The sequence below is a fragment of the Pseudoliparis swirei genome, chromosome 4, assembly GCF_029220125.1.
Source record: "Pseudoliparis swirei isolate HS2019 ecotype Mariana Trench chromosome 4, NWPU_hadal_v1, whole genome shotgun sequence".
Classification (NCBI taxonomy): domain Eukaryota; kingdom Metazoa; phylum Chordata; class Actinopteri; order Perciformes; family Liparidae; genus Pseudoliparis; species Pseudoliparis swirei.
Window position 1 is genome coordinate 5,061,675 of NC_079391.1, and position 60,948 is coordinate 5,122,622.

The following is a 60,948-nucleotide window of genomic DNA, read 5'->3' on the forward strand; positions in this document are numbered from 1 at the left end:
ATAACACTCGTGTGGCCGTCTGACCACTAGGTGGCAGCACACGTCAAGGTATATTTACAAAAACGTTGGATCACAATGGTGAAGCCAATACATTGTTATATATATTATTTTGAGCTCATAGTTTGGGAGTTATGTTTCAATTAAACATTTAAAATGATCTTTTGAAGTGGAAAAAAGCCTTTAACACGTATGTTTATATATTAATAGTATGTTTATACTATTGAAGCGAGCAATTCTTTCACTGTTGCTGAACATTTGCATTATGACTCATAATATATTGCTGATATTTCATAATATTCAGTTCAGCTCAGCCTATTTAAAGTCAATAAAGCTGTGTCTCTACTTTTTGAAATCCATTGCGTTAGCGTCCTCAGTTCTCTGATTACAGGGCACATAATTAAGTCAAGTCGAATTAAGTTGAATAGTGATTAAAGGAACAAATGCAGAGTCAGCAAACGCTTAAATGCCAGACAATCCCAACGTTATCCGCTCTCATCCGCGATGCTCTGCTCGCAGCTTTGGGGAGATCTCACTTAAATTCAAGCATAAGGCCGAACAGACTCGACTGTGGATTCTGGGCAGGTCTTCTTGAAAGCAGAGAGGAGCTCAGCGGCGATGATGCAGAATCCTGAAGAAAAGAAAGAGACGGGAGTCGGCTCGTCTAATTAAATTCACACGAGAAGCCTCGTCTCTTTATGCCTTTTCTGCTGGCTGTGTTAAGATAGCGGAGCGCAGCGATGTCGGAGCAGAGCTGGTGTAAAAATGTTGAATAGTCCAGTGTCAAAAGAACAAATTGGGGGAGATTATGGACAACAATGTACTGTAGAGCTTGTTTGGCTTTTCATATGTTAAATACGGCCATAAATTACCCACAGCAAGAGTCATGTAATCCTATATACATTTAAACTTCAGGAATCCAACTATGCACTACGTGTATAATAGGACAATGTAGATACAATAGTAGCTGTCAATGTATATCCATCATAACCTTGGAGTGAATTTTATAAATAAGAAGAGAACTTCCTTTTTACCAGTCAGATGTGTGAGCATGAATCGTGACTCCCTCCTCAGTCATTGTGTAAATACTTAGTTTTTAATGTTTAAAAAAAAAAATGATTTTATGATTAGGCCAGTATTTTATCATAACCTGTATGTTTATTGCTTTTTACCTTCGCATTGAAAATGCGGAAGGTTATGTTTTGATCGCCGTGTATTTATTTATTTATTCATTTGTATGCGTGTTACTCGCATAACTCAAAAAGTGATGAAACCGAATCGCATTAAATTTGGTGGGATGATTGATTATTATCCGGGGACCATTTGATTAGATTTTGGGATCGATCGGGTCAAAGGTCAAGGTCAAGGTCATGAAAAGGTCAAAATCTTCTTTTTACCATAGCGTGGTCAATTTCTATCCAATTGACATGCAACTAATGCCAAAATGTTCATAATTAAATGCCCAATCTTGTGATATGCGAAGGTATGCGCTCTACCGAGTGCCCGTTCTAGTTTAATATGTTACTGTGTTAACCTCTCTCTCCTTTAGTGAAGGCTGTAACATCTGGCCACAGCGACCACAGCTGAAATGTAGCCTTAGCTAACATTGACACATTTAACCCTGGGTGGATTAATGTGTACGGTCTTTGATCGAATAAATAAATGAATGAAATGAAATTTGAAAGGTCTGTGGGTCTGACGGGACGTGATGAATGAATCCAGTTCTATTTCCAACGTGGCGTCGGTGTGATGGTTCAGGATGTTTCCTCAGGTTAGATGTCCTGCTCCTCGTCTCGTGAAACCCACCGGGCTCGGAGCTCAGTCACGAGATCTTGTGATGGGAGCCGACAGTGTGACTCTGTGGTTGTGTACCTGGGGGCTCAGGTGAGAGTCTCTGGAGGGCCGCTCGAGGTCGTGACCTCTCGTCACGTGGGCTGACCGAAAAGTCGAAAAATCAATTTCCCCCGAGACTGAGCGTCGTCCAGACCGCCGCTGCGGTGAGGAGTTGTTCAGGCTCTGAGAGTCGAGGCTCTTTTGCAACGACGCGACGCTGTGGGCTCTTTATGTCGTGTAGTCAACAGACCGGCGCCCAGTCAGGGCCTCACACCCCACAGAGACCTGAGGGACTCTGATCGCCCGTCAGACGACACTTTATGTTTCATATGTGATCATTTATATGAACATTGTCTTTTGTGACATGTCCACATCACTACGCTGACATGTGAATCTGAATACACTGTTAATACACTCGTAATGTAACATATATCACACACACACACACACACACACAGACATACATGTATATATTAGGGCTGTCAGCGTTAACGCGTTAATCTATGCGATTAATTTGGCCGCGTTAACGCACTAAAATATTTTAACGCGTTAAATCCTGCTCTCCTTCCTCCCGTCTCCCCCTCTGATACACAGAGGAACGGAGGGGCGACGTGTCGGGTGACGCGGCGCGGAAATAACTCGTCACACGAAACCTTCACCGTGATTTGTCAATCAGTTTCGGTAAAAACAACCAATGAACACTCAGTAAATCACAAAGGACCTCCCACCTCACAGGTCAGGCTCATTTAGCAGCCTGTCAGTCAGAGAACCAGAGAACACGGCGCGAGGACAATGAGGCTCATTTCAGAGCTGAGATTGTTCTGGAATGTTTGATGTATAACACGTGGGGGTGTGTCACATGCAAAAGACTTTAAACGGTGAATTTAATTTATTTTGTAAAATGTATAAAATGAGCCCAGCCTCCAGAGGGTGAACGTGACATATTTGAATGTCAGTCAGCTACCAAGGCCACTGGTTCTGCTGCTGTTCAGTGTTAAAGATGACAGGACCAATGGGGTCTCAATATATATATATTTTTTACTAATCTGAAGAAACAATTTATCATCCACGGTATTAAATACATCGCTGGCACTGTATATGTAGGAGCCTCTTTGAAAACACAGCTCTGTGTGAAGTTTTGTCTTTAAAAAGAAGGAAAACACTTTTAAGCGCGATTAATCGCGATTAATTACGATTAATTAATTGCAATTTCAAAATGTGCGATTAATTAGTTAAATTTTTTTAATCGATTGACAGCCCTAGTATATATATATATATTTATATACACATATACTGTATATATACATACATGTATGTATACACATACTGTATATATACATACATACACGTATGCATATTATATACATATGCATACATATATACACACATACATACATACATCTATGTATATATACACTTATACTGTATATATACATACATGTATGTAAATATACACATATAGATATATACATACATACATCCACGTATGTATATTTTATACATATACATACATATATAAACACACACACACAGACATACAAGTATATATATATATATATTTATATACACATATACTGTATATATACAGACATACACATATGTATATTATGTACATATGCATACATATATAAACACATACATATATACATACATGTATGTATACACATATACTGTATATATACATACATACATGTATGCATATTATATACATATACATACATATGCATACATATATACACACATACATACATCTATGTATATATACACTTATACTGTATATATACATACATGTATGTAAATATACACATATAGATATATACATACATACATACATCCACGTATGTATATTTTATACATATACATACACATATAAACACACACATACATACATGTATGTATATATACACATACATTCATACATACATACAATACAACTAATTATGATTCATCATCTGAATAAAATTGATTAAAAATAGAAATTATATATATATATATATATCTTAGAAATATCCCATAAAGCCAGACTCTCGTGATACATGTGGCCTCGGACGTGAGCTCCTCTGGTGTTTTAATAATGTTCGTTTACTGTGAAGCATAAATCTGAGACACTGCTGCCTCCACCTGGACGATGAATGATGAATATAATAAAACGTGTAGCCGGTCTGTTCGTAGTGGTGCTGCTCATGAGGCAGGAGGAACACACGTCGACTCTGAACAACCATAACGCTATTTATATTTGACGAATGTTAATATTTAATAATTAAATTGTAATTTTATGATCAAATGTCTATATAATTTTAAACCAAAAGTTCAATAGGACACCTGAAAATGTGACCTCAGTGACCTCCAACACATGCACAGAACACGGTTTACGATGAAGAAAATGTACTTCACTCTTTTTTTAAATGTATTTTTATTCTTTTCTAATAAATTGACGGGAGGCATCAATTAGACATTTAGAAGTCTTTCAGAAAATTGAAAGACGTCAATATGTCGCTGGATTCAAAGAAGAAGAGAAATACAAGAAAGCAACGGGTTGAAAGTGCAGGGGGGAAAAGAGAACATACATATTTGTTTTTTTATAAACCCCCAGAGTCATTCTGAGGAAAGAGGCTGGAGGAGAGTCCTCTGCAGGGTCACCCGGTGGGTGTCACCTCAGTGCTCACGGACTGAACCAATGCACTGTAAACTAGAATGGGCACTCGGTAGAGCGCATACCTTCGCATATCACAAGATTTGGCATTGAATTATGAACATTTTGGCATTAGTTGCATGCCAATTGGATAGAAATTGACCGCGCTATGGTAAAAAGAAGATTTTGACCTTTTCATGACCTTGACCGTGACCTTTGAGCCGATCAATCCCAAAATCTAATCAAATGGTCCCCGGATAATAACCAATCATCCCACCAAATTTCATGCGATTCGGTTTAATACTTTTTGAGTTATGCGAGTCACACGCATACAAATAAATAAATAAATAGCAATCAAAACATTTTCAATGCGAAGGTAATAATACATTGTGATTGCAAAGTCCTGATGCATGCACATGCATATGTCATTTTCCAGGTTTCAAATTGAACAAACAGACCGTCAGTATACGTCTGGATGTAAATCAGAGCATCTGTGGATGAGTCATAATAAACCTGGTTCTGAGAATAAACCCGGTTCCTGTGAGGGACTGGTATTTGTTTATTTGAGTCCAGATGGTCAGAATTCAGATCCAAAAGCTGCACTCACTCTGGTTTCTCTAAGAGCACTTTACCATTTCCAGAGGATCATCAAATCCCACGACAGACGATACACTTTCCTCTCAGAACAGACCATCTGTAACCGGGCCTCAACATAATACGCTAAACTGTGACTCATCCCAAAACGGGCTGGATGTCTGCAGATGGTCAGCGGTATGCGGCACACGAGAATAGACGAGGGAAATAACACATTTCGAGATGTATGATCTGTGAGTGAGGACATGGGACTCGTCTGAAGGCCAGGCCCTCGATATCCACAGAACCGATCTAGTTGGATATGAGGACGGTGCTGGTGGGTTTTCCCCGTGTGTCCTCTCTCGGTTCCCACTGAGTAAACAACGTTCAGCGCTGGCTGGCAGCTCCACACAGCGCCCTAAAAATAACTATTGATCCACACATCTGACGTGGATGACAGTGCTGCCTCAAAGCGGCTGTGCTCATGACCAGCGTGCCACTAAATGGATGCGCTGTAACTCGTGGGGGGAGGAGCCTCAAGCCTTTCTCATATCCATCATTCTTTGTGTTTATTTCTTTTCGTGGCCATCTCATCACCGTAATCATCAAACGATAAGAATCATCTTTACTGCATCGACAACGGTAATTAGAAAAACAACCGACATATTAATATATATTTTTAAAAGCAGCTTTTAGGCTCATTACAATTGAGACTCTAATAGAGAATCTAATTGGGGCTCTAATTGAGACTCCAATTGACTTTAATTGAGACTTTAATTGAGGATCTAATTGATGCTCTAATTGACTTTAATTGAGGCTCTAATTGATGCTCTAATTGACTTTAATTGAGGCTATAATTGACTCTAATTGAGACTGCAATTGAGACTCAGACTGTAATTCATACTTTAATTGAGACTCAAATTGTAACGACTATTACTCAAATTGAGGCTCTAATTGTATTAATATATATAATTATAATATATATAAATAAATATATATATATTATAAATATCTATATTATATAGCATATATATGTTTTACAAATACTTTTAACAATCATTTATTTATTTTGCATAACAGCATAAAATGGGCCAACGCACGTGCATGTCAAAACATGTATTTTATTAATTTATCTTAAAAAATTAAAATAAAGTGCTTTTTATGTACAATATAATAAAAACAACAGTCACAATCTCAATGATACAAAAAATACAGTTCACAATGTTATTTGTACACAACAAATAAAAAATAAAAAAGAGGAATTCATGCAGGCAAGACCACATTTGTCTAATAGTTATTCAGTCCACTAAGCGTTATGGTGTTCAGTGTGCTGAGGCGGATATGGAGGATTTGGAGCCGGCTTTAATTTGACTGCAGCACAAAGGATTAATTACCTCGATGTGTCAGTTCTCTATAGTACGACTGGTTGAACAGAATCCTGGAAATATGTTGCGATGGAAACCAACTTTAGCTATTTTAAGAAAATAAACACCGGTATATGTTCTACATAATATGTAATAGTTGGCTACATTCATGTCCATGTACAGTGTGTTGCATTACTGGAGGAGCCACTCCAAATGAAGCATCAATCACTATGGCAATATTTGCTTTTAAATGAAAAGTACGTCATTAATATATAAATAAATACTATATATACATATATTTATATAAATGTATTTATATATATAATATAAATATTTATATATATATATAAATTATAAATATATTTATATAAATACACATACACAAATATATTTATATATATATATATAAACATATTATTATAAATAAATATATTTTAATTTACAAATATATTTATATATAAATGTATTTATATATATATATATATTCCCACGTGCACAGTATCACTTCTGACGAAAAAAAAGCAAAGACTTGCAGAATGATGCAGGATTTCGAGCGGCTCCGGGTCGCCCTGTCTTTACAGGTCACGGTGGCTCTCTGGTGAATCTGTAAGTCTACTGTCGACCCGTGTTGTGGAGATCAGTGTGCCCGTGCAGGGCTACAATCACGCCTCTCACCACATCACTGTCGGGTAGCGTACGATGTGGCATGCGGCAACAAAAAAAAGAAAGAAAGGCAGAACAACTCGACACCTAAAAAGGCATTTTTGAAAATACGTGGTGAGGTTCATCCACCGAGCATCTGAAGCAGCGGAGACACGTTATAGTCCAGGAGACTAAACAATGCGTTTGCACCGAGGCTTTTAGAGTGTCGTTTATTCTTGTCATGTTATACTCTTTGTTTATTTGGTTAGATTAAAGCATTAGGTCGACCATTTGGGGAAATACACACTAGCAACATGAGAAGTCTTCCAGGGGATCTCGCCAGCTGGTACCTTCAAATTAAATCTCATTTAGCTCTTCGCTCAGAACATGAATAAGCATATTTCCTCCCCTAATTCAGCATGACATGAACAATAAAAAAAATACAAGATACCTCCTCCTGCTTGGACATGCTCGATAAATAAAAAACAAACATGGCGAGACCATGTGCACGATTTGAAATGTATGGCCGGCGTTGGCGGTAAAGCACGATGAAAAAAAAAATATATATATATATCAGCAGTGTTCACTCTAGTTTCAAGACTATCTCTACAAACACATCTTGCACAAGGTCCCTTGGAAAAAACACACAATATTTAAGCACGGATACTGTATATACACACACACACACACACACAGATTAAGAAAACAAGGAAACACTGACCACTGTTGTGTCAACTTGTCGCGGTTACATAGCATCACATCCTCTGCGTCGTGTTTATTCTGGATTATATACTGTATACTGTCGGCTTATTGTCAATACAGCGAGTTGCGATGTTATCTAAGACACGTGGCGCCATGTTGTCCTTACGGCTAAGAAATGTCTCTCGGCTTCCTACTTGCTTTAGGAATTTCTGTTTGTCGAGTCTCGAGAGTCAAAGCAATGTGGGTGCAAAGCGTGTGTGTGTGTTCATAAATGGCTGCACTGGTCCCTGCAAGAACAGATACCAAAAAAAAGGTATTTTCCTCGGCAGCCGCACATTTCCGTTTCCTCAGTAGTTGCATTTCTTAAGAGTACGAGCGGATTTGAACCGACGTGCAAACCTGCGAGTGTCTCAAGACCCTGATTACGTGATTACTTTGTGCTTTTACGTCAACGTCCGAGTGAGCGAGAGTGGATCAATGCATGTAAGAAACGTGACCTGGTGGCCGGGGGTGGTAGTGCAGCGCTACGTCCGGATAAGACGATATGAAACACTATCTCTCCACTGCAGTGGTTATTTGATGTTATTGGATTTTTTTCCGCAATTATATTAAGCAAATAGTTTGAGTGTTTTTAGCGCTGAATAGTTTCAAACATGGTCGTTTGCTTTCAGTGTACACGAAGAAGGTATTAAGACTCCTTCTGCAGGAGAACTGAAATATTTAACCTCCTTTGAAAGTCAATCCCTTTTGGCTACAACGCAGTATGAAACAGTCTTTGTTCATGAGCTAACAGTCACATTTTGTTTATTATTAGTGCCATTTTTACCTTCGTGAAAGCCACCTCGGGGCCCCGTGTGCTCTGATCAATGATCAATGAACGTGATCGATGCTATTGCGACGCATGGGAGTGGTCAGAACAGGATGGCACTGTTGCATTTAGATCGTTTTGGCACAATGCACGTGAGGATTTCAGGTGCTTTGTTTTTCTTTTTCCTTCTCGGCTCTCGGTGCTCGGAACGTCCACCGTGACCGATGTAATCCGAGGTCATCTTTCCGTATTCGTTTACTTGTCACAGGTCAACACTGAAGCACAGGGCTTCCCGAAATTGTCCGTGGCGCAGTGACGTATGAAAGGACACCTTTACATTCAGGAGGTAAACGTCAGTATTTTAGGTCCTGGACACATTTTTTTCGTTGATCATCTTTCTTTCAATCTTTTTCATTCTTGTTCCTCCGACTCGTCGTTCATCCTCACAGTCGTGACATTTATTCAGCCAAATGTGAATCTGACTTCGAAATGCTTGTATTATATTCTCCTGAACTCCAGTGTGGCTTGTAGTTCTGGGTGTAGTTCTGGTTCTGATGTGTTTAAAAAAAAGTGAAGCGTTGCCTTTGTCGCGGCCGTCTTCTGGGCTGGAAAACCTGTCGATATTCATAATGTATTGTTTATATTGGATCCCGTGATAGGCATAAACCTAAATAGATACTGTGATATATATAGATATATGAAGAGGTCTTCTTTTTGCCCAACCCTCACACACACACACACACACACACACATTAGTGGCCATGAGGATGACTCAAACAAAGACTGTAATAACTACTCTGAGCATCTGCCTCGGTTATGGGTCCTGGTTAAAAAACCAAAGTGGAATGCCTCTTCCTCTTCCTCTTCTTTGCAGCAACGCCAGAACAATCTCTGGAGTGTAAAGGATGAAGCGATGTAAATAACCTCCGATTGATGATCACAGAAAAAAAGAAAAAAAATAGATGACGGAAATTTTAAAAAGATGCGCTGTGGCGTAGAGGGACGTCAGGGTCACCTCTCCTGTTGCTCGGTGGCCCCGCCTCCTCCACGGAGACAACAGGGCGGCCTCTTTTTAAATTTTTTTTTTTTTGAAAGAGAATACTGTGCTCTCAGACGATGGAGTCCTTGATGTCCGAGCCGAGCCTCACTCGGGGCCGCGGGCAGGTCGGCGAGTATTCCACGTGGCTCTCCTTGGCGTTGAGCAGCCGCCGGTCGGACGACTCGGAGAAGCTCTTGCTGTTGTCGGGCGACGACTCGTGGGTGGGCGTGCTGCAGATGTAGTTGTCGTTCAACGTCTGGTAGCCCTTGTGATCCGACGTGGAGACGGGGACGGCGCTGCCGTTGAGCGGCAGGCTCTCGGCGGGTTTCCCCACAATCCTCGGCTTCTTCTGCTGCATGCTGGGACACTCGCCCTGCTTCAGCATGGACTTCATGTGATCCCGGTTCCGGTAGACGACGAACAGGGAGAACACCACCAGGGAGAACGCCAGCAGGGCGCACACCGCGATCAGCTCGTTCCAGTACGTCTTGGCGTGCAGCTGCTGGGAGCGAGACTCGCCCGGCAGGACGACGGTCTCCTGCTCGGGCTCGATGTGCGGCGTGCGCGGCCGACCGGTCAGGGTGGTGCTCTCCTGGCGGGGCTGCGCCCGCACGCAGTAGTTGGCCAACAGCTGGCGGAAGCCCTCCTCCTCCGACCAGCACTCGTAGGTCTCCGTCCGGTCGGCCTGCGCCACCACCACCAGGTTCCCCTCGGGCGTGGCGTAGAGGAACTGGCCGGCGGCGTCGCTGTGGCGCCACTTCCTCCGGGCCAAGTTGGAGCGCAGCTTACACGGCAGGACTCTGAAGGTGTTGGCTGGGATTATGATGAGCTTGCACTGGGAGCCACCTACAGAGATAACAAAATATATAAATATATATACATGTTCAGTTCAAGACCTATTTTACTAATTACCTTCGCATTGAAAATGCGGAAGGTTATGTTTTGATTGCCGTGTATTTATTTATTTGTATGCGTGTTATTCGCTTAAGTAAAAAATGATTAAACCGAATCGCATGAAATTTGGTGGGATGATTGGTTATTATCCGGAGACCATTTGATTAGATTTTGGGATCAATCGGGTCAAAGTCATGAAAAAGGTCAAAATCTTCTTGAATTGCATGAAATTTGGTGGCATGATTGGTTATTATCCGGAGACCATTTGATTAGATTTTGGGATCGATCGGGTCAAAGTCATGAAAAGGTCAACATCTTCTTTTTACCATAGCGCGGTCAATTTTTATCCAATTGGCATGAAACTAATGCCAACATGTTCATAACTCAATGCCCAATCTTGTGATATGCGAAGGTATGCGCTCTACCGAGTGCCTATTCTAGTTGGATATGTAATAAGACAGTTTTTACTCTCACGTCGGTCTAAATATGAGCGAGAGCTATGAGACCGTTAGCTTAGCACAAAGAATGGAAATGGAGGGAAACAGCTAGCCTTGCTTTGTCTTCGACGTAACAAAGTCCAACTCCCGCTACCCAAGCACACAAATACGCTACTTGTGTTTATTTGCAAGAAAAAGAAACAACAACATAGCCATGCTAATCGTTTCCTGTCTTTATGCTAAGCTAACCGTTTCCTGGCTGGAGCTTCATATCTAATGACGGGTTGTCTCTCTACTGTAGCTCATGCCCCAAAAAAAGCAAGTCATTTAAAAAGCGTCGGTGTAGGAGTCATTGATAAGTACGGTGCTGCCGGAGAGAGGCGACGGATCACGAGACAAAGAGACAAAGACTCACGAGAAGTCGCCGGTCTGGCAGATCTGGGGCTGGGAAACGTCCGGTTACAAATGGCGGACGTGTCGGCCTCCTCCACGTCCTGCTGCCAGTGACTAAAGCATACCGAACAACAACAACAACAACAGGGTGAGGGGCTGTAGTGAGAGGAACCGTGGATGGGTGCACTCGTCTGTCATCGTAACGGCCGTTGAGTCTCCGTCACCGTGACGAAAGAGGACGCTCTTCTTTTAAAAGCTTCCGTTTCATCGCGTAATGAAGGAGCGTGCTTGTTGACGAGTTTGTTTTTGGGTGCATGTTTACGTCCAACTCGGGTTGCAATGGTGTCAGATTTTCACCGTACGTCGTCACAGTTTCAACACGGAGGTGTACCCGAGGACATTAAAAACCATACAACTAAATATATTTATCCAAGTCTATTAACGAATGTCCAAAAACATGTCTCAGGTATATGAACAAATAAAAAATAAATGCATATTTAGGAATAGGTTATAGATGTGTGGCTATGTGTGAGTACCAGGGGCGTTTGTAGGATTTAAAGAAAGGGGGGCTAAGCCCCAAGGGGAGGGGTATGGCAGGTCATTTGGACTATCACTGAGATAAAGATGAAGTAGTTCAGTGTCAAATATACCATTCAATGAAAAAAATATTATAATAATATATATTAATGCAAATAATAGAGATGTCGATAGTTATTTCTTGTATTTTGAATTCTCTCGTTCTCCCTGGAGACAGTTTCTAACTCTTATTCCCCTTTTACCTTTTAAAGCCAATAAAGCCAAATCATTTGATGGGGCTGAAGAACCCCTAAAAACAGGCCTCACTCAAAAACAACAACAACTTCTCCAGTTTCATCAGAATCAAAGAACAAAAACTTTCATCTTTATCCGAGTGACATTTTAAAGTTTCAGCGGAAATAAAACATGAACTTTAAAAAAATATGCAAATGAGATGTTTGTTCATAGAGAAGTAAACAAAATCCAAATGTAACGGCCCCCGGTGAACGCCCCCACCTGTCAGGCGGCGCCATCCTGACGTCCCGACACAGCCGCCCGGTCCAGGCGCAGTACGGGTCTCTGGACAACACGCACTCGCCACAGCTCAGGTAGTTGGAGCAGTTGGCCACAGGAACCTCCACCAGCCCCGAGTTGGACGACACAAACAACAGACCCTGCAGAGCAGAGGAAGAAAAGAAAAGGAAATGTGTGTGAGACACATTTCTCATCAAAAAAGAACCAAACAGAACTTCTGCTTTCGGTTTACTTCTCTGATTCAGAAAGGGAAACCACGCTAAGACAATTACAGCGGAATAAAACCAAAAGCTCTAACTCTGCTGTTGTTCCGTTTGATGCCAACACACACTGCAACGACATGAAGTGGTCGCTTCATTTTTATTCATTCTTTTTGCGTCACTTCCCAAACACCATGTTTTATTGTGATCAGACCTTTTCATCCATAAATGCATGTTAAATATGAATTTGACGTATAGCTTACCCCCCTGTGAGCCCACAATGAGGCCATCTACCACTATATTAGATAAGCATCATGTGGATTATGTCTATCTTTCATATCTCTATTTTAGAGCCAAGAATATACACACACACACAAAAGGTATCTTGGACTTTTTTTCTTTTTTCTAAAGAATGACATAATCTTAAGATTGCAGTTTTGGCTGCTTCGGCCCCAGGAGAGGCCGTTATGTAATAAAGAGGGACAGGTAATGAAACTCAGCTGTGCGGGGAAAAATGCCAGAGGATCAGAAATACTCTTCCAGGCCATAACTCGAGAGAGCGGCTCCGCTGGAAAGAATATGTATTTAACATTTGGTCTCCGGTAAATCTCGCTGCTCCACTTTATTTGTGTAACTTGAAAAATGTCCGTGAAAAACAAGTAAACATGACATTGAATATTAAACTTAAGACACGAAAACCGTATGACGATAACGTCGTGATTTACCCTCTGAGGATCGAGCTCGATGTGCTGCACCGGCTGAGGCTCCGGGAACAGAACCATCTCCTCTATGATGTGCATCTTATCGTTGACGTTGATGGCTTTATGGAGCTTCCCATCATCTGGAAGACACAGAGGACGAGTGGAAGTGACTTATACTGAAGGCCGGCGGAGGATGAAATCAACAGCTGGTGTTTTAAAAATGACACAAATGATATTCCAAAAGCACGCTCTCCCTTTATGGAAAGACCCTCACGATAACAAATCACTTGCTGTGTCATGGAGCGTACCCGTGCCGATGAAGAGCACGTCGTAGGCCCGCTCCATGCCCTGGATCTTGTGCACGGTGATCTGCGTGTAGCGCACGCTGCGCTTCAACAGCAAGGGGGCGCTGCGGATCACGCTGTCCATCAGGAAGTGGTCCTTCACGAAGTTGAGCACTTTATCGGGCATGTGCAAGGACGACTTTATGCCCATTTGCCTGGCGTGGTTGGTCACGCACTGCGGGGAGTACATTAGAAATGAAAAATATATGAATCTCTGCTTATTTAGAAGAAGACCAGGAAGCAGCGTCGGAAATACACGAGGGCAAAGGGCAAAAATGCGCCCAAGAAATATAATTTTGCCCCCGATTTCACCAGAAGAGGGGCAAAAAAATGCAATAAATATAATTTAGAATTATAAAAAAATAAATAAAAAAAAGTTATTATTGTTAATAGTTGTTTAAAAATATATAATCACAAGAAATAATAATAAAATTGTATATGACTGATTTCTGTTTGTTTTTTGTCAAAAAAAATCTAGGAAAACATTTTGAATCTGTAAACTACTGCTTAATCGTCTTATCATTTGATGACAATTGCTCAAATACTGCAAGCCTAAATAAGTATATTTATTATTTTTTAATAAAAGGTTAAATGTTATTTCACAAGTTTTAAAAAAGTGCCCCCAATTTATTTTGAAATGCCCCTGGATTTCAGTCAGTAGGGGCAAAAAGTGCCCCCTAGAAAATATGTAAATTTCCCCTACCCTGCCTGGAAGTATAAGAGACAGGATATTTCATTGAACTTTGACCTGTGTGTACCCTTTTTTTACTCATGAAGTGAACTAAGTTAACAAAGACATGGCTGATGTAGATGCTTTATACTCATTTATCAGTTATCACTACTAGTTTTCAGCTTTTAGGCATTTGTCTAGAGCAGTGGTTCTCAAATGGTGGTACGTGTACCCCTGGGGGTACGTGAAGGTACTCCAGGGGGTACGGGAGATTTGTAAAAAAGATATTTAAAATTAGCATCCATTAAAAAAAATCATTTCAAAATAGAATATAAAGTGGAAGTTCATACATAATTGTATATATTCTATATTAAATCAGAAACTGATGGCACAGCGTTGTGTTTTTAAACCAAAAATGGCTAGTAAGGGGGTGCTTGGCTGAAAAAATCTTTCACAGGGGGTACATACGTAAAAAAAAAAAAGAGGTTGAGAACCAGTGGAGTACGGGACTTGTGAAGAGTTAAGCAGAACATCATCAAGACAGCACTTTAGGAAAATAAAAAGGGGAACATCTGTTATACATCAAGCTCACTTGTTGAATAGCACAGGGGGGAAATCAGTTTCGGTTACAAGTGGAAAAGTTTTGCTGGAGACTGAAATAGACAATGTTTGTCCCTGTGATGAAAACACTTTGTGACAAATGCAGATCTATGGAGTGACGAAAAAACAAGTTGAATTGCATAGTTTCCTCTATTTGTGATGGAAAATTATTTATTTTTTAACCCATTTTGTGGACCAAGTAGAGACGAACACCACAAAATAAGATGTTTTCTATAGCTCACCGCTCCCGGCCGCGGTTCTGGCACCGGGTGGTTGTACGTGTACCACTGCTGCGTCTCCCGGTTGACCTCCCGGTAGCGCCCGCTGAACGCCCTCTCCACCTGCGCCATGGTGAACGCGCACACCGCCGAGCTGCCCGACGCTCCTTTGTACCTGAGAACACGCAGACGGCAACTCAACATCCCCCCCGTGGCTGACGGCATGTTATCTCACTCCAATGCATCCTCTCTGGCAGCCGTCGTTGCATTCAGGAAACTGGAGAACAGTTGTGGAGTGGGCGCCTGAACGATCTCCGTGTTAAAACCTTTATTTTGTTAATTAGACATCGGGGTTGCATGAGCTTGTGTTGGTGTTTAAGCTCAGTGCAGCTGCTCTACATTCAGGAGGAAGCCAAGTAAGAAACAGGCAACTTGCCATGTGCAGATATGAAATTAAAAAAAACGTTTCAAGATGCTGCGTGTGAGCTGTGTTCTGTGTATTTGTGAATCAACATGCACGCTCCCAAAAAAAACTGAAACAGATTCATCCGAGCGCCTCCCCCCTCGGCTTCTTCTCACCACTGGGAGGTGAAGACGCCGTAGAAGACGGTGCTCTCCCAGCTGTCGCCCGTGGGCTTCAGGACGAACATGTCCTGGATGATGTTGAAGGGGAAGCCGTCATCGGGGAGGGAGCACAGCAGCTGGGCCTTCAGGAAAGTCGTCCACTTTTTCTGCAGCACCCGTTCGCCGCCTTTGTCCCCCTGAGAACAAAGAATGTTTAGATCTCAATTTAAAACTCAAACATCACGATGCACACTGAAGCTCTAACGTCCACGATGAGGAACAACAAGCAAGAGTAGATTCGCGGTCTAGAAAGGTCAGAGGAGACATGCAGCTGCAATGCTTCCTTTGTGCTGTAGAGGGCGCTGTTGAGGCGACGGAAATCTGAAAGTCATTACTGTTGACGGTTATGATCATTTTTCTTTTAGGAGGGAAATAAACTGGACAAATATTCACAACCAATCAGGATGTTATTGTTCCGATGCACATCCAAGTGTTTCTGTTCTTTCCTTTGGTGCATATGTGTGGCGTCTTTAAACCAAACTAAATAAAAAGGACATTTTGACGATAAAATGTGGGCAACAAAAAAATTGAATCTTCACATAGAAGAAGATGCCTCAGCATAAAAATGCATGTTGCTCCGTTGAGGAGAGGAGAGTTATTAATTACAGCTTCGGTGGTTCACTTCTCCTCCGAGAGGAACTCGGGCCTTTTAAGGCCGTCGCTCAATATCCACGTAAACAGTTATCAGGCAACTTTGCGAAGGACTAGCAATTATCTAAGAGGTGGAAAACACGGAGGAGCAGGAAGAGGAGGAGGAGGAGGAGGAAGACACCAAAACAAGTGGTCCCGCCCAATCTCAAGACACTTTCTCCGGCCTCTGACACAAACCATCTCATCGGCTCCGAGAGAGAGACTCCTACTCTCCAGCCGAGGAGTGAATCACCCTCGAGGAGACACAACTCTCTCGCTCTCTCTCTCTCCGTACTCTTCCTCCTCCTCATCGGTGCACTTGAACGCACAAACAATGGTGTTGCTCAACGACGGCGAGGTGAGAGCTCGCGGGACCCGAAGCTCGGCGGCGGCCGGGGAGCCAATTACTGAGCCGAGGTAAAAACCTCGTCCACGAAAAGAGGAGAACACATTCCTGCTCGCTCAGCTGTTCACGGCTTGGACTCAACAAACATACTCTCTCTCCCCCTATCGCTCTATCCCTCCCACTCTCTCTCGCACTCCCATCCTCTCTCTCTCTCTTCTCCCTCCCTCTCCCTCCTCTCTCTCTCTTCTCCCTCCTTCCCTCACTCCCTCTCTCTTCACTCTTTCCCACTCCCTCTCTCAAGCTCCCGCTCCCTCTCTAGCTTGCTCCATCTCTCTCTCGCCCCCTTCATCCCTTCCTCCCTCATCTGAATTTCATGTTCCAGATTCCTCCCGTCTTTCAACCTGAAGTCGAGGACCAAGTAAATAAATCGGTGCCACACACACACACACACACACACACACACACACACACACACACACACACACACACACACACACACACACACACACACACACACACACACACACACACACACACACACACACACACACACACACACACACACACACACACACACACACACACACACACAAGAACGAGGGAGTGGAAGAAGGGAGAGGGGGACAGATAGGAGGAGAAAAAACAACTTCAGGAGCCAGACTTACTTGGCAAGCCGAAAGTAAAACGGTAGTTACAGACCTGCATGAAAAAGAACTGGAAAGAGGTTTTGATTGATCTCATCTCACGAGACACTCGTCCACTTTAAAAATTTTTTTTAAAGGCAGCGAAGAGACGAGCGAGACGAAGAAACACGACGGAAATATTATTCACATCATCAAAATGAAAGCGTATTCAAAAACACATTTTGGCCTTGGCCTGAAAAAAAGAAGGGAGGACATGTTTTGAGTCTGTAAGAGAGTGTTAGAGAGAGAGAGAGAGAGAGAGAGAGAGAGAGAGAGAGGCCTTCATGCCTCCCTGTTCCCTCTAATCTTAGCTCGGCTCCTTGGAGGAGGACACGGGGCGCGTGTTCAGATAAGTACAGCACACACAAAAAGGTAAACAATGATAGTTTGGGTGACGTTAGGCTGCAACGACTGAGGAGTTTCTCATGGATAAGAGAGGGATATGAGGAAGAGACACAGAGTGACAGGTGCACGCCGGTGAAAACAACAGGAAGTTAAGTTGTTGTAGTTTTGGCTCGCTCGCCGACGAGATCAACGACGCTCGCGGTGCCACGTGGGGTCATTTAAAACCCTCAGAGCGTGATGCGTGTCTCCTTAATAACTCAAGTCAAATCTAAGATGCACAGGTATGAGCTGCATATTTGTAGATTCGGTGCGAGTTGCACATTCAGGTGATGTCATTATATCCATTATAAACATTCTCAAATATATAAGTAATCCAGTGATAGTTTTTTTTTGTCCATCCAAAAGCATATTGGAAACAAACAGCTAACGGCTAAATTTGGGATTTTTTAATAGTACAAATGTGCCCGAAATGTAAATAAATCCAGGTTTGTTACTGTAGAGTTTAAGTTCAGCGCTGTACTCATTGAGCAACATTATTATGACTATTAATTGCTTTTAATGGTTCTTATTGCTTACTTTTGACAGTGTGTATTACTTACTTTTAATGGTTTTTAATACTTACTCTTAATGGTTTTTAATACAAATTAAAAATGCTGTACTGTAACATTGCATTGTGTGTATTTATCCTGTACTGTTTGTTATTGTTTTATGTTTATTATGGTATGTCAGGGGACTACAGATGCTAATTAGCTGTATAGCTACAATCTGGTCCAGAGCATCACATGGTGCCATTCATGTTTTAACTATACATGGTTCCTTTTAAATAAAGATAATGATAATAATAACTAGAACGGGCACTCGGTAGAGCGCATACCTTCGCATATCACAAGATTGGGCATTGAATTATGAACATTTTGGCATTATTTGCATGCCAATTGGATAGAAATTGACCGCGCTATGGTAAAAATAAGATTTTGAACTTTTCATGACCTTGACCTTGACCTTTGACCCGATCGATCCCAAAATCTAATCAAATGGTCCCCGGATAATAACCAATCATCCCACTAAATTCCATGCGATTCGGTTTAATACTTTTTGAGTTATGCGAGTAACACGCATACAAATAAATAAATAAATGCACGGCGATCAAAACATAACCTTCCGCATTTTCAAAGGCAATAAGGTTTTAGCCCACAGCGTAACTTACCGAATGCATTATGCAACATTCTACTTGCTGTTAACATACCCCAAAGCATTATGGGAACTGTAGTTACGGGATGGGGAGATGTCTTGAGACCACGCTGTCAGTATAATGCAAGACTCATGAGAATAAAGAAATTAGATAACGCCCGGGACATCTCTGATCTCGTCACGACAACAATCAATCTTTTTTTTAAAGTAATAATTCAACTAGAGCCTCACGATGAGCAGAAACGCGCTGGTCGATATGTGAACGTCCTATTCATCAGTCTCAATGATTTGATTTGGGTAATGTTGTGAGTCACGCTTCCAGTTCATTAGGGAACAAACCAGCTGCATCGACTCTGTAGCGCCGCAGAAAAGCCTCTGAAAAGACGTCAGTCAGTCATTCCAGAGATAATAAAAGGTGCTCGATAGAGTCGAGAGAAGACGTTCTCCCGTCTCTACTGCAGCGAGTCGCCACAGTCTGGAGGCTTCTCCTTCTCCGTCAATGATTTCCACATATAGAACCCAGGGAGGTGTCGCAGCACCGAGCCGAGCAGCACCGAGTCATTAAGCCGTCACTTGAGATTACATGCTGTCCCCCCCGATTCCTCCCATCACTGCCTCCTCCACGGCGCCGTCAGGGAGGAGGCGCAGAGACGGGGTCATGTGACTGACTCCAGGTGAGAAGAGAAGAAGCCTGATGTCGATTATTCAGGGTGATCGACCTAACGAAAGACTGGAAGAAGAGGAGGAAGAGGAGGAGGAGGAGGAGGAGGAGGAGGAGGAGGAGGAGCGACAGGTTAATGTGACTGACTCCAGGTGAGAAGAGAAGAAGCCTGATGTCGATTATTCAGGGTGATCGACCTAACGAAAGACTCGAAGAAGAGGAAGAGGAGAAGGAGAAGAAGAACAAGAAGGAGGAGGAGAAAAAGAAGAAGGACAAGAAGAAGGACAAGAAGAAGGAGGAGAAAAAGAAGAAGAAGGAGGACAAGAAGAAGGACAATAAGAAGAAGAAGATGGACAAGAGGAAGGAGGAGAAAAAGAAGAAGAAGGAGGACAAGAAGAAGAAGAAGAAGAAGAAGATGGACAAGAGGAAGGAGGAGAAAAAGAACGAGGAGTAGAAGGAGGACAAGAAGAAGGACAAGAAGAAGAAGAAGATGGACAAGAGGAAGGAGGAGAAAAAGAAGAAGAAGGACAAGAAGAAGAAGAAGAAGATGGACAAGAGGAAGGAGGAGAAAAAGAACGAGGAGGAGTAGAAGGAGGACAAGAAGAAGGACAAGAAGAAGATGGACAAGAGGAAGGAGGAGAATAAGAACGAGGAGGAGTAGAAGGAGGGGAAGAAGGAGGACAAGAAGAAGAAGACGAAGAAGAAGAAGAAGATGGACAAGAGGAAGGAGGAGAATAAGAACGAGGAGGAGTAGAAGGAGGGGAAGAAGGAGGACAAGAAGAAGAAGAAGAAGAATAAGATGGACAAGAGGAAGGAGGAGAATAAGAACGAGGAGGAGTAGAAGGAGGGGAAGAAGGAGGACAAGAAGAAGGACAAGAAGAAGAAGGAAGACAAGAAGGAGGAGGAGAAGGACATGAAGAAAAAGAAGAAGGAGGAGGAGGGAATGACGTCAGCAGTTAAAATGATGCGAGTAAATTCTACAGTTGCTCCAGTTTGAATGCAACAAAATATCCCGTCACATAGTAGAGAGGAGAAGAAGAGAAGCACCTCGAATACTCATCACGCAAAGCCCACGACGCGGTGGAAAGAGAGAGAGAGATGGAGGGGACGGACGCTGAGAGGGAGATGGAGGGAGAGGAGGAGATGACATTGCAGAGGCAAAAGAAGGGAGGGGAGGGGGGGCGTGGCGAGGAGGCGAAGATGATTCAAAGCGAGGCGGCGGGGGGGTGGGGGGGGCTAAATCTGTTGAAAACATGTTTGCACAGTCAAATACACAAAAAGCTTAAACCGCGGCGCTGACATGTTTTCCCGTTGCGTCGGGCGTGCCGGTTAAATGAGACCCGGCGTGGGCGAGACGCCCCGCCCTGTTTCCGTCAGGGCGGGTCGCCTCAGGATTCAAAGGGAACCATCGAGGGTTACGCAACGACCTCGCCGCGGGCGTCTTCACCTTGCACACGCGAGCGATCCTCGACACGATGGTGTTGTCGAAGAAGTCGAATTCTTTCCCCGCCTCGCTGAAGAAGAAGTAGATCTTGTCGTCGTCTCCCACGGGGTTTCCGACCGGCTGGCTCTCCTCGATGAACGCCGAGCCCACGAACACCGGATCTGGCGAGGCGTTTGAGAAAACGTCGCATCACGTTAGCATCGTGGTGAATAAATAAAAAAGAGAAGCCAGAGTTCACACGGGAAATTTTTAAGATGTTTTGAGGGGAAACGACAACAACAAAAAACGGCGTGCGATGTTTTTATTATTATTTTTTTTTACCTTGAAGCCATTTTAAAGAGTTTTCCGTCTTCAGAGCCGTTCCATGAACTAAACTCTTGTAGATGACGGGCTCGTTGCCTTGGAAGTTGCTGACGGTCCCCGTGTACAATTCACCATCTGGAAGGAAACAACAACAAAATAATCGTACTACGAACTCTTCATAATGTCTCTCATACTCATTGAATGTGTTAAGTAACTCTGTAATTATTCCTTCTGGTCACATGACATCTATTCTTCTGTTGCTCTCCTGGAGGGCTCTTCACACTTCTTTTTTTTTTACCACTGAAAGTTTTCTTCTTCTATTTTTTAGTTGTTTTTCTGATCCGATTTGTGAGGTCAAAGGTCAGGGATGTCGTATATGTACAGATTGTAAGGCAATTCATAATTTTTTGATATACGGCTGTATAAAATAAACTGAATTGAGGAATGAGATGATCAGAAATGTGATCAGACGTTCAAACTCTCGGTGTCTCCGCTATTGAAGGCAATAAGTGAGAATGCATTGCAAGGGGAACAACAACAATAAAATGTTCTGTATTAACCATCAAACCTTTTTTTAAAAATCCATTTATGAGTTGAAACCATTACAAGATTTTTTTTTTTTATTAAATTTTTTTTTTTTTTTATTAAATAAATAATAAAAATAATAAATGGTATGTATACATTTTCACAACAGATGAAGACAGAGATTAGATTGAGATTTATCATTATCAGCTCAATTCACTAACTGCTTGTAACTAAGTGTGACTGACAACACAGGCAGGACTCTCAAACTCAAAAAACTAAAAAAGCTTAGAACGGGCACTCGGTAGAGCGCATACCTTCGCATATCACAACATTATGTATTGAATTATGAACATTTTGGCATTAGTTGCATGCCAATTGGATAAAAAATTGGTAAAAAGAAGATTTTGACCTTTTCATGACCTTGACCTTTGACCCGATCGATGCCAAAATCTAATGAAATGGTCCCCGGATAATAACCAATCATCCCACCAAATGTCATGCGATTCGGTTTAATACTTTTTGAGTTATGCGAGTAACACGCAGACAAATAAATAAATAAATACACGGCGATCAAAACATAACCTTCCGCATTTTCAATGTAATAATAATAATAATCTTATAATAACAATACAACATTTTTAAATGTCCCCACTGTGGGAAAAATAAAGGAATATCAAATCAAATCAAATATAGCACGTGAAGTGACGTGAAGACTGCGTGACTACGTACCAACAATGATGGCGGTGGACTTGTACTCGGGGTTAAAGGGGCAGCGGCTGCGTCCTTCTTCCATCACGACCTCGCCCACGTCGTCTCTCTCCAGCGTGAACGTCGACGTGTTCTGGAAGCGACACACAGAGGAGGGAAAGAAAAAGAAAATGTCCCTCAGTGTCCAATTAGTGACCTTAGCGACCTCAAGCTCAGACTGTCCACTCCTTCATTACAACAGACTACAGGCCCGTTTGGTCACTTTGGACACAGCAGCTGTCGGTCAGAGGAAACATAAAACCTCCAGCAGCTCTCAGGCTCGTTTATTACCACGAATTACTCCTAAAACAACGAGGCTAGTTGAACATATATTAAAGGAGAAGTGTATTTTTTATTCAGGGTTCACACACATGATGGCCAATGAATTTCTAGGACTTTAAAACCAAATTTCAATGACCAGATTTCAATGATTTTGTGAAATCTCCGTGTATACACGAGTATATACCTTAAATGACACAAATGAATAAGAGACAATAGTTTGATTCAAAGAATAAATATTTATATAAATGTTTATTCTTTTTAATCAAACTGCGTCAATTAATATATGAATATAACACATGTCCATGACTTTTCCAAAACTTTTGGACAGTTAATTCTTTTTTAAAGGACTTTTCCAGGCCTGGAAATAAACATTTTAAAATTCCAGGACTTTCCCAGCTTTTCCATGACCGTACGAACCCCGTTTATTCCTCTGTGCTGTAGAGCTGCTGTTCAAAATCACACCACCGAGCCAGCATGCTGTTGCCATAAATACTCACTAATGTGAATTAATCCCCGGCTCAAAATAGACTGTTTGCAAAAAAAGACTGTTTCATCTTTTTTTGTAAGCCTTTATAAAAATAAAATTATAAAAAATGTGTGTCATGAGTGAGGCAAACTGAAAGCAGTATAGAGACACACTTAATTGGTCTTTCCATTGGATTCAGTGACGATAACAACAAGATTAGATCTTTTAAATGTGCCTTTGTCAGTATTTTCTGGCTTCAGGTAGTTTATAGTATATCATCTTGATTTATTATCTGACTTCACCGATGATAACTTGTTGATTAAGAGGCCACAGGACGTACTCTCAGGACTTCTATTTGTCTGAAGCTGGTTAATATGCATGCAATAATGTTTATATGCCACGAATACAGTTAGTATAAAAGTCAATATTCAGCCTCTGAAAACAGTCGTATTACATCTTCTTTTGGCAATTCTCAGGAAAAAAATTACGTAATCTCAGGGTTGGGCTTTTTGAAACATCAGCCGGGGACTTTTAAACATGTTGGGAGGGTCAAATGAACGAGTTGGTGACGTCTTCAGAAAACTTGTTTCGTCCAAAACCCAAACAACATTTACTGTGACAGAGAATAAAGAAAAGCAGAAAGGTCCCACAGTAAAAAAGCTGGAGACGTTTGGCATTTTTGCTGAACACTTTGAATGAATTGATTATCAGGATTGTTGCTGACTTGTTTCAGCTGTGAAGTGGAGGGTTAAACAAGGTCAAGATATTAGAAAAAGAAAAAAATCTGTTCTTTAAACTCATCGTAAAACAAAAAGGGACGTTTATACGGGCTTATATCAGAAACAAAGGGGATTTGGTACTAAAAAAAGACGGATATATCATTATCAATGTATGATTCATGATGATTTCTATTAGCTTTAACATCAAAGCATTGAAATGGCTTATGGGAGAGATATCTGTGCAGAGGAGGGACAATTACACTGAGCAGTAAAGCACTAAATACATACGGCAATGTGAGTATACATTAATATTAAATGTATGTGGGCAATTGGCAGCAACAGCAAGAACATGTTCTATTCAATCTAAGCAGAACGGTTCCTCCACTGCAGGAAACATCTTCTCTCCTTCACGAGGAGTTATTACTCTCAGGATTGTTTCGTGTTTCTTCTTCTTGTTAACTCGGTCGTTAAAAACCATCTGACGCGTTTTTTTAGAGAAAAGCTATAAAAATGAAACGTTTATGAATGTTAAGGTTATGCATCTCAGACAGCGTCTGGGTGACACACACACACACACACACACACACACACACACACACACACACACACACACACACACACACACACACACACACACACACACACACACACACACACACACACACACACACACACACACACACACACACACACACACACACAATCCCAGTTCACGGCCTAACGTCCTGCGAAGTGATCTACAGTCTGAGGCGTCCCGTGTTTTTCTTTCACTCTGACGTCAAAGAGAGTTTCAAGCCTCCTCGCTTTAAGAGCTGTCGCCTCCCCCCTCCCTGAGATCAATGTCCTCCTGCTGCCGGTTACCATCACTCCAGATGTACTCCACCGCTAGATAAACAGATCTCCTGCTTCCCTCTCGCTGTAAACCTCACAGCTCGTGTCCCCCCCGTTGACTGAAAGTGCCTCAGCAGCGTTTGGTTACGCTCGGATAACAGCAGCTCCAATACGGACATGGTGGATGAACCACACACACACACACACACACACAGACACACACACACAAACAGGTGTTAAATCAAAGTCCAAAGCTGCAGGAAAAAAAATCAATAACGATGGCAGGCAGAAAAAAAAGTCTTGGAAGTGAACAATTAGGCAGATTGAGAGGTAATTACTTACTATGTAGGCGCAGATCGGGCTGAAGGCGAAGGTGCCACACACATAGAGATGAGTGGAGTTCAGCCGCAGGAGGATTTTGATGTAATTGAAGCAATCAGTCTGGATGGGGGGAACAAATGGGGGGGGGGGAGAGGGAGAAAGAGAGAGATTGAGCGAGAGAGAAAGAGAGAGAGAGGGCGAGATTGAGCGAGAGAGTGAGAGCGAGAGCAAGAACGAGAGAGAGGGCAAGATTGAGCGAGAGAGCGAGATATTGAGAGAGAGAGAGCAGGAGCGAGAGAGTGAGAGCGAGAGAGCAAGAACGAGAGAGAGGGCGAGATTGAGAGAGAGAGAGCGAGAGAGAAAGAGAGAGAGGGCGAGAAAGAGAGAGAGCGAGAGAGAAAGAGAGAGATTGAGCGAGAGAGCAAGAATGAGAGAGAGGGCGAGATTGAGCGAGAGAGAGCAGGAGCGAGAGAGTGAGAGTGAAAGAGTGAGAGCGAGAGAGCAAGAATGAGAGAGGGCGAGATTGAGCGAGAGAGAGATTGAGCGAGAGAGCGAGAACAATAGAGAGAGAGCGAGAAAGAGAGAGCGAGAGAGAAAGAGAGATTGAGCGAGAGCAAGAACGAGAGAGAGGGCGAGATTGAGCGAGAGAGAGCAGGAGCGAGAGCGAAAGAGTGAGAGCGAGAGCAAGAACGAGAGAGGGCGAGATTGAGCGAGAGAGCGATAGAGAGAGCGAGAACGATAGAGAGAGCAAGAGAGAGAGAGAGAGAGAGAGAGAGAGAGAGAGAGAGGGGTCCATGAGTCCACAGAAGATATTCTTACAGACTGGAGTTCATAATCAGAAGTAAATCTGTCAGAGCGAGAATAAAAACACACAAAAAACTGTGAAACTGGAGAGAAATAGGTAGAGAAGAAGAAGAAGAAGAAGAAGAAGAAGAACCCTCCCAGCGTCACGCAGCAGTCGCCCGGTGGGCTTCCTGTAACGCTCAGAGCCGAGTCGCACAGCGCCGCGTAAAGATCAGCGGGTCCGTCGCCGAGGGAGACGCCAGCCGGCGTGACAACGAGGTAACAGACGAGACGAGGGAGCGAGGACTAGGAGAATTCCCCCGGCGAGCGCGCACACGCTCGATGAATGCATCTGGAGCGCAGCGCTCGATGCTCATTTCATGTCCTCACGACGAGGAAAAACACCGCGGGAGGAAAATCCATGATTTTGATAATGTCAGTAAAAAGGCGCCTCTCACCTCCAGGTTCTTCCCCTTGAAGCTGCATTCCTCTCTTTTTCCAGCAGGAGTGCCCCACGTCAGCTGAAGATCGGAAAAAAGAAAAAAACGTAATCAGTAATAATCCATATTCAAGGGAACCACGGCGACTCTGCTGAGGACGATTCCTCCAATATCAAAAAATGTATGGAAAATAAAACAAAATGGCGATGATGCACATGTGGGTATTTCATTCTGAATTTATAGCATTTACAAACTGCATAGATACAGAATTTAATAGAATAAAACTATTACCTAATAAGTCTACACATTAAGCACATGTCATCACCTTCCTAAAATATTTTTTTTGGTGCCTAAATCATCTCATTATACGGGCCACCTTAGGTAAAATCTCCGACATCATGTGACTCTACCCCTGTAGTATAATATATCACAATATCATATATATGTCAATATGTGGTCAAGTTTTTAGTGTTTTCTAAAAAACATGTAAAAATTACATATTTTTAGGGGGCAATTTTCTCCCCACTGACTGAAATCCAGGAACATTTAAAAAGAAATTGGGGCACTTTTTGAAACTTGTGAAAAACTATTTAACCTTTGTTTCAAAAATAATAAATATACTTATTTAGGCTTATAGTATATGAGCAATTGTCATAAACATGGCAATAATAAGACTATTAGGCAATAATAAGACTATTAGGCAATAATCTACAGACTCAAAGTGTTTGCTTAGATTTTTTTAACAGAAAAAATAAATCAGAAAATAATATTACATTTTATTTGTGGTTATTTATTGTCGTTATATTTTTTGAACAACTATTAACAATTATAACTTAATTATTTTTTTCCCTTTACATTTTGTTAATATTTATTGATTTTTTGTGTGTAACTATAACTAGTACAGGCAATACACATAGGACACACACAACAAAGAAAAAAAAATAAAACACTATTATATATTTTCTGCCTCTTCTAGTGACATGAGGAGCAAAACTATATTTCTTAGGGGCAGTTTTGCCCTTTTCCCTGGTGTATTTCCAACGCTGACTAAAACTAGAATGGGCACTCGGTAGAGCGCATACCTTCGCATATCACAAGATTGGTCATTGAATTATGAACATGTTGGCATTAGTTGTATGCCAATTGGATAAAAATTGACCGCGCTATGGTAAAAAGAAGATTTTCATTACCTTGACCTTTGACCCGATTGATCCCAAAATCTAATCAAATGGTCCCCGGATAATAACCAATCACCCCACCAAATTTCATGCGATTCAAGAAGATTTTGACCGTTTCATGACCTTGACCTTGAGCTTTGACCCAATTGATCCCAAAATCTAATCAAATGGTCCCCGGATAATAACCAATCATCCCACCAAATTTCATGCGATTCAAGAAGATTTTGACCGTTTCATGACCTTGACCTTGAGCTTTGACCCGATTGATCCCAAAATCTAATCAAATGGTCCCCGGATAATAACCAATCATCCCACCAAATTTCATGCGATTCGGTTTAATACTTTTTGTGTTATGCGAGTAACACGCATACAAATAAATAAATAAATAAATAAATACACGCCAATCAAAACATAACCTTCCGCATTTTCAATGCGAAGGTAATAAGTCTACACATGCACATCCACAACAGGAGTGAATGATCCTCGCTCATCATCCGCCCGGCGCGTCGCCACACTCACGTTCTTCTGCAGTTCGGTGTTGCCGATGTCGGAGAGGCTGAGGGCGAACAGCGCCTCCCGCGCTCCGACGTACAGCATGTCGTCCTCCTGGCTGAGCAGCAGCGACGTGTAGTTGTAGACGCCGCCCGCCGAGAATCTCTTGGCCGACCTCTCCTTTGCATCTGGGGAAACCAAAAAAAATCCATATCATCATCACATATCGGGACGGAACCGAGAGGACCGGGACATACCACCGACGTCCTGGAAGAACAAGAACAGGGGAGCAAAACAATCGAAATATTTACACGCGCGAGGATTTAAAATGCATGTTAACGAACGTACGAGGGCCTCGAAAGGTTCCAAAATGTCACCAAGAAGAGAAAAAATGGTTTTATTCTTGTTATTTGATACAAAATACCTATCACACAGATTGTGATGATGCTGAAAACATGAATTTCTATGAGTGTGATTAGGTTTTCATATCCAACATGTTATAAATAGTCAATTTAATCTAGTTCCTGGTGTTCTCAGGTGATAAGATCACGACTAAAAACATCTGTATAACTGCATTATCATTATGCTGCAAGGCTGTGGGGGTGACTTGTTGCCAATCGATTGGCTCCATGCCAAAGATAGAAAACCTTTTTATTCAGGAAGGCGTTTTTTGACTGTGTTAAATCACTGCCAGCTATTTTCTATTCTAAGAAGTTTGTTTGTATCTTCTGGCTCTGGTTATTTTTGAATGAAAAGTGCTTCATTATTATTATTAGATGTGATTCCTTATTATCCAAGAAAAGCTCCTGCGTCGCAACAATTAGGCAACAAGTTAAACTGAAAAAATAAAAAAAGTGATTCAAGTAAATACATCGATGGAGAAATAACAAGCCATATGCGGGGCCAGAAGTTGAGTTGTAGGTTGAATAACTCTCTCTCTCGGTTTATCCCTCGGCAACCGGCGCTCCGTCGAGAACGCTTGCGAGCCACGTCCGCACTCTCCTGTGCCGGCCGGCTCTCTCTGTGCGAGTGTCAAAAAAGAAAAAGAAGAAAAAAAAGAATCTTCTTCCTCTCAAAGCCAATCTAAATCTCCTTCGTTCTGCCGCTTCCTCGCCGTTGGCGGTGAGCCACGAGTCGAATGAGTTACTTTTTTCTTCTTCTACCCACGTGGCTCCCTCCCTCCCCTGAAGCCTCGAATAGTAATATCGGCGAAGTAGAGATTCGACTTCTCTCGGCATTGAAAAACAAGCCGGGATCATCTCCTACAGGAGACATCGGCAGCAGCTTTTTTCATTTGTTTTTTGTACTGCATGCCAGGATGAGAAGTGGAGTTTCGAGAGGTTAGGATAACAACGGCTCGGACGATTGGTCAATTTTCATTTTGACCTGCTTAAAACAACCCCGATATGTATAAAAAGCCAGCGAAGGCTCCAGGAAGTTGTGATTACGGTTCATTCAAGACCTTCGAGTATTGAAACAACAGCAGAGTCCATGTGGATCTGACCCGGTGGATGTTATCACTTGATATATATACACATCAACACTAAAGACATGAGATATATGCAATAAAATATGCATGCTTACATACAGTACGTCTTACCCTTTGCCGTTTTTGACCATTTGTTCTATTGCCTCCCATCCCAAAGATATTAAAAACACACTTGATGTGCTCCCCAAGCCAAAAGCACTGGAGGGGGTGTAGAGTTGTCATGTTTTTTTATATATATTTGCACATGAAAATAACAAAGTCTGTGGATTGAAATAAATACATCAGAAAGCTAGGATAATCAATAAAGGATATTATGAAGGATATTCTAAAGAATGTGTTATGAAAACATAGAAAGTCACTGGCACTGAAAATGTGATTATTATATTATTCTATCACGTGAGTATAAATGAAATGTTTTGACTTTGGGAGGCGGAGTCAGAGTTTCTACAAGAGATCGTCATAACAGCTGTTTTAACCGGAAGCAGACATGTTATTTTGAAAACTCTTATTGTGAAGGAATGTGTATGAAGTACGTTAGTGGGAGTATCATTGTTGTGTCGTAGATAAGATTAGCCCGCCTCCTGTAGGGGTTAGCCAATAGCATGCTGTGAAATGCATGTGACCAACATACTCACCACTGATTGGCTCTGAGCCCAGTGGAAGGATGCCTTCACTACCGTAGGAGTTGTGAGGCACGTCACATGTCCTCTTGCGGGAATACGATAGAAAGTAAACTGAATTGCATTTAGCGTCTCTTCGGCCTGTGAGCGTGGGACAGATATATATATATATATGCTTTGTGATCCTTATTCTTTCATTAAATACCGTATATTATAACTTTCTGAATCCGGAACTATTTCCAGATCTTTTTTTAACTTAACAGGGGTCACGGACTCCGCATGCTTCTCCAATATAATATCACCGCTTTGTATATCTGGAGTCGTCACCAACGCTATTTGCTGCAGTTAAAAACCCGTTTACAGCCTTTTCCCCTTTGTGTTCAACCAGCAAGCTGCTTTTCAAAAGTAGAGACTTCTGATAAGAACAAGAGAAGCACGTTTATCTGCAACACTCCAGGTGGTGCCCGATCCAAATGGAGCCAGTAAACAGCAGTAAATGTTTACAACCCATGACCTAAACCGTCCAATATGCTCACAAACAAATGGTTCCTGCAACACTCAAGGGTTCTTTTTTCCGCAGATGACCTCTTATGGGAGTAAGAACCAGCTGCACACGCTCTAATCGGGTTAAAAAAGAATCAAATCTTCGGCCCTTTCCAGATCAACAGCCCTCTTTTCTTCTTTTTTAAAACGATGTGACATCTGGAGTTAATGGAGAGGAGGCCTGGCTTTAAACCTCAGCGAGCGGATACAGAATAAGAAGAAGAAAAAGAGACTTTATTTTGTGTCATTCAACAGAGAAAAATGTGAGTTCTGATGCGACGAAGACTGTTTGCTTTTTTTATTCGATACGAATTAAGTCTGTTTTTTTCCTGAATGCTCATAAAGAGAGCTGCTCTGGGTCCCAGTGGACAGACACAGAGGTGCCACCTCTGCCCTCAACAGGGGAACATATCAGAGCTCGACTGCCACGGCTCCCCTGAGTTTTGGGCTATAAAAAAACACACAAAAACACCAGCCTTCTCTCAGCATATTAAAACCCTGTGACGTAAATCACGGTGACATCCTTTTAGACAGACAATGGAATAACGAGCGAAGCAGAGCGGTCGGAGGCTACTTAGTGTGTGTGTGTGTGTGTGTGTATGGGGGGGGGGGGAGGTCGGGGCACTGAGTGGGAGTTGTGGTAACCAGACTGATTGGATTGAGATTTTGACCTATAAAAAGAAACATGCAAGACGAGGGAAAGAAAATGCTATTTATAAAAAAAGAAATTTAATTAAAAAAAAGCACTCCGAGATGGATTTCTGATAAGCGCAGAAGGTCGAGCCGGGAACCAAAACATCAGAAATGTTAACGTCTTCTCTTTAAATTTTTTTTTTTAACCACGCTTTTGCAGCAGAACGCCGTTTTCCCAGCCAGGCGCCGGCGTCCATTCATCACCCGCCTTATTTTAATCAGTCGTCTGTCACAAAAAAAACGTCGCCGCGTCACACCTTCCATCGGTTGATTGCCAGTCTCGACATGTTGAATTGGTTAGTAGCGCAGTTAAACTGTGTGTGTGTGTGTGTGTGTGTGTATTTGCCTCATTTCTCCGCGGTTATGAATGCCTGCGAGCTGCAAAATAAAAAAAAATTTGGCCGGAGCGCAGCCCCAGAATTCAAAAGATGCATTGTCTGCATGACACGCTGACATTTATGAAGAGAATGTCTCCTCTTCACTGGCACACAATAAATAACTCCTGCAATTAATTGGTTGAAATTCTAAATGTTTGCAGGGTATTCATTCATTCATTCATTGTGATGTTTTCTTCTTTTTGTAGTGGAGGTAAAAAAAAAAATCAGAGCACGCAGGATTTCAGAGAGCAAGTGCTCTGTGATTACAGAAATGTTTGCGAGGGAATCAAATCAAATCTGTGCACACACACACACACACACGATGAACAGCTACAAACATCTGGAATTAAAAACAGAGACGCGTGAAGGGAAAGTCTCACATGTACAAACTGTGCATGCAGATGCTCGTGTAAATATGAGCCGATGATGCAACGACTCAAATGGGTGCTGGTCTGCTGCCAGACACACACGATGCCCAAGAAAACAGAAGCGGTTATCTTTTTTTATACATTTAAACCAGATATAACATCTTAATTTGGGAGCTTTAGAGGTGTTGGCACCTTTGGCGTGCTTTAAAAAAAAGTCTTTATTCAAGCTTTAAGTAATCTTTATACGGCTGCCGGCTCCACTTTTACTGGAAATATTATTTATGTTCTCACACTTTGTGACACAAATAAGTGGCTGTATGTATGGAGATATAAAAGTGAGGGCTCTCGAGGTACGAACGCTTATGAATCAACAAATAAAAAAAAACGATGTCCCGGACACACAGACTAAATCTTATTTTTAGGATTCCGGATAACTCCGGAAATAGCACCAGCGACATAAATTAAGATTCCCTCCTGAATCCTTTCATTCACTCACCACTGAGGTAACCAAGATATCGCCAGAGGGTGAGAGAGCTCGCAGACACAGTGTCACAGAGAAATAAAATACATGCCAGCACTCATGGCAGGCATCATATTTCAGGGTACGATTTTTTTTGAAGGTTTAATAGTACTTCGAGGGGCGGGGCCATTGATTGGCTAACGAACTCCTAAAATCCCCGACTGTAAACAAGCCTCAGATTTGCTAAAGCAGTGCGAGCCAAGTCACATGACAAGGGGTGTGTGTGTGTGGGGGTGGGGGGGTCTGCAGACAGACGGAGAGAAAAACTAAAAAAGGAGAAGAGAGTGCAGCGCAGTTGATATTAATCTCGCAGCGAGCTCCGTTTATCTTACATGCACGACGCACATTTATCACCCCCCCCCCAAAAAGTATCCGTCTCAAGGAGCTCCAGACACACGAGCCGACTGGAGGTCGCCTTCAAGGTCACCGCGGTACTGAACCACGTGATGATATGTGGGGGGGGGGGGGGGGGGGCACACCGGCCACCGAGAGCTGCTGCATCTCACCAGCAGATCCGACGATGACGAGGAGCCAAATCCACGCATTTCATTTCCATCTTAACTTCTTATTCTATTGGGTTCTAATATATTTTTGTTTAACTAATTCATTGTTGGTGACACAAACTGATGCGTACATAAAAGACAGAGAAAAATCCCACTTTACTAGACCGTGAATAAAAGCCGACGGCACTGAATCAGTGTGTGGCACTCGGTGTCTTGTAAAGGCCCACGAGGCTCACAGATGTGATGCATTGTGGGGCAGCACTGGGAATGATGGTGTGGCTTTGCTGCAATGCCGAGTGCACGCTCCATGTGTGTGTGTGCCAGAGTGTGTATATACACACACACACATCATACTGAGAGACAGCTGCACCTTGCAGATAATAACCAGAGCCCGACAGTGTGTAAGTGCAGTGTGTTTGCCGCGTGTGAGGATTATGCAGAAAAAAAAAGGAAAAAAAAAAAAAAGTGCCACACGTGCCGGCTCGGAAATCAGGGCAGCAGCAAAAATAAATTAAAACTGAATATTTGTTAGCAATGTCGAACACCCGTATGTACGGTAGAATTCGATACTGGAAATCGTCCATTTTAGCCTCTGGAAAAAAAGAAGCAAAAAAAGCAGCGTTGAGTGCATTGAACGCCGCATGCCTCTAAAAGCAAAAGACCGGGAGACGTGATGCTCTGTAATTATTGGCTCTTCGGTGTCATCCCGATGCACTCTAGATTTGGCACGCACCGACCCGACACTCAGAGGCAGCGGCGCGCAGCAGGTCTTATTGCGGCTGAAAGCTTTACACAAAATCCCGGATATTAGCGAGGCGAGACACTCCATGTGGCATCGGAGTGGGTTATTCAAACACCGGCTGAAACAGAGGGAGACGGAGCGTTGGTATAATTTGCTCGCACGTACAATTCAAAATAGACGTGCCTGAGCTCGTCATGTGTGGGAAGCCTCTTCAACCTCTCTCTCTCTACATCCTCCTTCTCTCTACATCCTCCTATCCTCTCTAAAGACTGTAGATGTCACAGGAATCTGACGCACAGACTATTTTTTGGGGGTTAAATTAAATCTGCCATCTTTCGTCGAGTCTTTCCGAGGCTGTTAATGGGGTTTAAGTTAGAATTGATTAATCTCCTTTTCTAGGTTTTTTCAAAAACATTGGCGATTCAATGTATTTTCATTCTCTAATTTAGTAAAGTAGTAGAAGGGAGGTTCATTCTGAATTTTAAAAGGAGTGGAACACATGTATAGTTTATTTGTTAGCCGGTAACCTGCTGATAAAAGACCCGAAGTTAGAAACTCCGGCTCCGGCTCACTTGTGGTTGGCCGACCTCTAAAAAAAGGTGGACCAGTTATTCTTCTCTCAGCTTCCAAAAATATGTTAAAAGTTACATCAAAGAACTTTCATTCATGTCAATTTTCACAGCGCCTAGTGGACGAAAGCGGTAGGACTAAGAGTCTCTTTAGAAAACATCGTATTTTACTGCAGCGGGGTCCGAAGGTGTACTCACGTCACTCCCGGTGCTCCCGAGTCTCCCTTCCTTCCAGCTGTTTAAAAAAAATTAAATATATTTAAACACTCCGCTATTCTCCCATAGGAGGGATTACAATAGCGTTCACGCAAACGAGAGATCCACAGGAAGTGATGCACGAGTGTAATCCAGCACTCCTGTTTGCATCGCAGCTGTGTTCAGCTACCACAAAAAGACTTTTATTGTGAAGGATTTTTTATATTTTCGTCAAAAATGCATCCTTAAGTTCTGCATTATTTTAAAACAGAAACACCAGCTGCTCTTTCTGATAACGTAGCAGCTCGAGGAGCTTTTTGCTCTCGTTGAAAATCTTAAAAACATTAACTTTACCGAGGTATCTGACTTTTCCACATCCCAAAACCGCCTCAAGTGCTCCATATTTTGGTACTTATGGCCTTCACCAAGAAAGATTGCCTTGAGGAATGACATTATGCCTCCTACGGCTCAGCCAAGTGGACTTGAAGAGGAAAATAATCCAAATCCAGCTGGCTTGCACATGCTCACAGATGGTTTCTGCTACAGACTTCATCAAAGTCCACTTCCATCATCCCTCCTGCCGCTTGGAGGCTCTCACACTTGTCCACTTTTTCCACCAGAGGAGCTCTGTGCAGTTTACCAAAGTGCATTCGCTTTGGACTGGCATGTGTCGAAGGCCTTTAAAGTGTGACCACAGCATGCACACACAAACCTCTACCGTGTGTGTGTGTGTGTGTGTGTGTGTGTGTCTCTTGAGAGGCTCTTGATGAGAAGAGCAGGCGCACACAGTCTGCTCCTCCATCCACCACAATGTAAAGTAGTGTGGACGAGAAGTGGTCAAGCAGATTGCTAATGGTGTGTGTGTGTGTGTGTGTGGCCATATTTATACGGACAATGTATTCATGAGTGCTACACCTGCACTAAAAAAAAAATCTGACACTGTAACTCAGTCTGTATGACATAGTCATGCCTTTCACACACACACACACACACACATATACATATCTACACACACACACCTCACTCTCTCCATTTACATACACCCACTAGTGGGAGTAAGACTCATGTGGCGAGCATTAACATACTGGAACTGGATCAGGAAAGTTCAGACTTTTAATAAAAGATACACGAGATGACGACTTTGAACCCTTGAAGCTCCGCCTCTACTCAGATGGAGCAGGTTGGTGTTTTGAGACAATGATGGTGAAGTAATATTGACCAAAACATTGTCGTCAGAAATTATGCAAATAAGTTGATGAGAACATGACCCGCTCCAGCTTTACTTAGAAAACGTACTTCCTGGACGCTGTTTTTTCGACATCTTGAGAAGTTTTAGAACATTTTTAACTTCTTTTTTTTTTAGATCAAATAGCTCCCCGAAGACATAAGGTGACAAAAGCGTGAATGGCATCAGAGCTCCGGTATGCTGTATTTTACAGAAACCAAAAATAAAATGATTTTTTTTTACAGGAATGTGGACACTGAAGTGTGACAGAACAATGTAATGTGATGTTGTGCGACTTGATTTACTTATTTGATTTACAGCTAGAAGCACAGGAACCATATGAATCATTCATGCTTCATCATGCAAGTTCATTGGGGTTCTTCGTGTCACAGTTACTGTAAAAACGATTAAATCTCTGCTGCAAGACGTTCGCAGCGACGGAGGCGAAGCTCATTTTAGTTTTACCCGATAACTCTCTGAACCTCGCATTCCTCTCCGTCCATCTTAATTAACGGCGGCGCCGCTCGCCACATTGTCTTCAAATCGAATGTTCCCGGTGGAAATCTGCAAAGACGGAACTTTTCTGCACATTCCCTGGAGCGTGCGAGTGATGAAGTCGTTGGAGCGTCTGAAACGGACCCGAGTTGATGAGCTGTCATCATTATCAAGCATTGTGCGCAGGCACTTATGAGTGCCACCTCTGCTGGAAGCCTCGACCTGCTTTTGTGAGTGTGTGTGTGTGCGTGTGTGTGTGTGGGGGGGGGGGGGGGGGGCGTGTCCCTGCCGGGTTTTAGGTGGGCATCGGAGCATGTCACGAGCATTTGGCTTGACCCCCGCCCCTCTCTCCCTCGCCCGCCCCTCCTCTGTTTCTACACTGCAATCCACACACACACACACACATACACTGCCAAGGTCACTCGCTGGATTAGCATGCACGAGAGAGAGAGCGCACAATATTCCTGCAGAGCATGAAGCAAACGTAAACAGGAACGGCCGCCGACTGCATGGCATGCACGGCGCGCTCCGAAGACCCACTTAAAAAAAAAAAGGAGCATTGGGATTTCCTTCTTCAACCGCAGAAAGTAATAAAAACTGAACATCTTTCCTTTCTAGATCTGAATATTTCCTTTTGTTATACATTCAGTGAAAACAACAAACTCTTGTAAACACAATAGTAACCGAGAATCTGTGGATGCACTTGAGTTTAGTATCTGGTTGACGTTGGTTGATGTCAAACTGACCTGATAAAAGACTCAAGATGTGACTGATTATATCTGATGGACACATTGTTCTTAATGATAAGGATGGGGGGGGGGGGGGGCATGCAGTATGGACAGGATATAAAAAATAAAAAAAAAGGTGTGTCATGCATCGATCCCCAAAAAAAGATAAACCTTGCAGATAAACCCCAAAGTCATTCCGAGTACGCGAGATAAGGAGCGCTGCTGAATCACGGCAGAAGAAGAGCGGTCGGTGCACTGGAGGCCACGCCTTTGAGAAACGGCTCGTTGATGTAAACCGTCGTCAGTAAAGGGCGGGACTCGAGTTCGTCATGTTCCAAGTGAAGGAAATAGAAGAAGAAAAAAGAGGAGAAACAAAACCATCTCCTCAGAGGAAGGCGGTGAGACCCGGCCTGAGATGTTTCTGATAACCAACAGAGAGGCCTCACCGCCGCTCCGAGTCCCATGATCCTTTGTGCTCGTCGCTCTCTCTCGGCACAAGGAGCCGTAATGAAAAACAGACGAGGCTCCCCAACTGCAGCGACCACACACAAAAACACACATAAGAGATTAGCCCGCTCATTAGGGGAGAGAAGGAAGGAAGGAAGGACTAAAAGAAACGGGGGGGCAAAGGGGCCATGTTGAGGCAAAGGGTCCTCTGGAGAGAACAGCCCCCCCCCCCCCTTCCCTTTTCCCTTCAGACCATACAAACCAGAAGGTTTTACAGCAGCGACCTGCTTTACATGTTTTGCATCAATGGGTTGAATGGAGGCGAGTTTATAGAGGAAACGTTCAGCGTGTCGCTGCAGACCTCGTTTATGCAAAGCCGAACAGTTAATGAAAAAAGGACGCAAGGTTTAAATGCGATTCTCCACGGCCTATTATCGGCGTGGTGTCTCACACGACTACTTATACGCTCGACAGTTGAGATAATCTCAATAATTTAACTGCTGCCGTCCCAAAAAAAACATGAAAATTAGATTATGAATGCTGAGAAAGGAAAGAAGGGGAGGAGGGACGTCGGTGGTTTGCAACACTTTGCTGGGAACCGGCCGCGAGCCAATTTAATCCATCTATCTAGTTGTTTTATTAAGTGAAATGGTTTAAGTTGTTCCTGTACGGTATGAGCGATATCAAATCTTTTGAGATGATGCATGTGAATTATCGCGTCACGCCTTCGCCGAGTTGGCTGAGCGTCAGATTGTTGTTTTCAGAAGTAGGAACTTCCACTTTCAGACAGGTCGTGTTTACAAGGAGCCGACGACCGCCGCATGCACGCTTGTTGTCGGCGTATTCACCTGCGTGAGCAACGTCGCAAGATGAGGACAGAATGACGAATACATTGTTAGGAGCCAGAGACTTTTTAAAAGAATTAACTGCAAGTTATTATTTTCCCCAACCGGGTGTTAAAAGATATCGCGGTTCAGCAACACCTCCCTGAAGTCAATTCTCTAAACAGCATCCATATTATTTCTTTTGCCCTCATTTGTCATACGCTGCCACGGAATGTGTAAATAAATTTAAAAAAAAAAGAAGCTGTTAGCCGAGCAAAATAGTGGAGAAAAAAAAACCCAGCAACCGTGTTTTTTGTATTATAAAAGCTTAATCCAAAGTCGTTATAATAAGAGGAGTGCTGCAGTTTTCGTGTGGATTAATTGCATGCAATGACAAAGTGAGGTGCAAAAAGGTCGTCCATTCAATCAGTGGATTTGCCAGGAGAGACTTTAAATTCATATTTGTGAGACTAACTGTTGCACAACACCAGCAGGTCAATTAGCAGAAACAAATGGAGAGAAGGCGCTTTAAAAAAGGTACAAACTGCAAGAAAATAGACTAAATGCGCTGCAGAAAACAGGCCCAGAGCTGTTGCACTTCTTCCTTTCGTCTCCACCACAGTAACACTTTGTGATAGCTGATATTAAAAAAGACCCGCGGGGAACAAACATATAATTTAGGGTTATGAGAAGCGCCGATTGTGGTTCCGGCTTCTTCAAGTTGGCACACGTACACATTTGAACCTGCGAGCGCTCGAGTTCTCCGCCATTGCTCCACTAACCGTGAGTTGGATTTGTTCGCCGTCGACTTGAATGACATTATTTTTTTGTGTCGATTTGACCGATTGCTAAAAGGCCGCCGCCCCCGAGTGAGCGATGCCGAGCGAGGTCGTCAGAAGCGGGCGAACCCGTTCCTATAGCGACAGTGAACGATGTCAGATGAAATGATAAAAGTGCTGGAGCGGCTTTCTCAGATGTACGTTAAGCTAATTAGGCCAAGACGTAAACTGTCAAGTTAATTTGGCCAACATTCGCCAAAAAGAACACACGTAAACTGTAAGATAAGTCGGACTCCCACTAGTCAGGTAAATTAGCTGAAGTTTGACTTGAGAGCAGAGTATTAGTGTATATTTTTCAAGTATTTAGTTATTTGAAAAGGATAAAAGAGAAGAAGAAACCATCGTTCAAACTATTTATGAACAGATTATAAATCTTACCACACACACACACACACACACACACACACACACACACACACACACACACACACACACACACACACACACACACACACACACACACACACACACACACACACACACACACACACACACACACACACACACACACACACACACACACCATTGGCCTATAGACCAAGGAAACCATTCTTCTGATCCTTTCTGGGGACCCTAGGGGTTGCAGTCAGTACAACTTGGACATGCGACATATTCAGAATTTAAAAAAAACTTTGAATAAACGAGCGACGGCGCTCTGTGCAGCGGCGAGTGTCGGGCTTCAGGTCGACCGCGTCATTCTTAAGCTACGTTAACACCAAATTTTCGCGTGAGTAGTTCCCATGAAGCGTCAACGTACAGACGCAAATGGTTGCGATTGATGGGATTTTTTGCCGGGCGGCGCGAATGACGCCAATTGCACGAAGCAAATTCGAAATGACGCGAGTTGCGAAAGCCAATCAGCGTTGAGATGCTCCGCCGCTATTGAATCCGACTGCTGCTGAAGAGACAGTCATTCATACGTAGTTGGTGAAAGTCACCGAGCTGTGTGAGCCTACGGGTGATGTCATGTATAAATATGGATAAATATATATTATATTAATGTTATGAACCCAGACAGGAGGGCGGAGATGCACTTTAAAAAGCCGCAGAGATAAGCCCCGCCCCCTCTAAGGTGCGAATGACGTGCGTGAGCCACAAATAGAAAAGCAATTAAACTCTCGTAACACCTTTTGGTGTGAACGCAGCGTTACAACCGTTGCAAATATATAAATTCTCATTAATTCAATTAATTTTTTATATAATACTAATTTAATCGCATATCTCTCTCGCAGTGCTTAGCTGACACTTTTTGCACGTCAAGGCCATCGGAAGTGTTTTCGACTCACTGTAAGGGAAGCTGATGCGCGGTGTGACGTCATCCTCGGTCGCCGTCAGTGATTGGAGGCAGGCGGCCAATAGCAGCGCGGCAGCCAGAAGACGGTGGACGGTCGCAGCTAACGTCCACATGGTTGCCCGATCCTCTCACACGGTGTCGTTTTAAAATCCCTTGGAACTCATTAAGCCTCCCTCGACCGTGCAGATCTTTATGTTCTCACTCCCATCGTCCTGCAGGCGGAGGGGGAGTGAACGCGTCCTTGGACTCGATGCTCGTACTCCGAGTGGATATCAGGCTCTTTGCGCGGGGAAGAGGAGTTAAAGACCGCCGCCCGTTGTCATCTGCTCATGGCGCTCTCCGATGGATCGGCACTAAGATCCAATCAGCGGCCGTTCACTGGAAGTCATTCCGATTCTGTGGAGAGAAAAGAAAGAGAAGTTGTTTCTTTGTTGTTTGATCCAAAAAATATGTAGAATAAAAGATGAAACACACGCTAGAACAACAGATCCAGATCCAACTGTTGACGCTGTAAACCCACAACGACAAAAGAGAGGATGCATTTGGTTGCGGGTTCATTCTGGCAGAATGCTACGGATTTTAATGCAAACAAATTGAGAATTCAAGAGTCACAGTGCGGTTTCCACAAAACTTTAATATATAAAAATGTAGCACGCCGATGATGATGGCTTCGATTCAAGCCACGATGACAAGCGCAAATATTTATGCTCCTTCTGTACCCCCTTTCACCACACTGCCAAAAAAAGAAGAGAAAAACTCCACTAAAACAAGACCATTCGGACCACCAGCCAGCCAGCATGAGCTCACGCATCACGTGGGCGGAGCTTAAAGGTTTCACAAACTTTTAAAGTCTCGGGGAATGTCCAATTTGCACTGAAGCCCACAAGCGGTTCTCTCAGAGATGAAAAAAGCATGTTTTTTTAAATCCCAGTATTTGATTACGCTGTCATCAACAAATCGGTGAGAGATCCCCGAGAAGATAACATGGCAGCTCGGCTCTGATTTTGTGGCTGTCGGGGGCAATAAATGAAAGATAAATGAAAGAACAGTAAGTCTGTTATCTGTCTCAAAGAGGAGCAACAAACACAAATGCTTCCTGACTTTTATTGGCCTCATTGTGCAGATAAGGACACGGTTATGCATGTTATGCTGAGATCTTGTGTTTAGTAAAGGGGTTGCCTTTCTGGGAAAACATCTGAAATAAGTACTACTCACTCTTAGTGAAACAAACACTGGACATTTGACGAAAATAATCATATCTTTTGTTTCAGATAAACTGTGAAATTCTTGGTAGAACAGCAATAATAGAAGCTGTGGCCCCTTGGGCGCAGCAGATATAAGTTAAGCTCTTGGTACGTGAACTTATGAGCATACTAGTTGCTATTTTAAACATCCAGCTACTACCAAGCTACATTAGCATTAATGGCAATTCACGTTAATATGCCAAATGAAAGTCCAATATTCCCTTTTGTTCGTCTCCACCAACTCTCGAGCTGCTAATTGTCGATTCTCTTGATTCTTACCAATATATTAAGAGTACGGTGAACAAAGCACAGCCTGTTCCTGTAATATGTGAACACCACTCACTACTTATTGCACGGCAGCGCTGGATGTCTCTCCCCGCGACCTCTCACGTAGGTGGCGACGTAAAAAAAAAAAAAGCAAACACCGGCGTCTCCGGTTGAGAGCTTACATCACCGCTTCTATTCCCACGGGATCTCGTTCAAATATTTACAACTGGTCTCCTCGGCTAATGGCCCCGGGTTGTACACCGAGACTTCCGATCAAACTGGTCATGCAACAACAGAAAGACAGACGGCGATTTATAACCCCGTCTCCTCGCAACACACACCTTCACGTTTGCTATGACAAAACAGACTCCTCTAGTTTTTCCTGAATAAAACCTCCCTCCCTCGCTTAGCTCTGCATCTGAGCCTCGCCGTCACACCCAGTGTCTCCGTCCACAGGGACTCAACCAGTGGATCGATATGCCCCGTGTCACTCCACCAGCCCGAGTGTGTGTGTGGGGGGGGGGGGGCAACACAGCGGTCCTTGATCCGGTAACATCTCCCTCCTCCTCTGGTGCCTCTCGTGGCCCCGCTGACACGGCAACAGCGAGCATGGCGGCCCGGCATGTGTCACACACAGACACACACTCCAGGTCTCCGTGTTCCCATGCAGGGCTTATCCATGTGCAACTCTGCAGAGGTCTTTTAAATGTTAATGACAAGAGAGGGGTGCTGTTCTGAGGGTTTAGGATGCTTTTAAAGGGGGCTAATTCCGGGATGCAGTTGTGTATAAATAATTATCGCAACACATTTATATTGACCTTTCAGTGGCCTAAAAGGTTGTTGGTAAAAAGTGATGAGTGCTAAAGACCTGAATGAATGAAATATTAAGCAATGATTGGGTCCAAATTGCTATAACAATCGTTACTCTTTGTATTTTTTCCAAATGTAGTAGATTAAAATACCTCAGAGATGATGTTACTCTCTCAGGTGTGAAGTAACCTAATCAAAGCTACGAAGCAGTCTCTACGAGAACCAAGTCTTACAAAAGAGTTCAATAGATCTTCATTCCTGTAGTTCATGTTATCCCTTGTAGTCTCTTGGATTGGAAAAACTCTCTTGGGTGCCTCTTCACAGAAAAAAACCCACAAATTGTACTTTGAAGCAAGAACACAAAAAAAAGGAGTTGGAGTGATCAGTCTTCCTCTGAGTTATGACAATATGAAGTGGCCCCTGCAGCACACTGGGAAGCTTAAAGTGTCTGGGGAATCCAAAGAATACAGGAAGACTCACGGGTGTAAATCATACAACGTTCATGACTGGAGCAGCACCCGAGTAAGACGAGATTGATGGTCGACACCTGAGATGCAAATCCACGAAGGTCTTAGCAAGGGGACGAAGGGCACGAAGAGCAGAAAGGGCACAAAGGGTACCAAGGAGATGAAGGGCCCCAAGGGCACCAAGAGCAGGAAGGGCGCCAAGGTCACGAAGGGCATTAAAAGCAGGAAGGGCACAAAGGGGACCAAGGCTACGAAGGGCAACACGGGCACGAAGGGCACCAAGAGCAGGAAGATCACAAAGGGTACCAGGGAGACGAAGGGCGCCAAGGGCACGAAGGGCACCAAGCGCAGGAAGATCACAAAGGGTACCAATGAGACAAAGGGTGCCAAGGGCACCAAGAGCAGGAAGGGCGCCAAGGGCACGAAGGGCATTAAAAGCAGGAAGGGCACAAAGGGCGACAAGGGCAGGAAGGGCACGAAGGGCACAAAGGATAGCAAGGCCACAAAGGGCATTAAAAGCAGGAAGGGCACAAAGGGCACCAAGTGCAGGAAGGGCACAAAGGATAGCAAGGCCACGAAGGGCATTACAAGCAGGAAGGGCACAAAGGGTAGCAAGGAGATGAAGGGCGCCAATGGCACCAAGTGCAGGAAGGGCACAAAGGGCAGGTAAACGAATGTAACATCGCACTTATCCCGTTACAAGTACATGTATTCTAGTCAAATGAATCACGTCGTGTCCTAATCCCTCCTGGATAACAACGAGGCATGGATCTGAAGAAAGCTTATTAAATATGAATAGGCATTAAATTATATTTGACAGCAAGTACTCGAACCAAAGAAAGCGATCCCGTTATACGCATCAGTTATAGGACGTAAAGGATTGGAGCTCTAAATTTAACTGGAGCCGTTACCGTACGGGCCACAGGACCCATCTGCTCCTCAGGCAGAAGGTCTGCTGCCCCGTGTGTTTATGAAAGGGTGAATCTGGTGCCATATTGTTTAAGGTTGCAGATTAATTAACCTTCACGAATCTCCCTTGGGGGAGCTCCATATTAATACCTGCATCTGTTGAGAGAGAGAGAGGATGCCAAATTGGACGATAAACTCCGCCAGGTCACGACGAGGTCACGGGGAATAAGGAGCGCTAATCGTTTGGATAGCTTTGTGTGTAAACGACCGGGCTTTGTGCTCGGGCGACCGGCTCTTAATATCTCATCCCCGGCAAAAGTCACTCGTCTCTCATTTAATCTTTTTGGCACATGCCGAGGCCCTTATGGGGATAATCAGCGGGCCGGGCAGCACCGTGTTATGAGAGCGCCATCGCTGAGCTCGACATGAGGCTAGATTAGGCCGACGTCCAAATCCATCAACGGTATCACGAGCGCGTCTGAAGTCCAGAGAGAAAGAGAAACTATAAAAGCATTTGCTTTTAATTAGGAAACTGGCAGTTGCAGTCCTGGTAACTGTCAGTAACTGCTACAAACTAAACATTAATTGTAGGATGAGATACTCCTCCTTGCAATAGTGTAAGATAGATAGATCCCCCCTCAACCCCCCTAAGTCTGACCCTAAAAACAACATGTGTGCCACTATTCAGAGACATTTTATGGAGCCATTATGTTGAGCAGAAAAGAGCTCAATAGGTGACTGACAAGCCAGAGACGGCCTGCTGTGTCTGCCATTATAACTCTCACTTATAGCAGTCTGCTTAGCCGAGTGAGCGGTGCATGATTGGTTTAAAAAGTCAACCGAGGGTAAACCATTGTCCCAAAATAATCAATGATTGTCTTTTTATAGACTGTGAGATTGTTTGTTCATGTATTACAAAGCGCAAGCTTCAAAATCATCTTAAAGAAACATCTAAATCAGCTTCTCGATGCTCATTCACTTGTGTGAATGTGTGGATTCACTTGTCCATACGATAGGGGAAGCCTGTGGCTCAGGGGTAGAGCGGGGTCGTCCTATACAATGAGATGACTGGGGGTTCGATCCCCGGCTCCATGTGTCCTTGGGCAAGACACTTAACCCCAAACTTGCTCCAGTAGCTAAGCTCACGGTGCATGAATGTTAGTTAGTCCCGATGGGCCGGTGGCACCTTGCATGGAACGGGTGAATGTTGACTAGAAAAGTGTTTTACAAAGCCCGTTCCCCATTTATAAAGTGTTGTAAAACTTCAATATGTAAATAAATAAAATTCCTCTGGTTGGGGTAGATGCTAAAGGCCTTTGTAGACCTAAAGCCAAGCCGGCTACACTCTCCACTGAACACGGATAACCGATTTCAACCGGTGAGACCAGACTGTAAATATGCATAGAATACCATAATATAAATAGTATTTTTTTTTAAAGGCCAATAAAGCTGTGCAAGAGATGCCATATAACTCATTATGTGTTTAAAATACAACTATTATGGTCTTTTCTAGCAGCTGCAATGAGCCTCACGCGCCATGAAATCAGTTTTACTTTCACGAATCTCCGTGAAAGCCTCACGCGGAACAGCTTGCAGACAAAAGGTCGATTAGGGAGCCGAGCGATGTGCTGACACAACGCTTCACATCTCTGGCTAGCTCTACGTTTTCTCGACGAAAAATTCCACTTTTACAGCATCTTAAAAGTTCCCAAACATACTTTTTTTCCACGACTAAACTGGCAGAGATTTGAGTCCATCTGATAGATATCAAATAAATAGATGATTTGGAACAAAAAACAGGTCCTCTTGACTTTGTAAGTATTTGAAATACTAAACCTCTGAACTGGATTCCTCAGGGGTGGAAGGTAAAATAGTTCTGTATTTTCAAACGGTTTATGAAATAAAGCACCAGTACAGGGGATATGAACAGGGGGTGTGAACATGGGGGGGGGGGGGGGGTTCACATTTCCTCTCATCCAGCCCACCTGGGAATGGTCCAGGGGGGAGTGAAGAGGAAGGTTTAAGCTAAGCGACTGCTCGCAGACTCCTAAATAAATCACGGCTGGGTTAAAAATAAACTGGAACTGTATAACTTTGAGTTTGGAGCCAAAATGTGCTCATTGATTTCAGGGGGGAGAATGTACAGCGGATTACAGGTAATACGTTTTATCGGAGCCAAATCTCCAGGATATCCTCTCGGAGGCCTTAGAGTAGTTTTTAATATGAACAACTTTGTCATAACAAGCCGAGCACAATACAGCCCTTATAACATCTTTAATGCCCGCCAGTTTAGTTTTTTTCGCTTCTTAAAAGCAAAATTCATATAGGAGCGGGAAATCAGATGGCAAAGTAAACATTTTATTGAGTTTTTTTATGTTAATGTCAATTACAAATTGAGCAAAGGCAGCTTGTCTTCTGCTTTTTCTCCCAAGTTACAGAACAAACACACAGAAATGTAAACACACACACACAACCAGAGAGAAAACTGTTCTATTAAATATAATTTCTACCCTGCAGGTAGAAAGCAGCCAAGGCTTCTGTGCGTCAGTACTCAACAGATGAGACTTTAACCCGGGATTAAATAAACAAAACCCTCTAAGCACATCTATAATAATCAGACAGCTGCACAGATTCATTATCCTGATGCCTGAAGGCAAAAGAGACAAATCTCTACAAATGGCACACAAAAAAAGAAACAAGATCTGACACCGAATCAAGATCCATTGATTTAACATTTCCCTCCCTCCCAATTTCCTCTAAGCAAATGTTTTCCTGTTTACAACAGCGAGCAGCTGATAATGTTTATGTTGCAACACACTTCTCCAGTCCTTTACCTAAAGGCTGTTACAGAGACAGATAAGAAATAGAAATATCTCAAAAACTACTTTACAGATATCAGACTCACTGTATATTTTGGGATTTATTCTCTGGCCACAACAGTATCTGCTATCCTGCGTTTATTTGACAGTAATTCGACGGTTTCTGAGAATTTAAACCAACAGCGTTTACTGAATTATTGATTATGTTTGGATAATATCAGGATGCGGATGTTTCCTGCATGTATTTTCAATTATTCATTGAATCATCTTGCTATTAATGACTGGCTGCAATGCATCCTGCTGACGCACGTCCCTTGTGCATTCAAATGTTAACAAGAATTATAGAAAAGGACCGTATTACACATTAGTTTCTCACTCAAGGAGACATCAAACTTCCTATCAAGCTGAAGGCTCTTCAGTTTATAAGTCAGTCCCTTCCCACGACCTCAAGATGACTCACGGTTCAATCTGACATCTGTTAAAAGTGAATACGGATCAAAGTTTCCTTTTAGAACAACATGTACTTACTAAAACTAGATATAACTCAGTGATTGCACGTTCAATGTGCTATTTTAGGAACACACAATGTGTTTGAATTGCTTGATACTGCTTCTGGATGATCTGCATCCACTGTCCAGAAAAGATGTGCGGTCGCACTGCTTACAAAAAAATACTCAAATGAAACCGAAAACGCAATTTTTACACTAACACAAAAGTTTTGATAACTGGAGTTAGTCGAGGTACATTTAAACTGCAATCTTAATGCGAGTGAGACAACCCGGTGTTCATCTGCTCATGATGAAGTTATTGGAATGGACAGTACAGCACCGACTCCAGCTTCCTTAGGTGCACGGCTGGACATTGCATAATATGCACCAATTGGCTTTGCATGACCCCGAGCCCTCAGACAGGTCCGTGCTAAATTGTTTTACTACACTACCGCTGCCACTGATCCCATCGTGGCCGTGTCTCCAAAGTCAAAAGGTGTTCATTAAAATGCACTGATGAACGTAAGATACCACATCCCTCTGCGATCTCTTCAGGTTGACAACGGGACTTTTGCAACATCTGCTATACATTCGGCACACACACACACACACTTGTAATCGCGGACCCGTGAGGACCTTGAAGCGTTGGTGTCACGTGGGGACACCACTTTCAAAATTGAATAACACACACACCAAAATAGAGCAAAGAGTGATCCAAAGCTGGAATAGCCAAACTTTTTTGTACATTTGTGCACACACACTGCTCAGCGTTGCCACACAGGCGGAAGCGATTATCATTTCAAAAGAGCGAGTGAAGTCGAGCTGGCAGAGGAGATAAGTGCTGAACGGTGAGTCGGGGTCACCTTATTCCCTCTGATGATACAGAGTTGCCGTTGCCTCAAATTATTCAAGCCCGAAGACGGGGAAACAGCGGGAGATCAGTTCTTGAAAGAACTGTAAAGCGTCAATAAAGAGCTGCGAGTGTCAAGAGTACAGTTGGGTTTTAGGAGCCATCATTTGATCACACAACCCGGCTGAGAACACATTTGGGAATCTCTAGACATGTGCGAGTCACTAAAAATGAGCACTATTAGACTCACTGGAAAACAGATTTCACTAATCTTCATTGTTTATTTTTATTATGATGTGCATCTGGGTTGAAAAGAGCCCCTCACACTTTTAACACGATGATCCATTTAGACTAATGAAGTGCGCTGACCAATCAGGAAATCCTCTTGATTAGAGCCAGTTTGCTTCCGGGGGAAAGAGAGAATAGACAGAGAGACAGAGAGAGAGAGGATTTAGATTTCCACTTGAAGCCCAACAGACTTCAACTTAATGACCTTCTAAAAGGGCGTCAGCAGTGAGGAGAGAGGGGGAGAAAACACATGTATTTCTACCACTGTTCTCCTTATTGTAGCAGATGTAGAGGCAACGTTGTTGCAATTCGAAATGGCCACAACAAAGGGCAACATCTCATTCATTTGCTGAGTTGATGATGATGATGTCAGGTAACTTCTGTGAACAAACTCTGTGGCGTGAAAAAAAGGAGAGTGGGAGATTTACAGTTGCGTAATGACAGAGTCGAGGCCTTTGTGAGGTCTGGCTGTGTTAGCATCAAAGTTCATCTGCTAATCCAAAGACTTGGCGATTCATCTCATGACTCTTAAACAGAGTTGGAGGGATAATCCCTGCAGTTGAACCTCATTTCTTAACTCTGGTTTGACAGACGGGGCCGATAGGATTTTAAAAAAGTGTATCAGATGACAATATTTAGTTTCTGGCCCTTGGTTCACCTCGTCACACAGTTCAGGTACGAACGCAGAAGACCTGAATGACAAGGCCTTGAACACAACACTGTGCTCATTATCATCCTGAGTGGAAACATGACACAGTTTGCCTGAGCCGTCCATCTGGTTTGCCTCCTCATGACTGACGGCGGTTTACACTCTGCAAATAAGTCAACGTCAAAACAAGGAACAGTGACACACTTTGTTTACCGTCTTTGTCAATAAAAGGAAGTAATAGGTCCACAGTGTGGAATCTCCTGGAAACAATCCCACTGATAAAAAGGTGATAAGAAACAGGATCATCATTTATTAATTCACCTGGAACAGTTAACCGGAGAGGAGATTAGAAACTGGAAGTAAATGTAAGTTTTCGTTAAGTTTAAGTTTCCCTCCACAGCGTCAATATATCCAACACTAAATATATCACAATACCTAAACGGTAGACTTTAAAAAGAATCGGTACAACTCGTTTTGATCCTGCACCCTAATTAATTCAATCATTAAAAAAAAGTTGTTCATCTTTTTTGTTGAAATTGTCTCCCCGACAGCAATCGATTAAGAAGGAAAACAATCTGGAATCGGTGGCTGTTGCAAGCCTCTCATAAACCCTTAAAATCATTTTTTTGTCGGCCACCTGCACATGTTCTGCAGGTGCTTTGCAAAAATAAATCCCCCTTTTTCTGACCCCCTTTCCTCCCCTAATCATTTGGATTAGGGTGGACACGTGGATGGAAGCACAACGTTTGTTCATGCGTTACAATATAAGCTTTAAAAAGAAAAGAAAAGGAAAAGTCCACCCCAAAATAGAAAATACATATTTTTCCTCTCACCCGTCTATCCATCTAGATTGTTTTGATACGAGTTGCATCGTTTTGTCGTTTTGTAGGTATCTGCTATAGAGATGCATGGCTTTAAGTGCATATTATGGGGCTATAAAAAGGCACTCAGCTTGTGGTTACTCAAGATAATCCTTAGACCTTGTCAAGCAGAGAGCCATAGAGTGTTATAATGTTCAAAAGATGGTTGATAACACTCTAAAACTATAAGCAAATCAAACCAAAGCAATCAAGAACTAGAACAGGCACTCGGTAGAGCGCATACCTTCGCATATCACAAGATTGGGCATTGAATTATGAACATTTTGGCATTAGTTGAATGCCAATTAGATAACAATTGACCGCGCTATGGTAAAAAGAAGATGTTGACCTTTTCATGACCTTGACCTTTGACCCGATCGATCCCAAAATCTAATCAAATGGTCCCCGGATAATAACCAATCATCCCACCAAATTTCATGCGATTCAGTTTAATACTTTTTTATTTATGCGAGTAACACGCATACAAATAAATAAATAAATACACGGCGATCAAAACATAACCTTCCGCATTTTCAATGCGAAGGTAATAATAAATAGCGTGACAGGTAAGAGAAAAACAACTTTAAAAACAAATAAAACTACTGTATTTCCTTCAGTAAGTTGCTTGCTCATCTCTTTTCTCCCCTAGGGCCACATATTTCTTTCTTTGTATAGCAAAATAATTTGGTTTTATTACATTTTATGTAAATACTGAATCTAAAAGACCATCTTAGGGGTAAAATACAAACACAACTGTGTCTCCATATCGCTCCAATGGAAATAGACGATAAAGTTATCGGATCAAAGTCTCAAGGAAAAACATTCCAGGCACACGGAAAGCCTGGTTTCCATCTCTAAAAAAAAAAAAATCACAGGGAAAGAGAACGAGTAAGACTTTATCTTCTCTCCGAAGGACACGTTACATAATATCTTTCCATCCGTAGACGGCCGCCTCGGTTACGGCCTCATCCCAGTGGATGCAGACGGTTGTCAGACATGACTGAAGGCTGCGCCCAGCTGCAGGTTGAACTCCGCCTGTCAGCTTTATGACGCGAGTGCGAACACGCTTCTCTAAAAACAACTACAGAAATACTAGAGATGACGTGGCACTAATTTAAATTAAGATATTCCGGTCCTCTCTGTTCAATCTCAGATGTAATTTGAGCATCACGAGACTCGATTATTGCGTTTACCTTTCATGGAGGTGCCTAAATAAAGAATACCAATGATGCCACATTGAGTCTCCAGTGTAAACTAAAAGCAGAAGCCACAGGACGGAGAATGGCGGCGCGCTCTCTACACACGCGAGGTACATTTGGTAAACGGCGTTAAGTAAATATACAGCACGTCTTTCAGGACTAACGCCATGTGGTGGAGCGTGTGAGGACTTGCAGCTACAGACTTCGCCGTGTGAACAGCGATGACCGGGCATGACAGATGAGTCAATGCAAGTGGAACACGTTCATGTTGTTACTACCGAAAACAGATTTGGTTTGTGAAGTGATGCCAGAGCGGGATAAAAGATTAACAAAAACTAGAGGGGGAAAAAAAAGGTAGAAAAGGCGAATTAAGGGAATGAATTGCAGGCGTCACCGGCTCCCAGACCCCCTCCAGGCCTGGGCCCGGCCTTTCTACAGGTCACACTGAATACGAAAGCCTCGCACCTGGAGGACAAAGCTATGCGTAGACGCAGAGCAGAGACAGTCAGCCATTATAGCTACAGCCAGGTTTTTTCAGTGAATGCAAATGCGAACCGTTAAACTTCAATCGGCACATGTGTAAAAGCAACAAACGAAAGGTGTGACTTCTCACAGTTTTAGGATTCAGCAACGCGACAGGAAGTCTTGCAGATTCTTCAAACTCGATGTGCTTTTTCTTTCTTTTCCCTGCAAAATGTTCGAGCTGCAGGAAAAAAACTACAAACTACAAATTGTGTTTGTTGTCACGCTTTGCTCATTTTATCCGGGTCGGACAACAAAAGACCTTTCGGACCCGTCTGGATCAACTCGAAGCCATAGAAATTACGTTTTTTCCCCACGTCTCGGCACTGACCCTGAACATTCACGTTCCCATCAGATTGTACCGAGCACATCCAGCCCCTCTGGACACTACGTGGGATATCACTAACTTTTAAGGGGGGGGTTAAACACAACCAGAGTGTACTCCCCTACTCCCCTCCCCAACTCTTTCACCACAACCTCTCCACATGCTGACCATTCCTCTGAAGTTGTTACAGTGGGTGGAGTGCTGGGTGGAGTCTGTGTGTGTGTGTGGTTGTGTGTTTGTTTTGAGTGTTTTAATGTGTGCGTGATTGCGTGGGGGGGTTCTGTGTGTGCATATGTGCCAGTGTTTTTCAGAGAAAGAGAGGGAGGACCGGGTGGAAGCACACAAGATGCTTTTTTCAAATACTTCCAGAGAGGTTTGTTTACAGTGAGAGGCCGAGACCGTCAGAGTTGCTGATACCGTATCGCACTCTGGAAAGAGAAGACCAGCAGAGGCCTGAAAGGGGGACAAGACTGTTTCACTGATTCCCACAAAGCATAGCAGCATCATCTATTCTAAACACTGCGAACCAGGCTTTCGGTTGCGTCACTGCCTCCAGTTATTGGTCAATCAGTTTACGGATAAACGTCCACATTTTATAGTGTTTGTTTAAAAGCAATGCAGAGAGCGATATGGGAGGCACAACAGATGCCTGCAGAGATAGGAGGAGAATTACAGGAAAAGAGCATGGTGTCATGAAACAAGTGTAAAGTTGGACTGAGGCAATTCCATGAGTCTCCGCGTGGAGCTCACAGACCTGTGACAGCAGCAATCTGGACAATGTTACCAAAATAAAAGCATAAAGTCACAGAGATGTTTCTTCTCTTTTGGACTGTTTACCCCACTGCAGAGTGCCTACGTGCACATTTCCCCAACAGTGCTTCAAATCAAATAATAATGCTGTAATTTAATTAGTTACGATTTTTCTAAAATCGTATTGTGGGAAGGGGGGGGGGGCTTGGCTCAGTATAGCAATCAGGCAATGCTGCACGTGAGAGCCTCGTTCAGCACATCCCTGATGGAAGTGACATGAGGGTACGAACTGTGGCGCTGACAGGAAGACATTCTGGGTTCATATCGAGTATCATGAGGTAAAAAACCACTGGAGGTTTTCAGAAAAACTCAATTTACGCTCAAAAGCTCCCATAATTGAATACATTGCCTCCAAAATTAACATATGAATGCATGCGAGCCTTAAAAAAACGTGCAAAAAGCAATATTTCCACGCAAAAAAACAAACACTGGACGTACTTGATTCAGTTACTCCGGCTCATGTCCCCCGAGGAAAGGTGTTGGAACCTGGAAAAGAAAACCGAAGAACACCGAGGAGCCAAAAAAAGAAAAGAGACCATCCACGAGCTGCGGAGCAACACAAAAGAAGAAGAAGAGGAAGAAGAGACTCGGTCACCGCTCAAGGCTTCAGCTGGAGGAAAGAAAAAGAAAAGCAGGAACGTAACACGAGTTAAATCCGCGTCGTGAAGTCCATCACCGAGCCTCTCTCACTCCGCTCGGAAGACGCTGCTGCGTTCAGGTTGCTCAACTTTCGCTCCTCCCACTGCACGCGCTGCCCGACAGCAGCGGGCCGTGCGCGAGCCGCGGGACGCGCGCATGGTCACGCATTTCCAAGAGCGATAATAGCGACTCATATTTTACAATATAGGTAGAGTATCCCCTTTATCGGGTCAAAATACACACACTAAATATTTAAAACATGTTTTAAATATTTGTTTTAAATATTTGTATTATTATTATCATTATATATGTATTTATTTTATATTTAGTATATATACACATTTTATTATTTATTATTATTCATATTTAGTATATATATATATTTGTTATTATTTATATTTAGTATATATACACTAAATATTTAAAACAATATAAATATATATATATATATATTGTTTTGAAGATTTAATATACATATATATATATGTATATTAAATATAAACATATATATGTATATATATATATATATATAAATGCAGTGCCAAGAGCTGCAAGTATTTATGCAAATATTGTGACGGTCCTTGTCTAAACTTGAGACTTTAAAAAAAAAATCAATTTATAGCAGTGTATTTGTTTTACACTAAATAAAACGTGAAGTATGTCCCATCACACATGTTAAAACATTTAAAGGTTGGCCAAAAATGCATCAAAAAATAAATAAAATATATAGTCTACAGTCTCTAGGTCATCAACGTTGTGGATCAAGATATGCATTTCTCGTTTTTTTAAACACATTCTTAAAGTATTCATGAAATGTGTTTTGAATGATATGGCCTGAGAGAAGGGAAGAGACTGAAATCTCACTTCTGTCAGATTGTGATAGTGACTCTTCCTGCTCTGTTGTCTCTTGGTGAGTCAAGTGTTGTTCCTCTCCTCTCTTCTCAGGCTGCCCTGCAGCCGTCAAACAATGAATCACAAAGAGAGCCTCCGCCACAAAGAGAATTACAAGGGATTACGTGAGAAAGGCCAATACTTGAAAACAACCATGACTCAACCATTCATGTGTAATCTCTCTTCTCTTGTTGTGTTGTTTCCCCCATAAAAGAATATTCAAAGGCGTGGACACTTCATGTAGTTTATCTTCTGGAGAGCCTTTGGCCTCAACCTCTGCTCTGGACGTCCAATCAAAATGATCGTGACACAAAACAAAGTCTTCCACGCCCGCAGGGGAGAAGACGCCATTAATAATCAGTCTCCAGCTCCTTGCTATCAGTGACATGTGAGAAATTTGTCAGATATTTTGACTGTTAACACAGAAATGCGATGACAGTGCAGCTTGAGGCTGCATCTATCGATGGCCTGACAGAAACTCTGACACTTTATTTGGGAAACGTTGTCACATGTCTGACTGGTTTTGCAGGACTGTGCCTCAAATAAAGAAAAGGCCAACCACTCCCAACTGGAAATATGACAGGTAGGGGTTAAATCAATGGCATTTCATCATATCAGTCTATCGCTCTCTCTCTCTCGCTCTTTATTATATCTTCTCTGATAGACAGACGCCAAATCGAGGTTGCTCTCCTTTATCTGCCGGGTTATCCCTCAAATTCAAAATCAAGGATTACTTCTAAGAAGATTAAAACTTGTAATAAAAGTCCGGCATGCAACAACAGGGAGGTGGATGTACCCCTCAGTGATATGAATTACCCTAAAAATCGGGTGGAATTTCCCGCTTTTCTTTTTGTTCTGCAGTTATATTTAGTCTATTAATATACATTAAGCCAGTGGTTTTCAAATGGGGGTACGTAAAGGCACTCCAGAGGGTACAGGAAATAATATATATATATATATTTAAAATGAGCATCCATAAAAAATCCTTTAGATATAAGTTTTAAAAAAGTGTAAGTTCATAATCAGTCACTGATATCACAATGCTGCATATTATATATATTATTTTTAACCCCAAAACAATGAGCAGAACAAAAACAAAAAAGTCCTGAAGGTTGAATTTCACAAACGCTGCGTGGTTGTTGATCACATCGCCCCTCAAATAACAACATTCCCTTGTAATGGTACACGAACGCAGCGGGGAGCATTTTAAGATGGTGACGTCAGTAAACATTATGCTAAACATGTTAGCGTGCCGACGTTAGCATTAGACTCCACGGTGTGGGCGCATGGCCGTTGACTGTTGTCTCAAAAATAGTCATAGACATATTTTTCGGCCTTTTATACCAACAATGACCAGCAGGTTATTGTAGATACATGTTATGTAGAGGGGGATGAAAACAAGAATTGTTGACATGCAACGAGGTTTGAACTCACAACCCCATGAGATGTGCACCCTCTGACCAGTAAGCTCCGCCCCTAACCAGTAAGCTCCGCCCCTGCAGACTGTGAAGCCACTTGGTGCAGGTCTCTCTCTCTCTCTCTCTCTCTCACTCTCTCTCTCTCTCTCACACTCTCACTCTCACTCTCTCACTCTCTCTCTCTCTCACTCTCACTCTTTTCCCACGTGGGAAACCGATGCAAACTAATGTTTCTCGGACAAGATGAGAATCGCAAAAAAAAAATGCTTGTCAGTAACTTTTGTGCAAATGCAAAAACCTTCATCATACATTGAGATTTTTGTCTGAAAAGCGACACATAACTCGTCCAATTGCACCCTGATACAGTTTAAATATGTCAAATAATCACGTTTTCTCACTCCCTCGTGCTCACCTCGTTCAGCCGGTGTTACGATGTTCACCATCGATAGTCTAGCATGTTAGCAAACACAAGCTAATATGCACAAAACACACATCTCAAGTCCTTACTCGACGACGTACTGATGCTGAGCAGTTTCTAGTAGCTCTGTATGTCCATACTGGAAAACTGGCAACAAAGCAGACAGCATGCAGACTAATTGTTAAAGAACTGCGTGTTTAGATAAGAAGGTCGAAGCACGTTATTTTTTTCCCGCCACAACAATTTTCCTACCTAGTCTCGCCCTACTGTGCTACGATTGGCTAATATTATATTTTACCCCGAGTGTTCGGCTCGTTTTGTACTCGTTTTTGGAGAAGTGCATGCCCTCAGGCGCTTCCGCCAGAAGGTATTTATTTGAACCCAAACAAAGATCAAAGTAAGTTCAAAGAGTAAAGAGTAAGTGTGTTGCCTAAACCTAAGGACTATTGTTCCAAAAATGCAATCCACGAAATAGATGGAGGAGCAGCCCGCAGCTGAAAAAGATGAAATGAATTGTGGGTGGAGGTGAAACAGCTTCAAAACCTGATGTAAAAACAGGAAAACAAGTATTGCATTAGTTGTGGAGAGTGTTAGTTTTTATAATGTTTTTTTAAATAAATGCTCTGAGCACCTTAAATACAATGCTTTTCACCTTTTGTGAATTTGGGTCAAGGCAAAAATCTCAGGGCCAAACACCCCGAGACCGAAGCACATATACAATACGACACCAATGGAGGTATGTGAGAGAATATGTTTGATTCTTTTCAAATTGTAACTTTAAGAAACCAGAGAACGCACTCTCATGTCTTGGTGTTCTTTTAAGAAAAAGAGAATACATCTCTGTTGCCGCTCATGTCCACATCACCATACCCTGACGTCTCATAGCCACCGATCCTCGCTGTGTTTATAGGGACAGGGACTTTTGAATTTGTTTTTTTTTTACAGGAGATGCAAATCATCTCATCTGCTTTAACGGGCTCGTTCATGTTTAATAATCTCATTATTTTGGTTCCCCTTCATAATTAAAGCTAAGAGGTTTACAAGCTGACTGTCACCGCAGCTCATCTTTAGGAAGAGTTTAAAACTGAAGGATTGAAGCAACTAATGAAAAGGTATTTTGGCAATCTGTTATATATATATGTATATTTTTTAATGTTTCGACCAAAATCTTAATTTCTTTGATTGTTTTTTTAAGGTTTGCCTTCTTGGTAAAAAAAAAAAAAAATAGACATAAATTGAAGATGTGGCCGGAAAGAAGGATGCAAAAAAATATGTTACGGTTTACCTACATTGCAGAATTACAAAATTCCAGAAAGAAATACTCACAAACAAAGAAAGACAAATAGAAAAAAACAAGATAAAGAGAGAGAGAGCCTGACGAGTGGCAACGATTAGGGAATGTACACAAACCCTCCGACGCCACGAGGAGATACTCGACTGTTTGGAGGCGTCGTTATCTTCCATAATGAACGAGAAGGATATCGGCTGTCTGGAAGCTTCTGTGCAGCCACGGGGGGGAAAGACGTGCTGAGATTATGGCATTTACATGTGGTCCGGCTCGGGGGGGAAGTGACGCCAGTGACAACGAGCACAGCTACAACGAAGACGCCAGTGTGTGTGTGTGTGTGTGTGTGTGTGTGTGTGTGTGTGTGTGTGTGTGTGTGTGCGTGCTCAACACATGGATTTTCTTTGTCTGGCTCTTATTCGTGGTGTTGAAGCAGGGAGGCTGAGGATGCTGCAGTGGGAGGGTCAGAGGTGAAGGTCCTGCACAGCTGCACAGCGGAAAGGGGCGGGAGGCGGATATAAGGGGAGGGGTGGGGGGGGGGGGGGGGCGGGGTAGGCTATGGAAAAAAAGCCTCCAGGCACTGGGGAATTAATAAATGAGTTTTAGATTATAATTTTTTTAATGAATTTATCAGCACAAAGAACTTTAGTAATCTTGACATTAAATATATAGTACAGCGTTAAAGGGGAATATCATTAAATGTAACATAATACTTTGGTGTTTTTTAGGTTTTAATGGCACATTTATCCATCTATTATTATTACTATTATTCTTATTATTATTATGATCTAATCTAGGCATCCGCCACGTTCACTCCGTCAAGGTTTGTGTTTCAAAATAAAAGTTAACCGACAGAAGGACATTTCTATCAGCTGCTCGGATAACAATGAAAGATATTAGTAATCCTTCATGGGTATTTTAGTCGTTGTAATCAAAAGAACAAACTAGATGTTCATCTGTTGAACAAGGATCATCCATATTGTTCTTTGCTCTCAACCTAGTTTTCTGAGTTTAGTCTTTATTAAACTGCTTTGGGCCATTTGCAGAAACACAATGCAGTTATTCAATAGCCTGAATTAGATTTTTGGACGTTAGAAGTTTATATGGTATATGGTTTATAGGCAGAAACAGTTCTTCAGTATTTGAGTTGCTTTCAGGAGAACCAGAGCATCTATTGGTCGGTCACAATAAAGCATCTTCACATCCTCACATGTTTCATTCTTGGGAATATACTTGTAGTGTTGTTTTAAAACAATATTATTAAAAATATTATTACGTATTATTAAAACAGCTGATAGTGTTTATGAAGCCTGTTTAACACCAGCTATAAAACAGGGACTGAAAGGTTTGTTATTACATTGAGCTGGCGCTTTTATCCAAAGTAAATAACATGTTACATTCATGCACCGTGGACACAGGGAGCAGAGTCTTGCTCAAGGACACATCGACTAGGGCGGGGATTGAACCACCAACCCCCTGGTTTAAAGATGGACCTGCTGACCTCTGACACACAGTCGCCCGTCTGAGAATCTGTTCTGTGCTGCATTCAAGATCCAAAACTGGTCTCACACTGTCAGAGTGGATGAAATATGGATTGAAGCGACCTTTTGACTTTCACACTTCTACCTGCAGTGAGTTAAAATATTCACACATTCACAGACCAATCCGCTGACGTCGGCAGAATTCCCCAAAATGAACTGTCGCCCCTCTAAACTCTTCATCATACCGACAGCACCGGTTCTGCCACCTGGACTTCACTGATGAGAGAAGAGGCTCCTCCCCATCGGAGGATGATCCAATAACAGATGAGAATATTCTCAGGGAGAATATCAACATTTAGATTGTATGTGCATTATTATGTGCATTGTTTTACTCTTAAAGGTCTTTGGGCCAAGTGTGGAAGCACAGTGTCGGCTCTAACTGCATTTACACAGTAAGATAATCCATAAACTATCTCGCTATGACCACTCACTAACCTAATGATGCTTTAACTGCCAATATGGAACCGACTTCGTTGTGCTTTCTCCATCCCTGTTGGTTTATTAGTCTGTTGACCAACATCCTAATTACTTTCCATTCACACCGCCTCGAGGAAGAGCCGTTTCATGTGCTAATCATATTGCAACATATTTGCACACACACACACACACACACACACTTCCACGAGGGCCAGCTGACTTCCCAAAATATCTCTGCGGGTTGCATCTTTTCCACGAGGTCGTACAGCTGCAATCATTGATAATAATGCGTTTGGAAAAGCATCGCAAAGCTAATTTGTTTGCAGATTATCCGGCGTATAGAAAAACACATCGTTTGATTTAATGGATTATTCCGTCCAGATTGACTAGATTGAATTATGGATCCCTGTGATGCACTAACAGGGTGTAGAGAAACGTGAACCACAACATAGGGGCATTTATATTGAAATTGAAAAAGCAGTCAATTATTTCCGCCTTTTTCTTCTTCTTCTTATTCTTCCCGGCTCCATGTGAAATAGAAATGAAAAAACACATCTGGATGAATTGGTTATGAGAGTGTCCACATGTGGAGGAGACCAACCGTTGTACAATATTGACATTTCAACACTTGGATGTGAGAGGTTAGCTGGCAGTACAGTGGATACACAAAAATTCAATTTGGTCAACCTCAAGAAAAAACAAAAATGCAGCACAGACTTCCATTACCTCAGTTACAATTATCATCGACGTGCCATGAAGCCATCAAATATCATCACTTCATGGGACTCGACGTCACGCAGCCTCACGGTGGGAAGCTGCAGAGCGCATCGCGTGGACGGAGAAGACGGGGAGAGAGCTGCAAGTGTCCAAATGTCAGGCGCACGAGTTCACAGCACACGCACACACCCCGTTTTACCAAGTGACACAACCGGAACAATCGATACGCGCACATAATGAGGCCGTCGGGGCTTTTTATTGTAGCCCGCACATGTCGGATACCTTCAGAGTGAACTCAAGCATCACTGGAGCAGCATGAGTGGGAGTCCTTCCCCGTGTTATCTCGAAGCAATTAAGGTGACTGACAAGAGAACCAGACAACTCACAACACCCCGGAGCATGTTTAGTCTTCATAATTCATACACACACACACACACATAGACACACAGACAGACACACACGTCATGCACCTCACCACCTTTACTAGGACACACACACACACACACCCACACACACCTACACACACACACACAATT

At 42.7% G+C, this 60,948-nt stretch overlaps 1 protein-coding gene across 4 annotated transcripts; it reads right to left on the reverse strand.

The window, feature by feature from the left end:
* Positions 1-6,136: 6,136 nt before the first annotated feature.
* Positions 6,137-60,441, reverse strand: sema4bb (sema domain, immunoglobulin domain (Ig), transmembrane domain (TM) and short cytoplasmic domain, (semaphorin) 4Bb). 4 transcript variants are annotated; one of them, XM_056413468.1, is made up of 16 exons: positions 53,682-53,746; positions 53,525-53,572; positions 40,572-40,975; positions 28,136-28,296; positions 26,457-26,519; positions 25,237-25,335; positions 22,579-22,690; positions 21,343-21,459; positions 21,025-21,182; positions 15,677-15,858; positions 15,122-15,272; positions 13,574-13,784; positions 13,290-13,405; positions 12,347-12,504; positions 11,337-11,428; positions 6,137-10,436 (listed from the first exon to the last, which is right to left on the reverse strand). In XM_056413468.1, the coding sequence occupies exons 3-16, from the start codon at positions 40,690-40,692 to the stop codon at positions 9,661-9,663; spliced, it is 2,517 nt and encodes an 838-aa protein (XP_056269443.1). In that variant the 5' UTR covers positions 40,693-40,975; positions 53,525-53,572; positions 53,682-53,746; the 3' UTR covers positions 6,137-9,660. The 4 variants fall into 4 exon arrangements, with proteins under 4 accessions (XP_056269443.1, XP_056269444.1, XP_056269442.1 ...); XM_056413469.1 differs by lacking the exons at positions 53,525-53,572; positions 53,682-53,746 and adding an exon at positions 60,422-60,441; XM_056413467.1 differs by having other exon boundaries at positions 53,525-53,740.
* Between the last annotated feature and the right edge of the window lie 507 nt (positions 60,442-60,948).

Bases quoted from the DNA above. Each gene is read 5' to 3' on its own strand.
- sema4bb (XM_056413469.1), bottom strand. From the start codon at position 40,692: ATGTGGACGTTAGCTGCGACCGTCCACCGTCTTCTGGCTGCCGCGCTG. The intron at 21,460-22,578 runs GTACGTAGTCAC...GTTTCCTTCCAG, and splicing joins GTCCACCGCCATCATTGTTG to ATGGTGAATTGTACACGGGG. The intron at 11,429-12,346 runs GTGGGGGCGTTC...GGTATGCTTTAG, and splicing joins AGGATGGCGCCGCCTGACAG to TCACTGGCAGCAGGACGTGG.